Source organism: Scardinius erythrophthalmus (genome assembly GCF_964197995.2).
Source record: "Scardinius erythrophthalmus genome assembly, chromosome: 16".
NCBI lineage: Eukaryota > Metazoa > Chordata > Actinopteri > Cypriniformes > Leuciscidae > Scardinius > Scardinius erythrophthalmus.
The window spans coordinates 3,520,141-3,592,229 of NC_138236.1; the positions used below are offsets into that span (position 1 = coordinate 3,520,141).

The following is a 72,089-nucleotide window of genomic DNA, read 5'->3' on the forward strand; positions in this document are numbered from 1 at the left end:
CGTCACAGAAAAGGGATGTTTATTTTTTCCAAGAAACACATTCTTGTTATGAAGATGAAACCTTTTGGCGCAATCAGTGGGGAAGTATGGTTTTATTTTGTCATGGTACTAATCACTCCGCTGGAGTTTTGATTTTATTTGACCGTAATTTTAGCGGCTCGATTCTGCAGTCATTTTCTTCTGCCAGGGGTAGATGGATTATTGCTATCATTCTTCTAGGGGATTTTTTCTTTATCTTGGTTAATGTTTATGGCTTTAATAATCATTCACAAAATAGCATATTTTTTCAGGATCTGTCTTCTAAAATTCTTGATTTAAAAGGTAAATATCCATCTGCTGCAGTGATAGTTGGAGGAGATTTTAATGAAGCTCCTGACCTATGTCTGGATAGATTTCCCCCAAAACGAGAGTCATGCAGATGTAACACTATTATTAATGATCTTTGTGGTAACCTTTCACTTTTGGATGCTTACAGGTTTATGCATGATAAAGATTGTTCATATACTTGGTTTAGTAAAGATCTCTCAAGAAAATCGCGTATAGATTACTGGCTTACATCAGACTTTATATCTTCTTTTATTAAGTCCAGCAGTATCTGTCCTGCTCCTCTCACAGATCATGCTTTTATCGATCTTATTTTATCTGATTCTGGTACTGAGTGTCACAGAAACCCTGGATATTGGAAACTAAATTGTTCTCTACTACAGATTCCCTCTTTTTGTTAAGGTATTAAGAGCATTATTGATGAATTTAAAGCAAAACCTGGTGTTTCAATATTATCTAATTGAGAAATGTTTAAATACGAATGTAGAAAATTCTCTATTCGATTTAGTAAACGGTTAGCTAAGACAAAATCTTTAAAGTATACCTCTATATTAAATGAAATGAATCAAATTTTAGGCAAGCCACAGACAAGTGAAGATGATAAAGTAAAACTGCACAACCTTAAAGAAGAATTAAATAACTTTTATGCAGAAAAGGCTAAGGGTGCTTTTATTAGATCCAGAGTAAAGTGGCTAGAATTCGGAGAAAAAAATTCAGCATATTTTTTTAATTTAGAAAAGAAAGGAGGGAAATCTAAGAAAATAATTTCTCTAAATATTGAGGGCAATTTGGTCACAGATGAAGCTAGAGTTTCTAATTTTGTTTCCAATTTTTATTCACAGCTTTATTCTTCTTCATTTAAACCTCAGTTTGCAGATAGTTTTTTTGAGAGGGTTCAAGCATTCACACCTATTATAAGTGATGGAAATCGGTCGTCTTGTGAGATGGACTTGACTATGGAAGAGTTGGATAGGATTATCCTGAAAGCCCCTTTCAATAAAAGCCCTGGTCCAGATGGACTGCCTTTTGAATTTTATAGGACCTTTTGGCAAGACATAAAAAAACTTGTTTTGGAAGTTTTTAAAGACTGTATAGAGAAAGGTGAATTAACTGAGTCCATGAAGCAGGGATTGATCACTTTAATCCCTAAGCCAAACAAAGATTCTTCATATTTAGATAATTGGCGCCCAATTACTTTACTTAATTCGGATTATAAATTGTTAGCTTCTCTTTACGCAAATAGATTGAAACCATGCTTAGAAGAAATTGTCTCAGTTTCCCAATCTGGCTTTATGAAAGGTAGGCATATAGCAAATAACATTCGGCTTGTTTTAGATATGTTAGATTATAATGAATTGATCAACGATAGTGCAATCATTTTATTTTTAGATTTTTACAAGGCCTTTGACACGGTCGAGCATGAGTTTATGTTTGAATCTTTGCGCAAATTTGGTTTTGGCTCTTCCTTTATTAGAATAGTTCAGACTTTTTACAAAAATATTAACAGCAATGTATCTTTGGTGAATGGTGTTTCTCCCCGGTTTACGATTAGCAGGGGCATCAGACAAGGGTGTCCTTTTTCACCATTTTTGTTTTTATTAGTCACAGAGTTTCTTAATATTTTTATTACTCACTGTGTAGATGTTCAGGGTATTGTAGTAGCTGAACACACTTTTCTAATTAGTCAACTGGCAGATGACACTTGTTTGTTTTTAAAAGATGAGAAACAGGTTCCTGTTATTTTGGAAGCTTTAAAAACATTTTCTGATGCTTCTGGTCTCACTGTTAATCGAAATAAAAGTGAAATCTTACCTATTCACAGTCTTGATAAAGGTCATATAGAAGGTATTGAGGTCAAAAGTTCTGTTAGATATTTAGGTATTTTAATAAGTAAATCACCCAAAGATAGAATTTTAGATAATTTTTCACAGCGGACAAAAAAATTAAAGAATATCTTCAATTGCTGGCTACAAAGAAATTTAACTATCTATGGTCGTGTTTTGATAGCTAAAGCTGAAGGCATTTCTAGGATTGTTTACCCAGCTTTGTCCTTATATGTCGACCCGAAAACTTGCTCATCTATCGACTTTATACTATTTAAATTCTTGTGGAAAAATAAAACTGAGTATGTTAAAAGGAAGACTCTGATAAGGAATACTTTGGAGGGAGGTGTGAATGCTTTGGACTTCAGTACTCTCAATCAGGTTTTCAAGGTCGGCTGGATTAAACGCTGCCTGAATGCTGATTCTAATTTGTTATGGTTTCACATACCTAAAGTTATCTTTGAAAAATGTGGAGGGTTAAATTTTTTATTGTCTTGCGATTTTAAATGCAACAAACTTCCGTTCAAGCTTGCTAATTTTCATAAGCAAGCCCTGGAGGCCTGTAAGCTTGCCTTTTGCCACAATTTTTCCCCTCATAGGAGTATTATATGGAACAATCAGAATGTGCTGCGTGGAAAAAAATCTGTTTATTAAGGATTGGGTTGACAAAGGTGTAGTTTTTGTTTTGGATTTGTTGAAGAAGGATGGCAGCTTTTATTCCTACAATGAATTTATTAACCTTTTTGGAGTCGATTCCTCACCTAAAGTATATAACTGGGTTATTAATTCTATTTCACCTAAACTTTTGCATATGGTAAGGTCATACTGTAGCTACAGAGTATCCGTTTGTGAAATGCCCAGGTTGTCTATTGGAGGTTTGGAGCTTTCCAATGTCAAATGTAACAATTTTTGGATTAGAAGATTTCTCATTGGGAAGATCAGCTGTCATCCCAAAGCTTTTTTCAAATGGAAATTAAATTATCCTTCTCTTTCTACCATTAATATATGGACTGGCGTTAATAAGTTTCTGTTACCAAATAAGTGGAAAGAGCTTTACTTTAAAATTCTACATAATTACTATCCCTGTAACTCTTTTCTTTCTAAGTTTAAATTAGACATCTCTTCACAATGCACATTCTGTAATTCTAATCTTGAAACAATACCACATTTGTTTTTTGAATGTGATTTTGCAAAGGAGTTCTGGAAAAAAGTAGCCTGGCTTATTTTCTCTGCTTATTACAAACTCTTTACTTTTGAGGTTATGAATGTGCTGTTTTTGATTTGGGACTCCGGGTCAAGGGAGATGGATGACAGATTAAAACTGCTTACTTTATGTGGCAAATTTCATCTTCATAAATGTAAAGTTACTGATTCTAAGCCCAATTTTAAACTTTTTTGTGTCGATTTAAAAATATTTTATGACTCTCTTTGTTTATCAGCTAATAAGAAAGCTGCTAAAACTTCTTTGTTGCTCAAAAAAATTATGGTTTCATTATAAACTGCCTCCTGATTTTCTGAAGATTATTTATGTATCCCTAATTTATTTATATGTGTATGTGTATTATTATTTTTATTATTATTATTATATATATATTTTTTTCTATTTGTAGTTTCTATGAATGTTTTGTGAACTATGGCCACTGCCTTGAATTACTTTGAATTTATTGTTATATTTTTGTATCTTAATTTATTTGTTGCGCTTGATGCATGTATCCCCTGTGCTTTTTGTTCAATAAAAAAAAAAAAAAAAATTGCCGAGATGAGATAACCTTTGACCTTTTCAAAATGGCGGAGAGCAACGCAAGAGTCGCGAATACTGTTAGCGGATAGTTTTTGTAGCCTATACAATGTTGTGTAATTAACGATTGTAATATACGCGTTAACACTCAATTTTCAACTTCGCCGCAATTTCCTTGGTTCATGTTTAATCATTTTATGTCATGTTTTATTTTTTTTAATTATTAATTATGTTTTAATCATCAGAAAGTACCACATTTACGGTGGTTTTTTTTTTTTGTAAAGATAAAAAAGATACTCTACTGACACAGACCTTGCGGGTACTACATTACGACAACAAAAGCACTTGAACACAACACACTGGTAAATACCAGTTCACAAGTGGAAAATATCATCTTTTCCATAGCACGTGAAGGCAGCATTAATATCGTGCTCAGGAGACCATGTGCGAACGCTGTTTGTGTAGTAGCCTTGTCTGGCCAGAGGATGTCGCCATTGCTCCTTCTGTAAACCCCTTTTAATACAGTTTCATGTAAACTGGTGAGTGAGATAGGTGAAGCTCCTTATATTTCTCCAAAGAATAATATCCTCTTTTATGTAATTGTAGATTATGTTTAAAGGGGCATAGCAATGTTTATTGAGATATTTATGTTTGATGATCCATAAAAACACATGTATTATGTGTGTGGATTTATTATTTACGTTGCATAGTAATTTAAGTACTGTAAATGACAGTACCTAATGGTGATTTATTGTTTTTTTTAATCAGACTATAATGACAATACTGGATATTGGAATGTTCTGATGAGTACTGCTGGAGCTCAATACAGTCAAAAGAAGAAATTGCATCTCCTCGTCTTTATTCCTGTGTCCTGACCAATACACCATCCTGTTTAAAATATCCTGGGGATATTTTGGGGGATATTTGATTTTATTTTATCAATCAATAAATTCCACTAGAAGCAAACCTTGTTGTATTATTTTATTTTAATTTAATACTGTGAAGCTGCTTTGATGCAATCTGTATTGTGAAAAGCGCTATACAAATATACTTGATTTGATTTGATTTGATTTGTTTACTGGCAGGAAACCTTGATGAACTACCCCTACTAACAAATGTTATGTTTTAGAAACAGTAGAGCATGTATTCTTTTAAATGTAACAAATATGATGATTAACAACCAGTAAATCTCACGGTTTGAGGGATTCTCAGTCATATAAGGCTGTTTTAACCTTTTTAAAAGAATACAGGATTAGAGCATAGGATATAATGTATGGGAATCGTGATGCTTCTGCCCATCCTGGAAGTTGAGGGGAAAGAGTGGAAGCTGGAGGAGCTGAACATACAAGTGGGCGGGGCATTACATCTTCAAATACAAAAAAAAAAAAAACAGATGCATCACCCATGTAGGTTATCCAGTAGGTGGTGGTAATACTCCTAAGGAGTGAGCAGTAAATTGGCTTTTATTTATAAATTTTGAAAATTCATACTAACATCATAAGTGCACCCCAGGAAACATAAAAAAAAAAAAATGCAGTTCATGACCCCTTTAAAATATGGAATGCATGCACTCGTTGTGTCAACTTGCTTCCTGGTTCCTCTGTCTCAGTCTACTTTTGTGTGAGTGTGTGTGTGAGGCTCAAAGTGTGCTCTCCGTAGGGCCGTTAAGACCAGAGAAGGGTCCCAAGAGGGGATGAGGCGTGGCCGAGGAAGATTCAATCTCCTGCCACTTCTCAGAAACCAGATGATCAAGTCAAGTTTCCCCATCATGGATAGTTGCAACACACACTTTCAGGGTGGAGGGAGACAAGCTTCGCTCCAACCGGCCTTGCAAGAAAGAAAGCATGACATTGACAGGAAGAACACCAATCAAAGAAGAAGTGCCACGTCAAAGTGTAAGCGATTTGTAGAGGGGGCTTTAGCTCAGTGATAGTGTCAGCTACCACTGGAGGTTGGCCACTTAAGTCCTCCGCGTCCCGTCCAGAGACCACATGTGGAGGTTCCAGAGGTCTGGACGTTGGTGGCACGTGGTACCCCGTTCCTGAGAAGCGACCGCATCCAGAAATGCACGGACAGAGAGGAGTCTAAAAAAGATGCTCACCGTCCGCTTGCTCTTTTAGGGAAAAGTGCATTTTCACTGTCAAACCATCTAGGGGGACAGTTGCTGCACTTATCTGTGCAAAGGAATACTCTTTTTAGATGTGCAACCTCCACTGGAACGCGCCGTCAATCCAACACTGAAACAGCTTCCCTCTTGTTCTGCAGACACTCGAACGAATGATTGTAGCAGAGTCAAACTTGTCCACTCGGCTCCAAAATCTCTCTCGCGATTGTGCATTGGCTTGTTTTGTACTACTCGAAGGTAACTGGGCTCTTAGGTGAGATGTAACGTCGAACGTGACTGACTGAGGGTTTTTCACTGACTGATACCCTACCATCATTAAACTGCCTATGGTTTTTTTTTAGCAACTTTTATAAAGTAGTATTATGAAACCAAAATCTCAAATGTTAAAAATATAAGTAAGGAATAATTGACGACAGGCCGTTGAATTATTAGAAAAATAATGCACACCCGAGGTGGTAATGCGGTCACGACGCGAAGCGGAGTGGCCGTTCACCTCGGGTGTGCATTATTTTTCTAATAATTCAACGGCCTGAAGTCAATTATTCCGCTTATACTACAGTTACCACACCTCGAAACATTGTTCAGATTATGTATTTCAAGACGTTTGTAAAGTTTTTGTCATTAAAACGCTCTTGTATGTAGGACTAATTTCTTACGCATCTAATCCACTGCCTCCGTTGCTAATTCCAAAACGTTATTTTAGAGTTATTAACGGAGGTTTGAGCCACTGATAGCAGACTAATGCTGGGACACACGACTAGCTGACACATTCTCTGACTGTTTTCATCGCAGCAGATTTTAAACACCGACTTTGAACACAGACTGAACGCGCTGAACACGCGTTTGGGCATGATCAGTCATACGTATCAAATTACATTCATAACCGGCCTTAAAGTGTGTCCCCAGTTATTAATGCAGTTATTAGAGAGAGAAATGTTGCAATAATGAGACAGAAAAGCATGTGCGTCAATATTATTATTTATTTATTTATTAATTCAATTCCTTTTAATTAATTCGAATTCATTCTTTTTTTTCTATTATTGACAGATGACAGACTAGCCAAATAAATGAAACACAAAGCCCTTTTAACAAGAAGGCCTATCAATAATTATTTATTTGTTATATTATCTGCAATAATAATCCGTGCTGCAGGATTATCCATTTATTTAGCCTATATTCAGTTTAATTTTCTATTGATTATAGATAGGACTATATACTTTATTTATTCACATTAAACTGCATGTTTCCATTGATTGTGAAGCTAGACCAAAGAGTATAGAAGTAACAAGAGGCGAAACTCAATAGAACGTTCCATTGCAACAAACTCACCCATGCGCAGAGCTGCAGCTCCGCCATCTTGGACTGAACGCAACACAGCTGTCATAGAATTGAACGATACCGGGTTCAAATTCAAAAGCGGTTAAATGAACTAAAAAAGTAGTTTATAGTTTTTAATATCTCTAGAGCAGACATCCCATGTCTCCCGGAAGAACCGGGAGTCTCCCGCATATTGATAGCGGCTTTCTGATGCCCGCAAATTAGCTAAAACCACCCGGAATCTAGAGCGAGCGAGCAAGAGCGCGCAGCTCCAAACCGTGTAAAGCCTTGTTTATACTTTCGCCTGGCTCCTCAGCGCGAGTCTCCGCAGACTGCGCGCGCACCTCCCCAAACGGACGAGGCGTTTATACTCGACGCGCTCGCCGTTGTACTATTCTTTGAAACGATAGGGGGCGACTCCAGTAATTATCCTCTAACCATCAGGAATCAGCGATGAGAAGAAGAAAGCTATACACACGTGACAATGTTTATTTTAGTACACGGCCACCAATACCACACTACAAAAAGAATCCTGTAAAACCCAGTAAACCCTGAGATTATTGCTAGTGACAATAAAACAAAATATATGGATATGAGAATGTGTATACAACATAACTAAATTAACAATCTCTTACATATTTTCTAATTTCACTAAACATTTAAGTTTTGTGAACATTTTTATTAAACATGGACCTTTAAGTTCTTTAAAAATACTTTTTATGCTATTGTATGCTCATTTTTAAAATGTAAGCAACTCATTTAGACGTGCAAACTGGGTGCCAGTGTGGTGAGAAGTTCGAGCTCGGCCAGATTCGGCTCGAAGTCGTTCATCTTCGGATGCGGCGCCGCGCGCGTTGTTACAAAATCTGCCGTGCACACCGCCAGGCGAAATGGGCCCTTGCGCACCCAACGCGCGCGACCGCCCACTCCGCGATGACGTCATTTTTGCCGCGCGCACCTTCGCGCTCGTGCGGACGCGTCGAGTATAAACCAGGCTTAACGTTAGAGCACACGGCAGAAAGGGTGAGGGAGCGAGATATCAACATATCAACCTAAAATGTGGAACACAACTTGTTCAGATTTTTTGCTTTCATTTTCTTGCAGTTCTAGAGTAAAATATATTTTGTATAAAATATAAATAATGATTTTTTTTAAATGTGTACATTTTAATAAACTCAAAGTTATATAACTTTTTTCTGTTTCACTTTCATAATTTATTTCACTTCAACAATAATCTGACAAATTAAAACAAGACCAACCATATGTCTAAATTTCAAAGCATTCTTGAATTACAACCATTTAAGTTTGGATAGTGATTTTCATGTTTATGCGAAAAAAAGGTGACAGTTAAAGGGTTAATTTCGTGATAACAATGAATTAATAAAGCGGTCATTTGCCAGGTTAGGTGTTCATATATCTCTGAAAGTATGCGATTTAAAAAGCCCATTTCGAGTCTTGACAATTTCGACCAAATACATTAGCAAACTGTTACTGCTGTTATGGGATAGCTTACATTAACGTTACAGCACCTGTTATCGTTGACGTTAGCTCACTTTAAAGTTCATAAAACCTTTTCTACTTTACCTCTCTGGATCTTTAGGGAATCTATGAAATGCTAGTTGATTGGTTGTACACTGGTAGTTGTTGCAGTTGATGGCAGAACACTGTTTTCTTTGTTTCCAATTATTTCCAGACATATTGTTAATGCTGTACAGTAGTTGTGCTAACGGTAAAGTCGTTGGTTCAGTCCAAAATGGCGGCCGCGCTACCGAAGCACCACCTAGTGGCTGTTGTCAAAACTGCAACGGAGTTTCGCCTCTTGTTACTTCTATACTCTTTGGCTAGACATTGAAAATTGCAGATCAAGCGCATGCGGCTGCATGTTTTTTCTTGTTATGAATTGTATCCTATTTTCCGTTATTACCGTTAACTACGCGAAGTGATATGGAACTGTAATGCGGTCAAGACCTGCCTGGAACTACTTTAGCCGTGCGTTTCCCTGAAAATAATGCACACCTTAGAACGTTTGTCAACCAATCAGATTCAAGCATTCAACGGCCCTGTAGTATAAAAGACAATATTTTAGCCAATAAAAGATTTAATTTAATGATATATAACAACATACAGTATACACCCTGATGTGACATTCATAAAAATAACTTAGTTGACTAATTAAAGTGTTAGTTTACCTTCCTCTTTCCGTGTTTCCCCCTTGGCACCTTTTCAGAAACCAGTTTACTTTAAGTTTCATTGGCACCAATTTGACTACAGTTTATTTGTGACAGCGGTTTCTATTAAATTACAATAAAACTCACACAAAGCAGGTTTTATTGAAGATTTTTTTAATTTATGTTTAATATACAGTTACAGTTAATGCACACACATTATTTCACAGAGCCTCATGTAGTGAAAGAAACAACACAAATGTTCATGTAAATTGATAGATTTGATTGGATATACAGTAGCATGAAGAGGCCCACCCAAAACTTTCTCCTGTAAATTGCAATAGTTGTCCCGAGTCTCCTCTACTCATTTTAACCAGATCACCACCTAAACTAGCTGGAAGCATCTCATGCAGCAGGACTCACTCATGGAGAGCAGAAGCGTCCGTAAAACAAAATGGTCTTGGTTGGATTGTGTCGGATGAAGAATAGGAAAGGATGGTCTGCGTTGAAGACCTGCGGGATGATCAAACACCGTGTCATCACGACGGCACCGGTGGCTGCAGCCGCTTCGGTTCCTTCCTCGTTGACTTCAATAAAGGCTTTATGGATCACCTTCGACACCACCAGGTTGTTGTTCGAGGACATGCCTGAAAGATTCACCTTTCTCTCATCAAAAACATCCTCCATTCCCATGCTGATCAGAAGACTCTTCATGTCGTATTTTTCCTCCATCTTGAATCTAGGCAGAGATATTTGAACCTCTTGTTTACGCATGACTTCTGGTTTGGTCCATTCCATGAGCTTCTCGTAGGTCAGTGCCTTTTCAAGCTGGATAATAAGAGAGACATGTCAGAGAAATAGGTCAGTCAAAATGAAAACTGCTCCACAAGTAAACATCTGACTGGTCACGGCTGGCTAATTAAAGGGGTCATGAACTGAGAATTAAAATTTTCCTTGATCTTTTGACAGTTAAGAGTTGTTAAACTATAAAAAGACCCTGTGCTGTAAGTTTCAAAACTCGAAACTTCCTTGTTATTTAAAAAAATGCTTTTATTGAAACCAAGGCTAGAAAACGACAGGATCTAAAAAGTGGAGAAGGGCAGCGAAAGACCGCCTTTGAATATCAACACCCATGTCTACATCACCACATCTTTGGCGCCGCCCACAGGAGCATTAGTTAATATTGACATGAGAACTAGAAAAGATCGACACAGGATCAATACCATTACCTTCCAAATGATCCTAATGTTAGGATATGGGGTTTCATTTTTCAACAATGCGAATGTCTCAGCAGTGCATTATTTGTTTGTATTCGGTGCATTTCACTGTGGATTATTTAGTAAATTTCGGCACAGGCTTTGCAAACAGACTTTTACGATATGCCAGCAACGCCACAAACATGTAAATAATCATGTTTATTCTAATGCCTGATCTGTGATCAGTGATTTCTGATGTACAATTATTCAAGTTAAGACAGATTATCTCTCAAAATCGTTTAAAACTGTTTATGCATCAGTAAATCAAGACAGTGACTAAACGATCAACTTCACATCGTTTCTCTTGGTAGGATGAAAATCTTATTTAAACTGATTAAATTATATACAGAAAGCGATCAAAGAACGGTCCCTTTCCAATCGCCCAAGCTGTCAATACACAGCACAAGTTTATCTGGACACTTGCCGAAACTCATTATGAAATCAATGATTTTGCACAACAAAGCTTTTACTGTATTTACATTGTGTTTACAGAAAGCATTTGTGAGAGTTGCAATGATGAGAATCACTTCATCACTGCAATCTTTCATATGATGGGAATAGATCTAAATATATTATCAATACTTTTCACGATTCATTAATCTCGATAGCTGTAATAGTAACGTAGTAAAAGATTTCGAGAGAGTTCCACATGTAATACTAGCTATTTCATATGCAAACATGTCAGCCAATCACAGCTGTGGGCATTTACACTGAAGTCTCACAACAGACACGCCCCTTCAAACAGAGCTTTCAAACCAGAGGCTAAAATCAGGCTTGGAAAAATGCCTTTTATTTCTCAATTATGAAAAAATTTATGTAAAATCATACTAACATTATAAGGGCATCCCAGTTAACATTATAAAATAATAAAATAATCCAGTTCATGACCCTTTTTAAGCATTCAAATCACCTTCTGAAGGCCAGTGGTGTTGTCTTCCATCTCGTTAGGAAGGATGATCAACATACTGAGATTCTTCCCGACATACGGCAGCTCCAGAACCTGACTGTTGATCTCTGGGATGAAGGCCAGAGGAAAGTGCGCCTTTTGATGCATCATCTTCACTGGTTTAATGTGATTCTGCCAAGCATCAATGGAAACACATTATAACCCCTCAGATTTCATCATGACTGCTAAAATTAATTTTAAAAAAAGCGCATGAAATCTCACCTTGCTCAGCTTAAACTGCCCATCTCTGGTGTCTTCCTTTGGGAATTTCTTCTCCCAGTTTCCCTTGAAGTAGATGGCGTTCACCAAAACCAGTTTCGTCCTCCCATCGATGGCTCCCTGTGGCACCAAGTCCTTGATTTTCTCTAAAATACAAATGGACATTGTTCACTTTGACAGTGATTTGAACTGGTTGGTTTGATATTGTTACTATAAAGCTCAACTCAAGAACCCATGAAGCCAAACATGGCCCTTGAAAAGACATTTTCGCTGAATCTAAAGTGCTGCAAAAAAAACACGAAATAACTTTTATTTGTAAGAGTGTAGAATAAGTTTAAAACTGAGAATAAGTTTATGCTGGATTTCACCTTGTGTTTTTTTCTCCACCCATTGGTTGATGTTGAGACGAGCAGCCTCTGATTGGTTCATGAAGTCCACCTTCTCCAGTCCGGCTTCATAGTAGCGTTTTGCGTCATTGAGGAATTTCTGTAATACAGCAAACCGATTGAGGTGGAAGTGATATTAGAGTTGAGAACATCTCCAGAACCTCCAGTGAATAAACCGAGTCTTACCTCAACAAACTGGTAGGATTGCTCTCCGTAGAGGCGGTTGGCGAGACTCAACACATATGGGACTCCTGGTTTGTTCAGCTCACTCATGAACTTGTTGAAGCTGGAATGAATTTGGTCCTCAGGTTTTTGTCCGGGTACCGGCTGAGCAGGACATATCTGTTTGCATCAACAATGTCAGATTTAATCAGATGAATCAGACGAGCCCAAAGGATACATGCACCACTTCAGAAAAAAATATCTGTTCGAATAATCATAAAGCCATGAGGTTAGTGTTTGATACCAAAACTTCAGCAGGTAACTGAGGTTTCTGGGTTTGCTGCATCATTGATGGTCCATGCTGATCCTTGACGCCACACGTAATCTGGGGCTTCTGAGCTTGTTGCATCATTGCTTGTGCAGGTGGAGGATTGTTAAAGCCCAGGACCTACAAAGCATAATAATGGTAGAATTAATGAAGATAACCTCACCATTTTGATAACTTCAATATTGTGAAATCACTTCTCAAATAAAGTTAGAATAAAAAAAATGCACTAGAAAAGAGTGGAAAGAGTGATTATTACTGGCACTTTAATGTTAATAGATTGTTTATACAATGTACACATATTGGGTCTCATTCTGGAAACACAATTTCGCATCTGTGAATGAACTTTTACATGTATTGTTGCTTACAGTTTAATGTTGCATTTCTCTGAATGTTCAGTTCTTAGAAATATAGAATATATATCACTCTTAGAAGAAAAAGTTCTATATAGAATCTTAAAGGGTTCCATCAAGTGATTGAGATCATCTTATGGATCTAGTTTTTTTTTTTTAAATTTGATTAAAATCTCTGAATTAAACAGCTTGCAGAAATGTTATTACTAGGGAAAAAAACATAACTCTTTAAACATGAGAGTGTTATGCAATCATTTTAAGGCAGTTAAGAAACTTTTTGGCAATAAGGGCTTCTTTAAAACTGAACCAGAATTCTAGATACTGAACCCCACCGAACCATTTTTTTTCAAAGAGTGAAGTAGCCTACACAAGCTGTATGGGATTCTTTCACAGCGCGTTGAGGACGAGTAAATATTTTAAAGATGCTCATTTTTAAGGTGTGCTGTTGCTTTAAAATAGAGTTGGAATCGGTTGGAAAGCTTGCGCTCGTTGTGCAAAGGCTTGCATCACTTCCTGGTTCCTCTGTCTCAGTCTACTTTTACGTCACTCTCTTTTAAAAGCATATTTTGTGAGATCACCTTAATCATCTGAGCCGCTGTGTTTCCTCTTGCACCGAGCGACACCATGGCCAGAGCCGAGGAGATGCTGAGAGGAGAGTAGAACACATTTCCTGATGCGTTTCCTCCGCTGATCTTCTTGAACAGGTTGAGGGAGAACTGTGTGTTTGCTGCAGTCAAAGGCTCCATTTTCACAAGCTAGAAATTAAGAGAGAGAGGGAGATATATGATCAGCATAGCAAAGTGAAAATAATTAAATCCCAATCACAGCATTGCTCAGTTTAGTTGTCATTATATGCAAAGTAAGAAACAGTCAATCAATGCTTTATCTCTTAAATGACATCAGTTTTCTTAAAATCAGATCAGTAGTTTAACAGATTGCATCATTCTTCTGACAAACAGAGAAGTTAAAAAAACATTACCTATAGTAGGCTATTCAGCAGGAACGATGAAGTTTCTCCGTGTGTCGGAGGTGAATGAATGAATGATCTGCTGAGTGTCATTCTTATAAACGTTGCCTTGCCCTGAAGAGCCCATCCTCTAAACTAATCCAGCCCTTCTGTAAAACTGAAGGCTTGTTTGAAAGGTGAAACTCGTCGCTTTGAATGTCGAAAGGAATGTAGGCGTCTTTACTCAAGGAGAGGAGTGGAAACTGCTGTCAGGACAGATGTTTCATCTGCAGTTGATCCGCGATCCACAGAAACAAAAGCAAATATTGGCATTCCAGGCTAATTGTTGCCAATAACATGGATGCAACATCTGTAATTTCCTTTCATTTTTATTTCTGTAATAGTCATATTCTATACAGATATCAAGCTGTCAGAGTGTAATAGCCTACTAACAGTGAACGTTCTTTGACCAGGTTTCTCTTAAAGTTATAAACATAAACACTCTTTAAGTGTGGTTAATCGAATTGTTCAAAGTATGTCTTTAATAATATTCCCAAAAAGTTCCACAAAAACATAACTTAAATATCATTCATAGAACGTTTTTATTTCTGAAACGGTTTTGGAATTTTTTTTTATGTATGTTTCAGAAAGTTCAGTGAACATTAAAGTAATGTTCCGGTAATGTTTACAAAATTACAAAATAGAACGTTTCTTAAAGGTTTCCTCTACCAAGAAAACAAAACAATTAAATACTGGACGTTTTGAACGCCCAGAGATAATTCAGAAATAACATGTTAATATCTTAATGGGAACGTTAGCAAAACATTCTAAGAGAATATTTTTGTCAGCTGGGTGGAATAATGCTGAAATGCATTGGGAGTTCTTACTTCTCAGTCCAAAAAAAAAAAAAAAAAAAAAATCATTAAACATTTTCAGAATGTTAAATGATTTTCTATTTCTCTGTAGATCAATCTATATTGTTAAAAGCGCTATATAAATGAAGGTGACTTGACTTGACAGTAATATTCTACAATCTTACTTAATAGAATTTGATATAAGCCAACAAGAGTTAATCTGTGTCCTCATGCCATTTCCCATGATGCTCGGGGGAGAGAAAGTTGGACTGCATTTTTAACTGAATTTGATTATTGCTCCTAAAATTGTTGTATGATAGAGTTGTTTATTATTTAAAAAAAACAAACTTGCTGTGATCATTTCTGCGAATTGTCTAATTTTCATACAAGCCTTAGTGACATGTTTTCTATGAAATATTTTCCCATTACATTGAGACATAAAATATGGCAATATTCATGTTCTTATTCATATATCCTACAGGCATATATCTGCCCGTCAGGCCAGTGTTGTTCATTAAAACAGCTGTGAAGGTACTTACTGGTTAAAATAAAGGTAGGCTATGTCAGAACTGAGTCATCTTGGGTGTGACTGTATGAGGTTTGGGAATGTAATTGTGAAAACATGCTTTCACCATCATACAGTAGAGCTGGTGTAATCTGTGTGTTTTTGGTTCTGTGCCAGGTAGATTTTTATTTATGACCCTGCAAACTACAAGATGTTCTTGCAAAAGATTTCAGGTTTTGGCTTAAAGGGGTTTCTTCTCACAGTAGTATTTTAGTTGTTCCCGCTTAAAGGAACTTTATATTTATACTGAAATGTATAGTCACTGTGTGAGCATGTGTGTGTGTGTGTGAGCGTGTGTGTGTGTGCGTGTGTGCGTGTGCAATATCAGGTTGTTCCAGTTACATTGTCACTGAAATACTGTAAACCACTTTGGATAGCATCTGACAAGTGACAGCTTGCTTTTTACTTTCTTACTAAATACAACTTTGCGCATTCACATGATATTTAACATTGACTAAATCCGTGACACCCCTTTCCACACCTTTTCAGAAAGAGTTTGACCACAGTTTATTTGTAACAGCAGTTTTTATTAAATTACAATTAAAAACTCAAACAAAGCAGGTTTTATTGAATACTTGTAAAGATGTGTTTAATTTATGCTGAATATACCGTTGCAGTGAATGCTTACACATATGTAGCCTCAATAAATGTTTCGGTAAATGATAGATTTGATTACATGTACAGTAGCATGAAGAGACCCGTCCAAACCCAAAACCTGAATGAGACTCAGGACAACTGCAATGCATTTAATTTCTTTGATCATAAACATGTTCACACTCATCCAGCTTGTGCATGTAAAGAGAGAAAAATGTCTGTTACTTTGAATGTAAACGTATCTTTTTTATTTTATTTCTAAGCTAAATGTTGTGAGGTTTAGACTGATTGCAGCACTAGTTATAGAAATGAAAATGCTCAAATGAAGTTTAAATCTTTACAATGTCGAATACACATTTCAATAAAAAGCAACCATGCAGTTGATATTTTAGTATCATTGATATACTATTAAAGTTTTTGTTAATATTTTGTTTTCATTTTAAAGTTTTTGAAATTTTGTTGTGTACAAAGTCATTTAATTTAATTTATTCAGTTTTACTTATTTTGAGTACTTTAATTTAAACTGAGAAATGGTGTCTTCGCAACAAGCTGAAATAGAGTTTTTTAATGTCAGTTAATGTTTATTTTATTTCAAATCACTTTTTTATGGTTTTAGTTAACGTTAATAACCCTGTTGGCACATACATTTTTCTTAAACCAAATGATCTCTTGTAGAGTTGTCCTAAACTAGCTGGAAGCGTCTCATGCAGCAGGACTCACTCATGGAGAGCAGAAGCGTCCGTAAAACAAAATGCTCTTGGTTGGATTGTGTCGGATGAAGAAAAGGAAAGGATGGTCTGCGTTGAAGAACTGCGGTTCGATATAACACAATAACATTACGACGGCACCGGTGGCTGCAGCCGCTTCGGTTCCTTTCTCGTTGACTTCAACAAAGGCTTTATGGATCACCTTCGACATCACCAGGTCGTTGTTGGAGGACATGCCTGAAAGATTCACCTTCTGCGGGTCAAAAACATCCTCCATTCCCATGCTGATCAGAAGACTCTTCATGTCGTAGGTTTCCTCCATCTTGAATCTGGGCAGAGACACTTCAACCTCTTGTTTACGCATGACTTCTGGTTTGGTCCATTCCATGAGCTTCTCGTAGGTCAGTGCCTTTTCAAGCTGGATAATGAGAGAGACATGTCAGATGAATAGTTGAAATGGTCAAAATGAAAACTGCTTCACAAGTAAACATCTGACTGGTCACGGCTGGCTAATTAAGCATTTGAATCACCTTCTGAAGGCCAGTGGTGTCATCTTCCATCTCGTTAGGAAGGATGATCAACATACTGAGATTCTTCCCGACATACGGCAGCTCCAGAACCTGACTGTTGATCTCTGGGATGAAGGCCAGAGGAAAGTCCTCTTTTTGACACATCATCTTCACTGGTTTAGTTTGATTCTGCCAGACATTAAATGGAAACACATTATAACCCCTCATATTTCATCATGACAGCTAAAAATAATAATAAAAAAAAAGCATGAAATCTCACCTTGTTCAGCTTAAACTGCCCATCTCTGGTGGATTCCTTTGGGAATTTCATCTCCCAGTTTCCCTTGAAGTAGATGGCGTTCACCAAAACCAGTTTCGTCATCCCATCGATGGCTCCCTGTGGCACCAAGTCCTTGATCTTCTCTAAAATACAAATGGACATTGTTCACTTTGAGCAGTGATTTGAACTGGTTGGTTTGATATTGTTACTATAAAGCTCAACTCAAGAACCCATGAAGCCAAACATGGGCCTTGAAAAGACATTTTTGCTGAATCTAAAGTGCTGCAAAAAACATGAAATAACTTTTTTGTAAGAGTGTAAAATAAGTTTCAAATTGAGAATAAGTTTATGCTGGATTTCACCTTGTGTTTTTTTCTCCACCCATTGGTTGATGTTGAGACGAGCAGCCTCTGATTGGTTCATGAAGTCCACCTTCTCCAGTCCGGCTTCATAGTAGCGTTTTGCGTCATTGAGGAATTTCTGTAATACAGCAAACGGATTGAGGTGGAAGTGTATGGGATCAAATTCCCGCCAAATATATAGCGGTCGCGTATAAAAAATAATAAGCGTGAATCAAAAATTTAAAAACACATGTAAAAATATATTGCACAAACTGAAAAAAAGAATGCAAAATGATCAGAATAGCAAACAACGTGGTCACGGATCAAAATATAATAAGCGTGAATAAAGAAATAACAAGCATGAATAAAAACTTTAAACACATTAAAAGTTATTTTGCACAAAACTTAAACTTATGGTCATGCTTTGTTAAAAAGTATGGTTTTATTACTGTGTACTTTGTGCTTTCTTGCATTTTCTGCTAATATTTTACTCTTTTGTACGCTTGTGATGTTTTTCTCTTCGCTCTTCTTTCTATGTTCTGCGCTTGCTCTTCCAAATGTTGCAGTTCGAGTTTCATGTAAATTAGGGCGGGCTTAAGCGTCACCATTGGTCCACTAGTTCTAGACAGATACTCCTCTAGCCAATCAATCGAAGAGGGGAGTTGACGTCACACTAATGCGACTCGTGGTACAAGCTGTTTATGTTTGTACAATTTCTTCAATTCCATTATAATATAATAAAATGTTATTTTTCTAATACTCTTATATACGGTTCAATTTCTTATTTGTGCTTTGATATGTGCATTTATTAAATTAATTATTTTCACTTGGCATACCAGCGTGATTGCGTCACCGCCATAGACTGTAAAAAAAATAGGTCACCGCACACTTAAGTGGGTGGTGCGCGCCCGTGAAGCACTTCATTCTGAGTAAATATAACAAAGAAGCACTGCTGCACTCTTTTATTTCATTTTTCTTTAATCGTTATACTCCTTTTCAGGAGTGCTACACTTACAAGGGAAGACGGCAGTTCAATTTAACTTTACAAAGACTTTCATCTGAACTCTGGACATAATTAAATTCTTTTTTTTTTAGATAGGCCCTACATGAGAATGTTAATGTGCACACTGGTAATTGGTGTCAAACAATATTACTTGGCTCATGATGTCAATATGTTAAGGCTGCTGTAAGTGAAACATCCTGCAATTATGAAACACTACAATTCGTTGCAAAAACTAAGTTAAAAACGGCCATTGTCTGAAGACTTTAGGACTTTGACCTGTCGCCGCTACACATTGCCTACCTTTTTTTTTATTAACCTCGCCAAATTTGACAAGATTATTGAAAATGATTGTGTTACAGAGAAGATATAGAGAAACCAGTTGAATTTAATACAGTGATTTATTACAAACTTACTGTGTTTACTTACATAGCTACATAATTGCATATTACTTTAGAATTAATGTTTTAAATATAGCTTAAAATTTGAATACAGCAACATCTCCATCAGCGATAGGTAACGTTGTTTCTAGAGTGCCGCTGTCCTGCAGAGTTTAGCGTCAACTCCGATTAAAAACCTCACCTGTCTTAAATATCCTAAAGACGATGATTAGCTGGTTCAGGTGTGTTTGATTAGGGTTGAAGGAGCTAATCTCTGCACCCAGGACCGACATTACACATCCTTGTTATTGATTAAATATGAAAGTAAAACGGCCAGTAGGTTGTGGCTGCTCGGAGAAGATCGACGCTCGCGGTGCCAGGTCAAGTGCATTAGAGGTGAATGATGGACAGTGGCGGCTCCAGACAATTTTGATTGGGGGGGCAATGGGGGGTCCTGGTCATTTCAAGAGGGGGTCTCATGCAAACCAACAAAAAATACAGTCGACACGGCTAATAACTGCATATTAGGCTACTGCAACTAAACAACAAAATCAACAGAGCATATAAACTACTTTGTTTTTAATTAATTAATCAATTTCAGTTTGCAAACAATATGCTGAACTTTAATTGCCATAGCCACCACACCCATGACAGAAAACATATTTACAAAATAGTAGGCCTATCTATTCTCTGTGGAAGCTTGCTTCCGCCACTGAATAATAAATAAATAATAATAATTGCGACTTTTTCTCTCACAATTCTGACTTTTTTTCACACAATTGCGATATATCAAGTCAGAATTGTGACTTTTTTTTCTAAGAATTGAGAAATATGAAGTCATGCAGAATTGTGAGATATAAAGTCGTAATTCTGAGAAACAAAGTCGCAATTGGGAGATATAAAGTCAGAATTGCATGATATAAAGTCGCAATTGCGTGTTATAAAGTCAAAATATTATATTACAAATATAATAAATATAAAGTGAGATATTTCCTACTATTCTGAGGTAAAAAAGAAAAAGTCCGTCTTTTTTTCCCTAGAATTGGACTTTATATCTCACAATTGTGAGTTTATATCTCACAATTCTGAGAAAAGATGTCAGAATTGCGAGATATAAACTCGCAATTATGTGTTATAAAGTCAGAATTGCGTGATATAAAGTCGCAATTGCGAGGGAAAAAAACAGAATTCTGACTTTAAGACGCAATTGCGACTTTATTTCAAGCAATTCTGACTTTATATCTCGCAATTCTGATTTTTCAACACGCAACTGCGACTTTATTTCATGCAATTCTGACTTTATATCTCTTTATATATAGATGTAAACTCGCAATTGTGAGATAAAAAGTCGCAATTATCTTTTAAAATGTTTTATTCTGTGGCGGAAACAAGCTTCCATAATTCTCATACTCTCACCACCTTTTGATTGCCCTACTTCTGTCCAGTTTCCCCCTGGCATCTTCTCTGCTCCTCTTTTGTCCAGCAAAGCGATCCAATAGCTCTTGCGGGCTCGCGGCAGCGCCTTGAACGCAACGACGCGAGCCGCAACGACGTTCATGGGGCGTCGCAGTGATTCTTATGTTTATATTTTTTATATGTCGAATAAATTATTAGTTATTATTGTTCTGCGTAAGAGAAACATTTTTAAATCTTTATCCCGGGTATATATATTTTTTAATCAGGAAGGGGGTGGGGGGTCAAATGGGGGGGGCAAGGTGTTTTTTGGGAGGGTCTTGAGACCCCCCAAGACCCCCCCTGGCGCCGCCGGTGATGATGGATCAGACAGGCATAACTGTAACAGGTCGTTGTTAGGATGACAAATTTAACTATACCATATTGCCAGGTATACGTATACCGGCAACAGTTTGAGTTGCAGGCACACATGCAGTTTAAAGGTGTCCTGTTGATGGTCGTCTTCCCCTGTATAGAGCTGGTAAGTCCCGCCCCCTCCGCAAAACCCCGCTGGACCTCAAAGTTGAAAAACCGTCAATGCAAGTGAATGGGAGAAAATAATTATTTTCTGGTCCCGTTTGAATTGTGCCATGAATGTGAACATATGTTGTCTGTGAATTTTTTATATAACTTTTCGTGTAAAGAATGATACAATTTAGCGGGTAGAAGTTTGATACGGTTAGACTTTGTGTGAGCACTTTGTGGACTACAACTCTCAACGCGTTTGAAACGTCAACACCACTAGCACACGGACTAGCTCACGGATCCCGCTAAACATGGCTGTGTCTTTGATGCACTTCACCCCCTTCTTTCAGGGAGAGGACAAAATCGTTGAAGTTGGTGAAAACCACGGGTAAGTCAACTTTATGGGGTGACGTCACATAGGCGACATGTAGTCTTTCTCGTTATGTCTTTTCCACAACTGCTAGCCGACGAATCATACCATATACTGTCAAACTCGTAACATGAAAAGTTATATAAAAAATTCACAGACAACATATGTTCACATTCATGGCACAATGCAAACGGGACCAGAAAATAATTATTTTCTCCCATTCACTTGCATTGACGGTTTTTCAACTTTGAGGTCCAGCGGGGTTTTACGGAAGGGGCGGGACTTACCAGCTCTATAACAAGTAAGCATCATAGACAGTAAAAGAAATGGACACAGCGACCCCATTGGATTCAACGGAGACAAAGTGAAGCCCATTAGAAACTTTTACTTCCTGGGGGTCCAGCGTACTGCGCAGACTCAAACTGAGCTCGACGACGTAGATGTGACGTGAGCAAACCGTCTGTCTTCTAGTGGCTGTGCCAAGATCAATCTGAATCATTCCCTTCCGAAACTCGCAGAGACGGAGAGCGTGAGTAGGAGCTGTCCATGATCTTGGAGCAGGAGAAACTTTTTGTAGGTGTTCTGATTAATTACTTTGTCATTTTGCCTCGACGTCCTCCCGATTGCCCGCGAGCTTCTCCTCCTGTCCATACGGTAATTTCCTACTGTGCGACAGAGAGTCGCGTGGCTGTGACGCAATCGTTAGCCTACTTTTACAAAAACTGCTTCTACAGGGCCATAACGTAAGCTACAAGGTAATGGAGCCTTTTATACATTTTCGTGTTTCTTTAGAAATAAATAATGGACAAATGGAGTCTTTAAACGCCTCAGATGTGAAGTTATTCGCTGTCAAAGTGACGCCAAAATGAATGGGAGTCAATGGGATGCTAACAGCAGGTGGGGTTCCGTTAGCCAATGGCGGCGTCCGGGGGTGCTTCAAAATAATACAAATCGCTGCACCCTTGGTAAGCATCAGTAGCCACGAGTCGCATTGGTGTGACGTCAGCTCACCTCTTCGATTGATTGGCTAGAGGAGTATCTGTCAATCTAGAACTAGTGGACCAATGGTGACGCTTAAGCCCGCCCTAATTTACATGAAACTCGAACTGCAACATTTGGAAGAGCAAGCGCAGAACATAGAAAGAAGAGCGAAGAGAAAAACATCACAAGCGTACAAAAGAGTAAAATATGAGCAGAAAATGCAAGAAAGCACAAAGTACACAGTAATAAAACCATACTTTTTAACAAAGCATGACCATAAGTTTAAGTTTTGTGCAAAATAACTTTTAATGTGTTTAAAGTAGGGCTGGGGGAATTAACGCGTTAATCTTTGCGATTAATTTGAAATGTTTAACGCGTTAAAAAAAATTAACGCATTTAACGCAGCACACTTTTTTTTGCCTCGTTTTAATGATTTCCTGTTTGGCTGCTATTGAAAAGGCCGTCCCGCCCCTCCGTGTTCGGCGATCACGTTTCATTCTCGCGCAGCTTTCATGAGCTGGTCTTTTCTGCTCCGTGTGTGCGCCGCGCTGTGTTCCGCGTGTGTGTGTGTGTCGGCGCGCTCCGTCGTTAACGGCCCAGCGGCGCGCTCTCCGTTCCGTGTATGTGTGTGTGTCACGTGTGTGTGTGTGTGTGTTTCGGCGGCTCTGTCGACAACGGCCCAAACGCTTCAATCATGTACCGAGCACTGGAAAAGTAAAGTCCACTCAAATAACGTGAAATTCTGTTTGCTGAGCTGGTATAGCCATGCTGGGCAGCAATGGTAAAATTACCTGCTCTGATAATAATAGCTTTGTAGGACTATATTTTATTTTGATAGTTAAAAAAAAAAAAAGTTAAATTGATTATGTTGATTGATTATTGAAAAAAAAAAAATTGATATTGATGTTTAATATAGGGCTATTTTCTGTTCCTTTTTTCCCCTGTGTTTAATTAGGTGATTCTGAGTTAAAAGGAATAGTTCACTTTAAAATTAAAATTCTGTCATCACTCACCCTCATGTTGTTTTAAACCTGTATGAATTTCTTTCTTCTGCTGAACACAAAGGAAGATATTTAGAAGAATGTCAGTAATCAGGTAGGACAAGTAGGACAAATATATACTATGGAAGTCAATGGTACCAGAAACTGTCTGGTTACTGACATTCTTCTAAATATCTTCCTTTGTGTTCAGCAGAAGAAAGAAATTCATACAGGTTTAAAACAACATGAGGGTGTGTGATGACAGAATTTTCATTTTAAAGTGAACTATTCCTTTAAATATTGATGATTACAAGCTTGGGGGAAACGCAATTAATTGCAATTAATTACAGAAATTGTGCAATTAATTAGTTAATTTTTTTAATCGATTCCCAGCCCTAGTTTAAAGTTTGTATTCATGCTTGTTATTTCTTTATTCACGCTTATTATATTTTGATCCGTGACCACGTTGTTTGCTATTCTGATCATTTTGCATTCTTTTTTTCAGTTTGTGCAATATATTTTTACATGTGTTTTTAAATTTGATTCACGCTTATTTTTTTATACGCGACCGCTATATATTTGGCGGGAATTTGATCCCATAGAAGTGATATTAGAGTTGAGAACATTTCCAGAACCTCCAGTGAATAAACCGAGTCTTACCTCAACAAACTGGTAGGATTGCTCTCCGTAGAGGCGGTTGGCAAGACTCAACTCATACGGGACTCCTGGTTTGTTCAGATCACTCATGAACTTGCTGAAGCTGGAATGAATTTGGTCCTCAGGTGTTTGTCCGGTTACTGGAGGATTGTTAAAGCCCAGGACCTACACAGCATTATTATGGTAGAATTAATAAAGATAACCTCACTATTTTGGTAACTTCAATAGTATGAATGCACTACTTAAATACCCATTAGAATAAATATATATTTTTTTTAAATGCTCTAGAAAAGAGTGATTATAATAGTTGGCACTTTACTGTTTATACAATGTTGGAACTCAAATTACACATATTGGGGCTCAGTCTGGAAACACAATTTCTTGTTTGTGAATGAACTTACACATGTATTGTTGCTCACTGTTTAATGTTGCATTTCTCTGAATGTTAAGTTCTTGGAAATACAGAAACTTGGAATATAATCACTCTTAGAAGAAAAGGTTCTTTAAAGAATCTTAAAGGGTTCCATCAATATAGAACCTTCCCATCATGGGATCATTTTATGGATCATTTTTAAAATCTGATTACATTTTGTGAATAAAACAGCTTGCAAACATTTTATTTCTAGGGAAAAAGTGACTTGTTAAACATGAAAATATTATGCAATCATTTAAGGAATTTCTCTGGTCCCTGCAGTCTCAGGGTGCTTCTCAATTCTTATTTGTGCATCCTCGTTTCCTCTCCTCGCTTCCTTTCCTCGCGTCTCAGCTCCGCCCCCTGTAGGATGCGAGGGAAGGCTGCAAGGAAAAGACGCGAGGACGGAGGGATCGAATGAAAGCTTTTTGTATACATTGGAATCCTTGATCACTCGAGCGTCACTTCATCGCGTCATCAGCAGCGCTCAGAGGATCTGCCCTCATGTTGTTGAAATTTGTTTATTTAATAAATTCATAATAAATAATAATAAAGAAAGATACCCTGTTGAAATATGTGAGGTGTGTGGTTTATATAAACTGCAAAATTAAAGTATAAATCAAAATTATTGTGACCGATGTGAAGGGGGAGGAGAATTGATACGTGCGTCACGTTTTAGTCGATAAAACTCTTCCGCATAGGATGCACCTGTGTATCCTCGCTCATGACTCCTCAGGAAGCCTTCTCACTCCTCGATCCTCGACTCCTCGCGGTGCAATTAGAGAATTGAGATGTCCTTCAAGATGGCTGAGCTCGATCGGTTTCCGGGTCATAGGATGGAGGACGGAGGAGAGAGGAGACGAGGAGGGATATTGAGAAGCACCCTCAGTCTACTCTCTCATGACCCTCTTTTAAAAGTATATTGTGTGAGATCACCTTAATCATCTGATCTGCAGTGTTTCCTCTTGCACCGAGCGACACCATGGCCAGAGCCGAGGAGATGCTGACAGGAGAGAAGAACACATTTCCTGATGCGTTTCCTTCGCTGATCTTCTTGAACAGGTTGAGGGAGAACTGTGTGTTTGCTGCAGTCAAAGGCTCCATTTTCACAAGCTAGAAAGTAAGAGAGGGAGATATATGATCAGCATAACAAAGTGAAAATAATTAAATCACAAACACAGCATTGCTCAGTTCAGTTGTCATTTTATGCAAAGTAAGAAATAGTCAATTAGTGCTTTATCTCTCAAATGACATCACTTTTCTTAAAATCAGAACAGTACACTGTTAACGATTTTCTTGTATTTTTACAGTACAGTACTGGCAGCACGGTGGCCAGCAAGTTACTGTATTTTGATTTACAGCAACTTTACTGTCATTTACTTTACAGTACACAATATCAGTACTGTAAACTACAAAACAGTACTTTACTGTATTTTTACTGTATTCTTGTAATGTTTCTGTTTCTGCTGTAATTAATTGTACAGTATTGTACTGTAAAATCTATATTGATACATTATTGCTAAATTTTATAATTTTCAAATTACTAATAATGATAATATTATATTTATATAATATTGAGTTATTATAGTATATACATTTACAGGTAATAATATTATACTGCAACTTCAGAATAACTGCAAATCAATCAATCCAAACAATGTTATTGTCAAAAACATTTTTTATTAATCAATTACACTATTGTGTATTTGTGAAAAAACATTTCATTTAGGAACACTACATGTCCAGTACACCAACACTTTACAGGTAAACAGCTTTTAAAGGGATAGTTAAAGGAACACGCCGACTTTTTGGGACTTCAGCTTATTCACTGTATCCCCCAGAGTTAGATGAGTCCACACACACCCTTCTTATCTCCGTGCGTGCTGTAACTCTGTTTGACGCACCCACCGCTAGCCTAGCTTAGCACAAAGACTGGAGGTAAACTACGGTGGCCGAGAAGGGTCACAACACATACAAACGCCACAACAACTTCATATTCAGAAAACAGCTTCGTCGATTTCACATCACGTACGCTGCAAATATTCACAGCACGAGCAAATAGGGAAACGAACTGCAAACTGCAAAGACACAACGGAAATGTTTCCAGGGGGGCCTTGATCAGTGACGGACCCGCATCCATCTGGTTGTCCTCGCGCTATCTGAATGTGCGCTTTTGTTGTCTATGTCTACAAGAGCAAGAGGTAAGTGTTTCTCTTTTATTATGACAGACTTGTAGACAACAAAAGCGCACATTCAGATATCGCGAGGACAACCAGATGGATGCGGGTCCGTCACTGATCAAGGCCCCCCTGGAAACATTTCCGTTGTGTCTTTGCAGTTTGCAGTTCGTTTCCCTATTTGCTCGTGCTGTGAATATTTGCAGCGTACGTGATGTGAAATCGACGAAGTTGTTTTCTGAATATGAAGTTGTTGTGGCGTTTGTATGTGTTGTGACCCTTCTCGGCCACCGTAGTTTACCTCCAGTCTTTGTGCTAAGCTAGGCTCCAGCTAGCATACTGCTCGCAATAAGTGACAAAATAACGCCAACATTTTCCTATTTACATGTTGTGATTTGTAAAGTCACAGCGTGTACAAATAACAAGGACACATGAGACACAACCATCTTCCAACTGTACACATACTGGGAACTATATTCTCAGAAGGCGAAGCACTGCTACTTCTGCGGAGTGATGTACTCGCAGCACCTGTGGTGAGGAGCAGATAGTTCGCTCAGAGTGTTGCGCTAATCACTCCGCCCAAGTAGTAGTCATTCGCCTACGAGAATATAGTTCTCAGTATGTGTACGGTTAGAAGATGGTTGTGTCTCATGTGACCTTGTTATTTGTACACGCTGTGACGACTATACAAATCACAACATGTAAATAGGAAAATGTTGCCGTTGTTTTGTCACTTATTGGGAGCAGTATGCTAGCTGGAGACATTTACCTTCAGTCTTTGTGTTAAGCTAGGCTAGCGGTGGGTGCGTCAGACAGAGTTACAGCACGCACGGAGATGAAAAGGGTATGTATGGACTTCACTTATCTAACTCTGGGGGATACGGTGAATAAGCTGAAGTTCCAAAAAGTCGGCGTGAGAGGTTGAGAAACTGCATGACTTGCAGCTGTAGATGGACACACTTTAAAATTTGGTTGGGACTTTGAGGTGGTACTGGAACCTGGCGGTGACCAAAACTGAAAAAGACATGACACACAAAAACACGTATGACAAATCCTGTTATCCACAGCACCAATAAAGATGAGCAGACAGTGTAAGAGATCAATTGTAAAATAAAATTTTGTAGAAATAACAAATTAAAAAAACAGCCAATTAAAAAAATAAAAATAAAAATGTAACCTTTAGATTTTAAAACTTTAAGTTTAAAACATTGTATTAACATGGCTAATACTTACAGAAAACTCCTTCCCAGGCTGCAAATAAAATTCCCACGTCCCACACGTACAGCTGTAAGAAATCAAAATACATATTATTCAGTTAACTGTTATGTTTCTTGTTGAGGACATATATTTCATACATCTGCTTACAATACATCTAGGTTAACAAAAATAAGCTTCACTTTAAGCTTCACTTGACCTCTCTAAATATTCTAACTTGCTTTTTGGGCATGCATTTTACTTGTCTTTGTTGCCTAATAGATCATTATTAACTCTGATAGTTTTTTTTATTGATCAATTTACACCTTTATTTATATTTTTAATTATTATAGTAATCATTATTTGTCATTACAAATCACAATGCTACAGAAATGGGTCTCCAGCCTAAATAATAGAAATGAAATAAAAGGCTAAACTGGTACCAATAGCCTAGACCAAATCACCCATTTTGCGTTGCAAAGGAAAGTGCAGTATTTTTAACCCGTGTTTTCACGTGTTTTTCTGTCTAAACGACTTAATAAATTTGGTCCAGTATTTATCATAAAAGTTCGTAAAATCATAAAACCATCAAGTTCGCCATCCGAGAAACGGACTGCAAATATAGCATTTTGAGCAAAATAACGTACGTTATGTCTATTATAAGTGCTTGTTTTTACCACTGATGGGCTCGGATGTTATGGAAAGGATCCTTACAGATAACAGTTAACGTTAGACATTTTTGTTATCATAAGATCCTTCAAACGTAACGTTAACGTCAAATGCAGTAATTTTTATCTCGCAGACGATTGTATAACACATAACGTTAATTAACCACCTCGATTTGTCCTTCCACCGTTCCAACAATCACCAAGTCTGTTTTGGTCGAAATAAACCGTAAGGTAATGTTAATTCACTGTTCAAATCTCGAGTTAGATTTGAAAATGTCGAGACGGTCGAGACAAGCAGCGGGGTGAAAGAGCAGATCTAACTAACGGTGTTTTTGCAACCGTCGCTGGCTAAACTTCCACTGTCATTTGTACACTATAGTGTAAAATCCTAAAACCTTATTATAAAATTCAAAATTAACTTACCAAATTTCCAGATATCCGCAGAGTGAGATCCATTCATCCAGCGAGTGATCTGCTGCGATCTGCCTGCAGTTGAGTCTGACGTCAGTCAGGCGCGCGCTCTCTCTGTTTACAGCAACCCTGTATTATTGCCAGGCATTTTACAGCCAGGTTACAGCTAGGTTACAGCAACACTAAAATGTACTGTAAAATGTTCCCGCTCAAACAAAATTACCCACAATACAATGCAAATGACGGTACTTTACTGTAATATAGAAATGCAGTATTGTACTGTAGGTTATTACAGTACTGTGCTGCTAAATCTACAGCGACATTTAACAGTGTAGTTTAACACATTGCATCATATTAATCACTACACATTCAGAAATCTGTTCCATTGCCTACCTCAGTGGTTCCCAAACCTGTCCTGCCGGCACCCCAACACTGCACATTTTCTTTGTCTCCCTAATCAAACACTCCTGATTCAACTCATCTGCTCATTAACCCATGTGATAATGAGCTGATGAGTTGAATCAGGTGTGTTTGTGCTGGGGTGCCGGCAGGACAGGTTTGGGAACCACTGGCCTAGCTCACACTACAGGAGTTTTAAAATCCTAACCGATTGTAAAATCTGGTTGCAGCACAATCTTAAGGAGAATCTTTGCAGATTTTCTTCCCTCAAATCTTATACATGCTCACACTACGATATTTGAAAATCGTGGCGCATCACACACTACAATAAAATGCTGGTCAATGCAATAAATCAATGCCGTTGATCACGAAGTGACGCAGCTCAAAGTTTAAATTAAATATTAAAATAATTAACAGCTCGTTTCATTACATCTATCATTGAATGCATCCGCATTTTTACATTTCCGTTGAATGAACAGTTTAATGACTGAGTGACAGCCTGTCTAGCAGGGCTGTGTAGAGACCTCTGCGCTCAATGTATAAAAGGGGGCACATGGAACAAGGCTTTAAATAGGGCTATACTCAAAATATCAATACAGTAATATATGATTCTGTATCGATACGGCAGCAAATGCATTGATGCAGTTTTGAAAAAGAAACAGAACAAGAAAAGACAAATTTTAAGTTTAAAAGTTAAAAAAATAATTGATGTGCACCTATTAATAACTCTGGGATTGGAAACTGAAGTATCTTAAATTGTCCCAACCTGTAGGCTTTTTCTTCTCTGTTATACAGAATAATAAAGAACAGCTGTTATAGTAAACTCTGCAGGACAAAATCAACATGGCCCATGTTTCGTACAGTATAGTTTTATTTGATTCCATGTCAGCATCTGTGGCTATTTTCATGGCAAAAACTGATTCACAAAAATACAAGAGTTACATTTATACAATGAAAATAAAAACAAAGCAAACAGAAAAAAATACAGCAATTAATACTTTACAAGATTTTTAACATTAATGTGATACCTGTTCTGGTAAATTATTATTATTTTATTTTTTTTTGGCACACCACCACCCCCCCTCTTCGGAGGACAACTTTATTAAATTTAAGTGCTTTATTAAAACTTTAATAAAGCAAATTATATACACAATATATTACAATACTGACGACAGATTTATATACAGTGCGTACATGAGGGGAGGGGGGATTATAACACCACGAACAGAGTGTAACACGTAACATAAAAGACATGACAAGGTGATAGACAGACAACAGAGGGACAAGACAGTTGACAAACACAACAACGTATTATTATTGATTAAGTAGAATGATCTTAAGCAAATTTTATTTGTTAATCTAAGATTTATATTAGTTGGTCATGGCTATGGTGTTTGAGGGGAAAAAGGGTTTGGAAACATGTTATGCATAAGTGTATGCCTATGTGTATGTATGAAGTGATGGCTGCAAGAACAAAAGCTGGTAATGTACACGGCTTGTAGTTATGTTTGTGTGGTATTAAGAAATGTCAAAAATGGGGACCAGGTGTCTTCAAAGGCTGATGTTTCTGGTAAATTCTTACTAAAGTCCTTAAAGGTGAACTAAGTAACTTTTTTATCTTAACCGAACAGCTTCGGAGTCATTGGAATGGTTATATGACTGTTTTCGGGTTGAATGGTGGTCTTCCCGCACCCCTCGAGCGCCTGTGAGACGAAAAACCACCCTTGCAACTTTTCGCCGCCGGGCCGCCAGCCTCAGCATCATGATATCAGGTCTCACGATGTAACAAACTGCTTTACGGCACTGCACACATAATATACTATCTAAACATTTATAGGCTAGCCTTCTGTGTATTATCAGAGAATGTCTAATAAGGCGAGAAGTTTCACTCTCAGTAAACTTCCGGCTTCTGAACTGGTTGCAGTTCCACTCTGATTCCATATGAGGGCGCTCACAGGACGAGTGCAGAATGAATGGAGGTCTATGGTGGTATACCCCCCCAAAATCCACTTTTCTCAGGATATAATTTTTTGTCTAGTAATTTGAATGTTGTATTCGAAAGGAGATGCAAAGAAATTACATATAGAGACAGAGCGCAACGCGTCATAATCTGAAGACCACGCCCACCCAGGGGGAAAACAAACCAACCGTCTCCATTGACTTTGCATTGCGAGAGGCTGCCTCCTTGTCATTTCTTGCTTCTAACAAGAGACAGAAAAATGCCTAAAAGCTGCTATGTGACAAGGTGTACAGAAAACAAGCTAAGGAACCCAGAAATAAGTTTTCATAAGCTGTCGACCTCAAAAAACGAGCGTTTGAGGACATAAAAGTGGATACAGGCTGGAACGAATGGGTAAATTGTGGGATCCTGACACTCAGTATGCACTAAAAATACACTACATGTGCAGTAAGTTAAACATTTGGTCACTGGTGAGTCAAATATCCAAATGTCAGTTTTATACATTATATTTCTGTAAGATAAACTATCCTGTGTCACCGATTACGGTCTCCTCCAGCGGGCATACGTTAGTTCTCAGAGTAATGAGACACGTGACGCTCTGTCTCAACTGCCTGTATCCACTTTTATGTCCTAAACAGGGCTGGACTGGGACAGAAAATCGGCCCTGGCATTTTGGCCCAGACTGGCCCACTACATATGATCATAAACACCACCCATCTTTGCACGCCTTTGAATATGTTTTTGTTTAACTCCTATTCATTAAAACCGCTAATGCCATGTAATGAGTGAGTATAAACGAGTGAGAGTTAACAGATGAAATAAGTACAAAATTGTAATTTATTAATACAGTCGAACTATACTCCACAGTGATGAATCCAAAAAACAAGCTATAAGCTGCATTGACAGTGTTTCTCAAAGGAATTTTGGTAAAACTGTGGTGGGTGGACCTCTAGGGGGGTTTGGGGGCATGGTCCCCCTAAGAATTTTTTTTGCATTTTAATGTTAAATTCATCAATCTGGTGCAGTTTGAGGGTTCAAAATTAAAAGCTCCAACCCATATTCAGTGTGCAAGTATAACAAAGAAAACAAATCAAACCGCTTTTAGTAACAGTGTCTGTCTATATTACACTACTACATAATAATAGTTATAATATTAATCTCATGATAGTAGCCTATATATTGTAAAAAATAATGCACCGAAAAATAAAGAAAACTTTCATAATTAGTTTTGTACTAATTTCTAAACTTGAAAGAGATAAGCACATGATCTTTTATTTTGACGGAAACTGCATCGAGCTTTTATTTTGGCGGAAAACATGGATACAAACGTGTCTCATTAAACTTCTAGTAAATTGCTGTAATTGTCAACTATGCAGATGTGGAAATAATCTGTAACCGGGTTATGGGTTCCTACACTCATAGCCAAAGTGTTTTGAAAGTAGTTCTGCTTACCGCGGAGTCGACTCTACACTTTCTCATCTCTCTCTCCTGATCCTCCTCACTATCCTCCTCATCAGCCACTGGAGCTGATGAAGGTCCTGCTGCTGCAGAAAACATATATATCTTGACACATTTTACAGCGTCAGCTTGAAGGGCCTGTATCTATTTTTCACGCTATTTCTCTGCACATTCCTTGCGTTTCCTCTCCATCTCTCAGACTATTTTGACAGATACACACTTGACACTGCACGCTCGCTCAGAGGGGGAGGTGTTTAATGATGTGATTGGGCCAGCCCAGTGTCAATCAAGATAACAACCAATGGGCCGCTGATCTACGCGTTTCATGGGCCGGTCTGTCAGTGGAAAAAAAAAACTAACGCTTACTTTTTTTTTGACCAATGCATTACACCGGCACTAACCCAGCGCTGTCAAAACAAAACGAATGGGCCGCCGATGTACGAGTTTTATGGGCCGTCCAAAAAAAAAAAAAAAAAGTATGAGATGTATCGGCCCAAAAGCACGTCGGCCCACCGGGCATTTGCCCGGTATGCCAGATTACCAGTCCAGCCCTGGTCCTAAACACTCGTTTTTTGGGGTCGACAGCTTATGAAAACTTATTTCTGGGTTCCTTAGCTTGTTTGCTGTACACCTTGTCACACAGCAGCTTTTAGGCATTTTTCTGTCTTTTGTTAGAAGCAAGAAATGACAAGGAGGCAGCCTCTCGCAATGCAAAGTCAATGGAGACGGTTGGTTTGTTTTCCCCCTGGGTGTGGGCGTGGCCTAAATGCGCTCTGTCTCTATTGCTGGGTGTTAGAGTCACTTATTTGCTTTAAAAAGTCTTTCAAAATGTCAGAATGCTGACGTCATTAGCAGAATGCTAGCGTGTTATGGGCAACAACAACTCAGCCTGTAAGAAATCAAGTACTCGTTCATTCAACTTTCGACCTAAAACCCATGTTGAACTTGCAAAATCTACAATCAGATCTGAGATTTCTCAACGGCAATCAGATGAAAGAGACAAATTTAGCCATCTAGCCCCATTGACTCCCATTCATTTTGCACTCATGGCGAGCGCCCCCAGTGGAATCTGGTGGAACTACAACCACAATTCGGTACAATAGGGCTTAATAGGGAGTGGGCAGGCTCTCCGTTGACGGGCTCTGGTATTATACATACCTCAGTGGACATGGCTCTGTGCGTTCGCCGGGTTCTTTGAAAACAAATGCACATAACCAGCGGGAGAAGATGGGACGAGCCAACGAGTTTTGACGACAGTGTTGTCAAATATCTATTCCGAAGCTGTAGGGGGAGCTCTATAGAGAAACCCGCGAGCAAAAAGCGAGAAAACAGCTAAGAAATCGGCAAAGCTGCATAGTAGTGATGGGAAGTCCGGTTCTTTTCCGCGAACCGGTTCTTTCGGACAGTTCTTTTCAATGAACCGGTTCAAAAAACCGGTTCACCAGTTCTTTTACGTCATCATGTAATGACGTCAATTCTATCATCCCGGCAGATAAAAATACATTCAAATAAAGGCATTTGAAATCATAAGTTAAATAATAGTACTCATCGTCATAATCATCTTGAATAGGTTTATTACATTTACATTTTGAAAATGAACCCTGTTGTAGGCCTAAGGCGATGCGCAAATACGGATGTTTTACATGTCTTGAAGTGAATAAACTGGTCTTCATTATTTTTATTTTATTTGTAATTAAATAAACTTACATTTCGCCGAATTCGGCCCCTCATTCAAGTCCTTGGTTCACCCGTGCTCATGTATCAGCACAGCACATAGACAGTATAAACACAGCATCGGTTGGCCAAAAGAAAGTTCGATTCAGAGACGCATGCGCAGTCTCTCCAGCTCGTCGGTTCTGTATCGAACGCGTCCGAAAGAAACAGTTCTCGGTTCTGTACTGGTGATCCGACTCATCCGAGAAGTGCTGCAACCAGTTCTTGACTCAAGAACCGTAGCATATGCCTGTGTGTGAGCTGAGAACTACTGAAACCTTACTAGGCTATAGCCTTCAGTCGACAAAACTAAAAACTCGATGCATGTCTTCAGTATGTTTAATACGTTATGTTTTGATTAACACATTATAAACATTTACTTTGCACCCTTTAAAACCTTGGCAAGAGTTTACGTCAAAAATGTATATCAACTTAGAAATTAAATGATCTGTTCCAGAAAATAATGTTTAAGTAGGCTATAATAATAAATGTTTAGTTTTACAATCCATTCATTGTGTTTCCAATCTTTAAAATAATACAGTGAAAAGGCAGTAGCCTATGTGATAAACATGTTTCTAAATTATCTAAATTATCTACGGCTAAATTATTATTCATTAATTTTACTAATAGTTAGATTGGGCAGGCATCCACAAAAGGGCCTTTAATTACAAAAAAGGAGAGGAAATTTTGCCTTGACAAAAGGGCACTTTGGGCACCAAGGGGAAACTTTTTAGTTTCGGTTTCATTACTGAACATGTAGGCTACTCGTATTTGTGCCTGCTGACCACAGCGTAAAACTTATTTATTTAACAATACATAAATGGAGATAAAAACGCATATCGCGCTAAGTCACTCAAAATTACCTCAAGGGAAATTCCTTCACCACTTGTTTCCTGGCTATTTTGACAGTACTGACGTAATCACAGTCTTGCTCATCCCGATTTAAAATCCTAAATGTCAAACATGTTTGATGTGATCGGTGCGAGCCCGATTTGTTTGAAAGCAGATCGGGAGGTGCAAGTTTCGATCTGTGAACGCCTCACATTACCAGATAATCTGCGTCAAACATCGGAACCGATCAAGGTCATCAACAAGATTTTTTCTCCGATTCTCGGGAGGGGAAAATAGGGGATAAATCGGCCTAAAACTCCTGTAGTGTGAGCCAGGCATACACTTAATACATAATATTAAAGTACTTGTCACAAACAGAGAAGTTAAATAAAAGCATTACCACTACCTAGAGTTTGAAGTTTCCCCGTGAATGAATGATCTGCTGAGTGTAAAGCGTTGCCTCCAATGCCTCGCCCTGAAGAGCCCGTCCTCTAAAACTAATCCAGCCCGTTCTGTCGCTTTGAATGTCGACGGGAATGTCAAGGAGAGGAGCGAAAACTGCTGTCAGGACAGATGTTTCATCTGCAGTAGATCCGCGATCCACAGAAACAAAAGCAAATATCGGCATTCCTTAATTGTTGCTTAATAAATTCAACATCTGTATAATTTCCATTCTAGTTCTGTAAAAGTCAGATATCAAGCTGTCAGAGTGTACAAACAGGGAACGTTCTTCGACAAGGTTATGAACAAAAACGTTCTTTTAAAGGGTTAGTTCACACAAAAATGAAAATTATCCCATAATTTACTCACCCTCAAGCCACCCTTCTTCTTTCAGCCAAACACTAAACAAGTTATTAAAAATATCCTGGCTCTTCCTAGCTTTATAATGGGAGAGAATGGTACCTGAGATGTTGAAAACCAAAAAATGGCATCTATCCATCATAAAAGTAATTCATATGGCTCCAGGGGGTTAATAAAGGCCTTCTGAAGCCATTTTTAATATAACTCTGATTGTGTTCGGCTGAAAGAATAAAGTCATATACATCTAGGATGGATAGGATATATCTAGGATATATATATATATATATATATATATATATATATATATATATATATATATATATATGCACAAATACAAAGCAGCATAATTAAAAAAAAAAGTTTATTTAATCCTGACAAATTAAGTTTTGCATTGGCTGTTCTCAATTCTCAATCAAATAAATCATTCAACATTTTCAGTCATGTTCTATAATCTTACTTAACCCTTTCATGTATGAATTATGATAACCTCAGTCAGGATTTTTTTCCTATGTGTTTTTATTGCTCTTAGGGCATGGAAAACAAGAATTAATTTTTATTTTATTTTTTTACAAATTTTTCAAAGAGATCTTCAGATGTCCACTTGAGTGGACAGCATGCGGTTATGGTTTAAACTAAAGATATACTGTATTAAATAAGACAATAATCAAACAGATAAAGTATGTGAATTAAACTAATCAATACAATTATATCAAATCATCTGAAAACTATAAAATATATACAAAAAATATAAATGCAAAATATTGCAAAGGCTTCATACAACTTCATACAAGTTGCACTTCGCGTATCTTTGATATCAGAACAGGAGGACGTGATTCCATCAGAGTTTTCTACAGTCTGTCAAGGTACAACTGTGGAAACCACTCAGATGCTCCCTCCAGTGCACCAGAGTATGGAGATTTACCCTTATTAGCTGTTAATTCTGATTATGTTCAAGATGGACATGCACATTTCTATCATAGCCCTCCTCTGAGAAACCTAGCGATACGTTTTTTTTCAATCTCATCTGAATTGATCAGTGTTGGGGGTAACGCATTACAAGTAACATGCATAACACATTCAGATTACTTTTTGATGTTACAAGTAAAGTAATGGATTACAAGTAACATGCATTACCTAATCAGATTACTTTTTGATGTAACGAGTAAAGAAACGCATAATAAGTAACATGCATTACGTAATCAGATTACTTTTTGATGTTATGAGTAAAGAAACGCATTACAATAACACACATTACATAATCAGATTACTTTTTGATGTTATGAGTAGGAAACGCATTACAAATAACATGCATTACGTAATCAGATTACTTTTTGATGTTATGAGTAAAAAAATGCATTACAATAAAATGCATTATGAAATCAGATTACTTTTTGATGTTATGAATAAAAAAATGCATTACAATAACATGCATTACGAAATCAGATTACTTTTTGATCTAACAAGTAATGCATTACAAGTGTCATATATTATGTAATCACATGACTTTTTTCGATGTCAATGAAAATTACATTCTAATAATACAAATACATTTCACGAGTTCACATCTACATATAATTAATACAATAAGTTTATGCGTATTTGGCGTGCTGTCCGGGGGGAGGGCTCCGAGCTCGGAGTTAGGCCCGAACCCAAAGTACTCCCCCCAGTTGGTAAGTGTAGATGGAACTGGAAGTGAGGAGATGGGGTGGAGGAGGGATGCTGACAAACTTTCAATGAACAGAGATAGGTCTGCTGTGAATTTATACTCTGTCATTGAGTTGATTACTGATTAATCTCCAGCTGTGCATAATTTGGTTAATTATCTGAACCTGCTCCTCCAGAATTTTGTTAAATAAAACCTCATTTATTTACAGTTAAAAAGTCACTGCAGATTAAGTTTTTAAGTTTTAATTTTCAAAAACAATATTCACATTATAATTATGAATTGTAGCTGAAATATAGCAGTTGATGCATGAGGTCCACTACAGTGGACATGTGATTAATCAGAGTTTTCTCTCAATCTAAAATCAAAACTTGGAAAATTTTACTGTGATATAACTCATTAGATTGTCACATTCACCATCTGTCTTCATCTGTGTGTGCACTACACTTCCCATCATCCTCCTTGGCACACCTGCACTCGATCACCCATCATCACCTGCACTCCCTCGTTAACAAGCCCTTTATATTCAGCACTCAGTCACTCACTCTTCGTCTGGTCTTGTCTACACACATCTATTCATGACTCACAGACTCTCTACTTCACCTACCTGCATACTTACCGTCGATCCCGATCTTCTTCAGCTTGTCTTCAGTCCATCTTCAAGAGAATCTTCATCATCTGTATCTGCAAGAGAAAGAGAGACTTTGTTATCATTCAGTTTAAGCTATCATCTGATTTTCAACTTACTGTATAGTGTTAACTCACCTGTTACGCTGTACCGATCCATTCTGCAAATTAAAGCATTTAAACTTACCATCTTGCCTGCTTCGTCTATATATGAAACCTGACATAGCTATTGCTTGATGCTGCAATATTTTTTTTACCTACAAGAGTCTCCTAGGATAGAAGGAATGGGTGGATATTCCGGAGCAACTTGGTATGTCTTGCCTGACCTTGACTGACCCTTGGCCATCTTGGTTTGGAGGGGAAAAAAATCGAAACACAAAGGCTTGCCACTTGGTTGCAATTTATAGGATGATGCACCAGGGTCCAATGAAGAGGCTGATGTGCAACTTTGCCATAAAAACCCGTGCAAATTCAAGAAAATGCTATTTAATAGCTGTCCACTGTAATTTGATATAAACCAACAAGGATTAATCTGTGTCGTCATCATGTCATTTCCTATGATGAACAAGCTGGATTGCATTTTTAACCAGCATGCACCCTTTGAATCTTCTTATTATTGTTCCTAAAATTGTTGTATGATAGTGTAGTTTATTAATTATAATAAAAAAAATGCACCTGTCAGTGATAATTTCTGCGAATAATATAATTCTAAAATGACCCTCAGTGACGTGTGTTTTCAAATGTGGCAATGTTCATATTTATTCTTATTCATATATCATTCAGGCATATATCTGTCAGTCAGGCCAACGCTGTGAAGGTACTTACCTGTTTAAAATAAAGGTAAATTATGTCTGAACTGAGTCATCTTGGGTGTGAATGTATGAGGTTTGGGCATGTAAGTGTGAAAACATAATTGAAGCCAAATAATGTCAGTTATGACCCAGCAAACCACAAGGGGGTCAGAGGGTTTCTTCTCACAGTAGTTTTTAGGTTGTTCGTGCTTATTGGAATTATTTTATTTATTTATTTTAAAGATTGCACATATAAAGCAACTTTATATTTATACTGAAATGAATAGTGTGTGTGTGTGTGTGTGTGTGTGTGTGTGCGTTGCTCCAGCAGTCACTGAAATACAGTAAATCACTTTGGATAGAAGCATCTGATCAATGACAGCTTGCTTTTTACTTTCTTACTTAACATAAATGAGCATTCACATGATATTTAACATTGCCTGAATGCAGTTGTATTTATCTAACATAAATATACCCAAAACTAGGAGTAAATAAATAAGTAAATGTGAGATACAATTGAGAGTGCATGTGATCAACATTAATTGAGGCATTTCTATAATGTTAAAAATGCACAGTAATTCTATTAAATGAAAACTATCTATATTCTTGTTTTGTACTATGACATGCACTCATTCATTATGGAATATTTTCCCGTGAGATTGTGTCAGAAAATGTGGCAATATTAATTTTGTGCCAAATACATTTTAACCTGAAGCCAAAGAATGCCAGTTCTGCAGAATGCTGACTCTGCAAACCACAAGATTTTCTTGAAAAAGATTTCAGGTTTTGGCTCAGAAGGTTTCTTCTCACAGTAGTTTTTAGGTTGTTCATGCTTATTGGAAAAAAAAATGTTTAAAGATTGCACATATGAAATAAAGCAACTTTATATTTATTCTGACATTAATAGTCATTGTGTGCATGTGCGTGTGTGCGTTACACAGTTGTGTGCTCTGGTTACACATTGTCACTGAAATAATGTAAACCACTTTGGATAGTAGCATCTGACAAATGACAGCTTGCTTTTATTTTATATGTAATAAACAATTGCAGCAGCAGTGTTATGAAGCTGTGAGAAATAATTATTACAAAGGTCAGATGCATTTGAGAAAGCCTTGTGACCCAGGGGGGTTCCAGTAACAGTTGGCTGCTAATAGCTTCACAGGCCTATTCAATGGTACAGCTGTGTAACAACACCGTCCTCTAAAACTAATCCAGCCCGTTCTGTCGCTTTGAATGTCGACGGGAATGTCAAGGAGAGGAGCGAAAACTGCTGTCAGGACAGATGTTTCATCTGCAGTAGATCCGCGATCCACAGAAACAAAAGCAAATATCGGCATTCCTTAATTGTTGCTTAATAAATTCAACATCTGTATAATTTCCATTCTAGTTCTGTAAAAGTCAGATATCAAGCTGTCAGAGTGTACAAACAGGGAACGTTCTTCGACAAGGTTATGAACAAAAACGTTCTTTTAAAGGGTTAGTTCACACAAAAATGAAAATTATCCCATAATTTACTCACCCTCAAGCCACCCTTCTTCTTTCAGCCAAACACTAAACAAGTTATTAAAAATATCCTGGCTCTTCCTAGCTTTATAATGGGAGAGAATGGTACCTGAGATGTTGAAAACCAAAAAATGGCATCTATCCATCATAAAAGTAATTCATATGGCTCCAGGGGGTTAATAAAGGCCTTCTGAAGCCATTTTTAATATAACTCTGATTGTGTTCGGCTGAAAGAATAAAGTCATATACATCTAGGATGGATAGGATATATCTAGGATATATATATATATATATATATATATATATATAAAAAAATGCATTACAATAACATGCATTACGAAATCAGATTACTTTTTGATCTAACAAGTAATGCATTACAAGTGTCATATATTATGTAATCACATGACTTTTTTCGATGTCAATGAAAATTACATTCTAATAATACAAATACATTTCACGAGTTCACATCTACATATAATTAATACAATAAGTTTATGCGTATTTGGCGTGCTGTCCGGGGGGAGGGCTCCGAGCTCGGAGTTAGGCCCGAACCCAAAGTACTCCCCCCAGTTGGTAAGTGTAGATGGAACTGGAAGTGAGGAGATGGGGTGGAGGAGGGATGCTGACAAACTTTCAATGAACAGAGATAGGTCTGCTGTGAATTTATACTCTGTCATTGAGTTGATTACTGATTAATCTCCAGCTGTGCATAATTTGGTTAATTATCTGAACCTGCTCCTCCAGAATTTTGTTAAATAAAACCTCATTTATTTACAGTTAAAAAGTCACTGCAGATTAAGTTTTTAAGTTTTAATTTTCAAAAACAATATTCACATTATAATTATGAATTGTAGCTGAAATATAGCAGTTGATGCATGAGGTCCACTACAGTGGACATGTGATTAATCAGAGTTTTCTCTCAATCTAAAATCAAAACTTGGAAAATTTTACTGTGATATAACTCATTAGATTGTCACATTCACCATCTGTCTTCATCTGTGTGTGCACTACACTTCCCATCATCCTCCTTGGCACACCTGCACTCGATCACCCATCATCACCTGCACTCCCTCGTTAACAAGCCCTTTATATTCAGCACTCAGTCACTCACTCTTCGTCTGGTCTTGTCTACACACATCTATTCATGACTCACAGACTCTCTACTTCACCTACCTGCATACTTACCGTCGATCCCGATCTTCTTCAGCTTGTCTTCAGTCCATCTTCAAGAGAATCTTCATCATCTGTATCTGCAAGAGAAAGAGAGACTTTGTTATCATTCAGTTTAAGCTATCATCTGATTTTCAACTTACTGTATAGTGTTAACTCACCTGTTACGCTGTACCGATCCATTCTGCAAATTAAAGCATTTAAACTTACCATCTTGCCTGCTTCGTCTATATATGAAACCTGACATAGCTATTGCTTGATGCTGCAATATTTTTTTTACCTACAAGAGTCTCCTAGGATAGAAGGAATGGGTGGATATTCCGGAGCAACTTGGTATGTCTTGCCTGACCTTGACTGACCCTTGGCCATCTTGGTTTGGAGGGGAAAAAAATCGAAACACAAAGGCTTGCCACTTGGTTGCAATTTATAGGATGATGCACCAGGGTCCAATGAAGAGGCTGATGTGCAACTTTGCCATAAAAACCCGTGCAAATTCAAGAAAATGCTATTTAATAGCTGTCCACTGTAATTTGATATAAACCAACAAGGATTAATCTGTGTCGTCATCATGTCATTTCCTATGATGAACAAGCTGGATTGCATTTTTAACCAGCATGCACCCTTTGAATCTTCTTATTATTGTTCCTAAAATTGTTGTATGATAGTGTAGTTTATTAATTATAATAAAAAAAATGCACCTGTCAGTGATAATTTCTGCGAATAATATAATTCTAAAATGACCCTCAGTGACGTGTGTTTTCAAATGTGGCAATGTTCATATTTATTCTTATTCATATATCATTCAGGCATATATCTGTCAGTCAGGCCAACGCTGTGAAGGTACTTACCTGTTTAAAATAAAGGTAAATTATGTCTGAACTGAGTCATCTTGGGTGTGAATGTATGAGGTTTGGGCATGTAAGTGTGAAAACATAATTGAAGCCAAATAATGTCAGTTATGACCCAGCAAACCACAAGGGGGTCAGAGGGTTTCTTCTCACAGTAGTTTTTAGGTTGTTCGTGCTTATTGGAATTATTTTATTTATTTATTTTAAAGATTGCACATATAAAGCAACTTTATATTTATACTGAAATGAATAGTGTGTGTGTGTGTGTGTGTGTGTGTGCGTTGCTCCAGCAGTCACTGAAATACAGTAAATCACTTTGGATAGAAGCATCTGATCAATGACAGCTTGCTTTTTACTTTCTTACTTAACATAAATGAGCATTCACATGATATTTAACATTGCCTGAATGCAGTTGTATTTATCTAACATAAATATACCCAAAACTAGGAGTAAATAAATAAGTAAATGTGAGATACAATTGAGAGTGCATGTGATCAACATTAATTGAGGCATTTCTATAATGTTAAAAATGCACAGTAATTCTATTAAATGAAAACTATCTATATTCTTGTTTTGTACTATGACATGCACTCATTCATTATGGAATATTTTCCCGTGAGATTGTGTCAGAAAATGTGGCAATATTAATTTTGTGCCAAATACATTTTAACCTGAAGCCAAAGAATGCCAGTTCTGCAGAATGCTGACTCTGCAAACCACAAGATTTTCTTGAAAAAGATTTCAGGTTTTGGCTCAGAAGGTTTCTTCTCACAGTAGTTTTTAGGTTGTTCATGCTTATTGGAAAAAAAAAATGTTTAAAGATTGCACATATGAAATAAAGCAACTTTCTATTTATTCTGACATTAATAGTCATTGTGTGCATGTGCGTGTGTGCGTTACACAGTTGTGTGCTCTGGTTACACATTGTCACTGAAATAATGTAAACCACTTTGGATAGTAGCATCTGACAAATGACAGCTTGCTTTTATTTTATATGTAATAAACAATTGCAGCAGCAGTGTTATGAAGCTGTGAGAAATAATTATTACAAAGGTCAGATGCATTTGAGAAAGCCTTGTGACCCAGGGGGGTTCCAGTAACAGTTGGCTGCTAATAGCTTCACAGGCCTATTCAATGGTACAGCTGTGTAACTAAACTGTGCACATATATTTTTGATGCTTAAATTATGTTCAAAATCATGAATCAGTCAAACGGTCTGAATCCACTTGCATTCGGTTGGACTTCTCTCACTGAATCATCTGAATTGATTTCTCAGTCAGTATCGAGAGAACAAACCATAGTGAAAAAAAAGTATACTTTATTGTATTTGAAATATATTCAAATACTAACAAAAATTGTACTCTTTAAAAATATTAAAAGTGTATTAGCATCATGCTTTTGCCTATTTTCACAATACAACTTTTAACACAGTTGTACTTTAGTATATTTTATTAAAATATATTTTAGAAAAATATACCTGAAGTGAAAATTCTGTTTATTTTTCAAAAGTGTATTTATTCTGCCATAAATATACTTCCTTTGGAGTACATTGGTATTGTAACTTTTTCTTTTACACACACCTCTCTATGACAATCTCGTGGTCTTTGATGCTCAGGTGCATGTGCTCCAGGTTTTTTCCCAGGTATTTACATGTGTACATACAGTATGTTGGGTTTATTGTTGTATCATTGTTACACCTTTGATTGTGGTGTCCAACATTTCTTTCTCTCCTTTTTTTTTTTTTTTTACATTTCCATTGTTTTAACCGGTGCATATTTTAATTATTTCATTTTATTTTAATATCGTAATTATTATTATTATTATTATTATTTTCATCATCTTTTGTACTATTACTGTTTAATTAACATCATCTAAGGCAGGTTGTTCTGGATTGGTTGGGGAGGGATTGAAAATGTAAAAAATACAATCTCTGTACAAACAATAGCATTTGTCTTTGAAAAAAATAAAAGTTTATTTATTTGCACTTTATTAAAAATATATTTTAGGTATATTTAACTGTGTGCTGGAAATGATCATTGTAACAATGCATTGAAAGTATACTTTCAAAATACTTTTTAGTATACTATGATAGTAGAGAGTATAGATAGCCTTGTGGGCAAGTGCGCCGACATGTAGTGTTGTGCTTCAGGAAACCTGAGTTCGAGTCCCGGCTCATGGACCTTTTCAAAAGTACACTAAATACACTTAAAGTTATGTTTAATTACAACTAAAATGCTTTTAATGTGTCAAACTCTTTGGGGAAAACTTGTGACTTTGAGTGTATGTGTATAAATACAGAAAGGGGAAGTGAAACTAGACTGTTAGAATCTTGTGATTAACAAATGAAGTCATCATTAAAACCTTGTGATAAGTAATCACAAGAACAAAGTTTGCTTTACCTAGTAACAGAGGGGTTTGCATATGAAGAACCAATCAAATAGTAGGGAAATTATAATGCAGCCTGACATTTATGCCATACCTCTGTACTATAAAAACTGTTGTATCCGTATTTTCGGGTGGGATTCTCAATGGAATTTGTCTGAGATCCTCCGGCCTTGCTTCTTGGGAGAGATTCCCTGAGAACTGCTCGGGAAGATCTCCTGGCCGTGATTAAAGCATTTAAAGGACATTTGCAGGTCTGTTTGTCGATTTATTCCTGCGCAGGAAGCTAGTTTAGGAAGTAAGTTTAGGGGAACAAGTTAGGTGAGATATCAAGTGGGGACGTCGATTTGGAGACGAGACCCAGATAGTTAGGTTTAGGGAAAAATCTACCACACTTCCAAAATCTACTGGAAATAGTAGATCATCCGGGGACTTTTGACATACTCTTTTCAACAGACTATGCTTTGTGACACACTTATTCTAATCTCACATACAGGATGGATAGTATTGGACATTGGGATGCAGGGTGAGTGTCTGCAAAGTTAGACGCATGTATGAATGTCTACATTTGAAAGACTTCAGCAGATGATTTTGCTGAACTAACACTATACATAGTTCCCACATGACGTCACAACATACGGGCATTTGCCGACCCGGCGCCATTTCTGTGGGCAGAACAATAGTAGAAGAAGCTGAAGCGAGTAAATTTCGTGATAAAAAGTGAAAATGGTGATCTCCTGCAGTGTCAGTGGATGTTTAAATCGTGTCGGAGGTTCAGTTAAATTTGGATTTTACAGTATACCCGTCATTAGACTTCATGAATGTGAGAAGACTAAGCTTTTGTCAGAACAACGACAGAGGTTATGGCTGGCGAGGATAAACAGGAAAGAAACTCCCTCAAAACACGCAAGAATTTGTTGTTTTTTATTGCGAGTGTACACAAATATAAGTTAACACTTTGCAGTTTGAATTATGTCCTGTATGAACAAAATGACGAGATATTAAAAACATACAAAAACAACATTGTTTCCACTGTTCGATCGCGCCCCCGACTCTATCACTCTCTCTCTCACACACACACACACACACACACACAAATTCCAGCACGGCAATCTCAGATTATGTCCCTAAAGAACCCGCGTATAAAGTAATTCCGCATTACATTAATTTATTTGCACGCGAGTTTTATTTATTTTCATACTGTGTATTCATATTCATGCACATATTTCCAGGCTCGGAATTGCTCACATGTATTAAAACTCCTAGCCAATACCAGATAATGATACACATGATAATACTGTATCTGAGGCAAAGCTGCATAATCAGTGCTCAGTGCTTCCTTTGTTAGCGCATACGGATCCACACCATTTATGACTGAAATTTTCGCATTGTACCTATCTCTGTCTTGTGTTAATAGAGTCTCTTAATCTCTGTCACTTTGTCTCTTCATGATTTTCGTAACATTATAAATGGAAAGAAATATTCGAAATTTGCTTGTAAAACTCATAGACAGTATGGTAAAACATTGTAAACACAGCAGCTTTTGCCCTCAAAGATGGCGTCTCCGGGGAGGTCACGTGACATTAATTGGCCTGTGGGAACTATGTATACAACAAGACAGAGTCAGCTAACACGATATTAAAAGGTTACCATAGTAAAAGTATTTATGCACATTTATGTATGTGTAAGTGCTTTGACAAACGCCTGTCCACTCCACTGCACACTGAACAAGCAAAAGACACAAGAGAGTGTTTTACATGTTTCACATCCTTGTGTAGTTTGATGTGTATATGGCTAATCATTTGATGGTTTGTGTGTAGTTACTCCGCAAAAACACCATTTTTAGAAGAGTTAAAGAGGTGGTTGATTCTGATTTCACTTTTCTAACTTTAGTTAGTGTGTAATGTTGCTGTTTGAGTATAAACAACATCTGCAAAGTTACAACGCTCAAAGTTCAAAGCAAAGGGAGATATTTTCTTTTGAAGAATTGGCTGGTAGGAACTACACAATATTCCTCCCAGGTTAGTGACATCACCAACCCTAAAATTTACATAGAATATGCTAATCAATGACTAGAAGATAACTACACATCAGCTACATAAATTCATCAACTAACCATTCAGAAATGTCCTGTTGCTTCTACATGTTGTCACTTCTTCTAGAGTCTCTCCATCATTGTCTGACTCCAGTTTGAACATAAAAGGCTAAACGTTTTTAAAGTTTTCAATGCATGTGCATGTGAGGTAAAAGGACACAAGCTGTTGTAGCTCCGCCCCCTGTGCTGGGAGCAGCAGCTCATTTGCATTTAAAGGGACAGACAAAAATGGTGCGTTCAAGAGATGTGAAAAGTTTTGCATGTTTTGTGGTTTTGTGTATAAAGTTTCGAGAAATGGAGCCATATTTCAGAAATTGTGTGTAAGCAATTTTTAAGAGGTGTGAAGTACATGTATCTTGGAGGCATCTTGCCTCTGGGAAAGGGTTGATTGATCCTTGGAAAAGGTTAAAATAAAGATTGTTTGGACATGTTGCCTCTGGCAGAATTCCACAATTAAAGAGAAAGACGAGAGGAGTAATATTAAATTACGGGAAACAGGTGGGGTGAATCTTACAAAAATGTAAGTTGCATGGTCATTGCCAAACAGCAGATAATACAAATGTACAAGAATAGCGCCCTGGCAAAAGACAATGCAGTGACTGACATCTAACTTTGTTGCTTTGTTAAATAAAGTCGAATTTGACTCCTAAAACTCCTGAGCTTCATTTGTAAGAAAGAAAATACTTTTTTCCTCAACACTTTCTTAAATAGAACTGAGCATGCACACTCTATTTAACATTACCTATATGCAACTCTAACACAAATATACCAAAATGTGTAAACTGAGTAATAACATCCTTTCATAAAAAAAGTTTATATAATAAGTACATGTGAACAACATTAACTGATACATTTGTGTATTGATACATTGATGCACTGTGATCAAAAAAGTCAAACATACTTATATTAAATGAAACTATATTCCTGTTTTGTACTGTGGCATGCATTCATTCTCAATGGAATCTCTCTAATCAGAATGGGCTGATGTGATTGGAGTGTTGCACTGTATTTGGGTTTGTGCCAAAAATAATGTTTTTAATTGAGTTAAGGTTTCCAACGCATCTGATAAATTCATTTGCAGCAGCAGTTTTGTAGTTGTTTGTGGTGAATGATTAGCTTTAAAAAAAAAAAAAAAAAAAAAAAAAAAATATATATATATATATATATATATATATATATATAGTTCTTTAAAGATAGGCCATTGTACTTATGAAGAGCAGCATCTAGCCGTTAAATATATTAAATCTCAGAAAAATAGAAATATAATTACTCTTTCTCTCTCTCTCTCTCTCTCTCTCTCTCTCTCTCTCTCTCTCTCTCTCCCTCTCCCTCTCCCTCTCCCTCTCCCTCTCCCTCTCCCTCTCCCTCTCCCTCTCCCTCTCTCTCTCTCTCTCTCTCTCTCTCTCTCTCTCTCTCTCTCTCTGTGTTATTGGGACATTTTTGTTACCCATGAGGGAAACAGCTTATAATCATACTGTGATGTTTTTTTGAAAATTTAAAAAAGCAGAAAGTTCAGTATAAAAATCATGCCTATGAAATGTCCCCATAAAACATGGAAACCCTACATGTGTATGTTGTGTATTTAACACCCGGTTGCTCCAGTTTCACTATAATACTGTAAATCAAATAAAAGCGTCCGACAAATGAAAGCCTGCCATAAACACACATTGTATTTAACATAGCCCATATGCAGTTATACATATATATATATATATATATATATATATATATATATATATATATATATATATATATATATATATATATATATATATATATATATAAAAATCCAAATTTGTAAACAAGGAGCATTAATAACATCTTTTTAAAAAAAAAATCAAAAGTCTAAATTCATGCACATGATCAAAGACACAACTGATGCATTCCTGTAATATTAGAAGAAGATGAAACTTTTTAGACAACAAATATTGAACCATATGAGGCATATTCATGTCTGAAGTTTGCAGGAAACTGAGTCTGCTTTATGACACGCACGCACGCACGCACGCACGCACACACACACACACACACACAAAACAAATATTAGTGACGATATTACATAGATTTCCATAACTTTTATATCAGGTTTATATTTTTTTTATCACCTAACCCAAACCCTACCCCTACCGATTAGAGAAACATTGAATAAAAACATGTTTTGACTGATTTATAAGCCTTTTTCAGTAGTAAGGTCCAGTAAAATGTTGTCACTAGACGGCTGTCAAAATATTGCATTATATACAGTGCTATGCATAAGTTTAGACACCCATGCTAAAGTTGACTAAAAAGAGGATTAAAAAATCATCTTTTGGAAATTGAACTTAATGCCTTAATAAAAAAAAAAAAGGAAAAATCCAACCTTTAAGGACACCAATTTTCTTTGTGAATGAATAATGTATCGTAAATAAATAAATGTTCTTCCTTAAAATACAGGGTGCATAAGTTTGGACACCCCTATGTTAAATTCCCATAGAGGCAGGCAGATTTTTATTTTTAAAGGCCAGTAACTTCATGGATCCAGGATACTATGCATCCTGATAAAGTTCCCTTGGCCTTTGGAATTAAAATAGCCCCACATCATCACATATCCTTCACCATACCTAGAGATTGGCATGGTTTTATTTCAGTTAGCCTAATAGCTGGTTTGATTTGCATTGAGAGATGATCTTATGGAAAGTACTCCATGCCAATCTCTAGGTATAGTGAAGGCTGTGTGATGAGGTGGGGCTATTTTAATTCCAGAGGCCAAGGGAACTTTATCAGGATCATCATATATCTAATCATATATGGGGATGATTAGGAGGCCATGATTGACAGAGGCCACTGGGCAAATTTGGCCATAATTTTGGATTCTTTGTGACCACAGAGAGTCAGGGCCTCAGTTTAACGTCTCATCCGAAGGACGGTGCTCTTTGACAGTATAGTGTCCCCATCACTTTACTGGGGCGTTAGGACCCACACAGACCACAGGGTGAGCGCCCCCTGATGGCCTCACTAACACCTCTTCCAGCAGCAACCTGGTTTTCCCAGGAAACTCCCATCCAGGTACTGACCAGGCTCAACCCTGCTTAGCTTCAGTGGGTAACCAGTCTTGGGCTACATGGGCGATATGGCTGCTGGATCAGTGCATGGGGCCTATTTTACCTGTGGAACATGCTAGACTATGCCTTCTTGGATATAAATCAGTGCCCTTATTAAGAATGGTTGTCTCACAGCTGCCAGGGGGATTTTAAACCCTATAAAGATTGGATTAATGGGATGATTGAAATTGCTTCATATCAGAGCATGCTGGGGAGAGTGTAGTGAGGGAGAAATTAAAAACATGGGATAATTTTTGGCAGCATTTAAAAATGGAGTGAATAATTAGGACTGCTTAACAATTGTTTAATTTCCATGTGCTTTTGTTTTGATTGAATTCCAATGGTGGTGACTAGTGGCTGAATATGTAATTGCAAAGGTGAATTACTGAATACTGTGGTGATAAACTAAGTTTTGACTTGAAAAAAAGTGAATGGTAAAAAAAATGGACTTGAGACAAATCCCCCGAAACGATCAGCCTTCACTTTAAGCTTTCATTTTGGATAATAGAAGAGCAGGAGAAGTGCAAAGCAAGTGTTTCAGAACTTGCAAAAGCTGTCAAGAGACTGTTTCATCTCACACTGCAAGACACAACGTGCCGAAGTGAAATGCATTGATCTAACAGCATCTAAAATATATGGCATTACAAGGGGAAGGAGTACAGTGAGAAGTGTCTGGTCTCCGCTTACCCCTTTTCCACCAGAATGGTTCTACAGGACTAATGAGTAGTACAACTTCAACAGTTCAGCTACTATTAACTAATATGGAAACAAGCTTAACTAATCAGTAAGTAATATCGAATGTAGGACTAACGCCCGTTAGGTATGCGGTGCATGTTGCGGTGCGTAGGCTATGCGGTACAGGAGCAGCACGTGCTAGTGCTTTCACATACAGTACGTATGCTTCGTTTGCAGTGCGTAACTGATCCATACTCACTATTTTTATTTCAAATCCGGAAGTTATGCAGCAAGTTTTATTAAAAAAAAGTTTTGTCAGCATTAGCGATTCTCTTTGTACACATATACACTCTTGACATATGCACATTTAAATACAATTTAAACATAGAAGGCCTTTTATTCCATGCATTACTTCTACTTATATTAAAGGGTTAGTTCACCCAAAAATGAAAATTCTGTCAGTAATTACTCTCCCTCATGTTGTTCCAACCCCGTAAGACTTTCGTTCATCTTCGGAACACAAATTAAGATATGTTTGATGAAATCTGAGAGCTGGATCACTCCTCCTGCAGGCTTATGGACACCTCAACTTGCTGACCCAAATGTATTAAAGACATTGTTAATATAGTCCAAGTGAGTCCAGTGGCTCAATCTTAAGTTTATAAAGCGACGAGAATACTTTTTGTGCGCAAAAAACAACAAAAATAACGACTTTATTCCACTTTTCATTTCCTTCTCTCTGGACCTCGAGTTTTTTTTACGTAGTGTAATAGCGTAGCGCGTCTGTGTTTCACGTCACCACGTATCACACATGACCAGAGTCGCCCAATAGTGAGCCTACGTGGTGACGTGCAACACAGACGCGCTACGCTTAAACACTACGCAAAAAGACTCGAGGTCCAGATAGGCCTATTGGCTTCACTTTGTCTCCGTTGAATCCAATGGGGTCGCTGTGTCCATTTCTTTTACTGTCTATGGTATACACGTGCACATGGAACCGATCGCTGGACCGCATCCGCCTGCAAACGGTAGTTTAAGATAGTTCCTAAGTAGGTAATCAATAATTACTTAAATGAGATTGGCATCATTAGGAACTAAAAGGTAATCATGACAAATTATAAAGAATTACTAATTAATTACTAATCACAACATTAACGTGGCTGAGACATTAACGTGAGGCAATTGTGTTTTTTTACTCTCAACATGGTCATAAAATGCAACATTAAGTGTTACCTAGTCACTACTATGCAGGAACTACTAGTGATCTGGACCATTATTTTAAAGTGAAAAACATAATTTTTCACTTTAAAATAATGGTCCAGGTCACTATAGTTCTTGAAGATTGTCTTTTTTTTTACTCAGAACATGGTCAAGTACCGACCTAACACTTGAGTAATTAGTGATGCATTTTATGACTATATTCAGAGTAAAAATTATGACGGATTACGTCTCAGTCTCAGATGCACAATAATGTTCTTTATAATTTGTCAGTTAGTTAATAGTTATTAATGAGGCTAATATCATTAAGTAATTATTGATTACCTAATAAGGAACTATCTCCTAAATTTGATATTACTTACTGATTAGTTCAGCTTGTTTCTATATTAGTTAATAGACAGTAGTAGCTGAAGTGTTAATGTTGTACTAGTCCTGCATTACTTCCTGCATAATGACGGACCATTATTGATTACCTAATAAAGAACTATCTCCTAAATTTGATATTACTTACTTAAGATTGTTTCTATATTAGTTAATAGTAGTAGCTGAAGTGTTAATGTTGTATTAGTCCTGCATTACTTCCTGCATAGTTAGTTATTAATAACTGACCATTATTATTATTATTATTATTATAATAAGGGTTCCCCAGAATAATCCCCCCCAAAAAATATATATTTTACATTACATTCAGTACATGCAGAACTGTATCAAGATTCTTAAATGACTCTGTAAGTAAACGCATCCAGACAATTTCACTCAATTATTTACTAATGATTTTATTTATCAGAGGAACACAGTCATCTGGAATTATCACTTCATCATCACTATCTTCAAGGAGAACAGAGGCGTCCATAGAACAGAATGACATTGGAGGGATTATGCCGGATGAAGTAAAGGAACGGGTGGTCTGCAGTGAAGATTTTTGGGGGAGAGGATGGCCTTACAGATGTAGTACCGGAGGTGCCGATGCCGGTGGCTGCAGCCGCTTCAGTTCCTTCCTCGTTGACTTCAACAAAGGCTTTATGGATCACCTTCGACACCGCTAGGTCGTTGTTGGAGGACATGCCTGAAAGGTTCACCTTCTGCGGGTCAAAAACATCCTCCATTCCCATGCTGATCAGAAGACTTCCCATGTAGTAGGTTTCCCCCGTCTTAAATTTGGGCAGAGACACTTGAACTTGCTCTAGGATCATCTTGCTGGGTTTGGTCCACTCCATGAGCTTCTCGTAGGTCAGTGTCTTTTCAAGCTGGATAATAAATGGGGCATGTTAATGTGTGTCTATCTGCATAAACTGGGGTCTGTTTGTACAGCATCAATGATGTGACGATTATTTTATTGTACATGAATCGGCAATGCAAGTCTTGGAGTCAGTAACTTGAATACACCTCTTCAATGGCTTAGATTAGTGGTTCTCAACGGGGGCGTTCAGAGAACAACGGGGGGTGTTGGAACAATATTTTTGAAAGGGGGGCGTTCAGGTGTTCATGGGGGGCGTTCACGAGTTTACACCAAAGATCCAAGCAAGACAAGATTAAACATGTAATTACTTGCAAAATAATTGCCTACAACATTCTAAAATCTGCCAGTTTAATGCGACATGTAAGCTATGCGACTCGATTATTTTTCCAGTCATAGACAGCGCTCAAGCACTGACTAGAATCCAGCGCTGACTAGAATCACGCAACGGAGGAATGGAAAGTTGACAAGCCATTAAAAAAGTATTGACTGAAGAACCACTTAAATATTTTCAAATATTTTCAATAAATCATGTTCCAATTCATTTTTCTCTACACTCAAAGTGTTATTTGACAGTCTAACCCTAACCCTTTAAAAAGATAATTAAAAACCAAGTTAAATAGCGATAGGCATAGGTTCACTTCATTATGTAATCAAGTAAGTGATCAGAAAAGCTAAAGCCAATTTTTTTATAACAATTATTAATGAGGGAAAGGGTAACACAAAGCTGATCAGGGAACAGATTAAGAATGTGATGGGAATTAGCCACAGACTTAGAAACCAGTTAGAGTTGAACCTAAATGGTAAATTAATACAAGATCCAGCACAAATAGCTGTAGCCTTTAATGAATATTTTATCAATTCTGTGGATGAAATCGCACAGAATTTTCCCCTAACAACTGGAGATATTATCAAAATAGATGAAAGCAAGCCTTCTTTTAGCATTCAACCTATCTCTGAAATTAAAACCCAGGCAATTATTAATTCTCTTAAAATCTTTTTTATGGAAAATTTATGGAAAGGATTCTAAAATGCTTAAATCCCTGAATGAACATCTAGCCTACCCTATCACACAAATTGTCAACCAGTCAGTACTAGAGGGGATATTTCCAACTACCTGGAAGACTGCGATTGTAACTCCCATATTTAACTACCGCCATATTAGTATTCTACCTGTGGTTTCCAAGGTTGCTGAAAAATGTGTACCAGAGCAGCTTGTCTCTTTCTTTAATAATAGTCCATTTACTCTTAATCCGATGCAGTTTGGCTTCAGGGCAAATCACTCTGCAGAAACAGCTAACTGTTTCTTTTTAGAGACTGTTCGAGCAATGGTTGACAAGGGAGGTTTTGTTGGCGCTGTGTTTTTAGACCTTTGTAAAGCTTTTGACACAGTCAAACATCAGGTCCTTATTGCCAAACTCTCTACTTTTAATTTATCCCCTTCTGCAATCAAATGGATTGAGTCATATTTAACTGGTAGAACTCAATATGTTTCTGTGAACAACCATCGTTCATTAGCTCTTAATTTATGCACAGGGGTACCACAAGGATCGATACTTGGCCCACTTTTGTTTAGTCTATATGTCAATGATCTGCCATCAGTTTGCCCTGATATCAATACACTAATGTATGCGGACGACACTGTAATTTATGTGCATGCCAAGACAAAACATCTGGCTGCTGCCAAACTGACCATAGCTATGGATCAGATCACCAATTGGCTAAATCGTTCATGCCTTCAACTAAATGTAGGTAAAACTGTGGGAATGTTTTTCACAAAGAGACAATGTAACATTGTGTCAAATATAACGATTAGTTAGTATTGTGCCACAATTGGGCGTTTTTATTGACTCTAATCTTTCTTTTAAAGCACATATTAAGAAAGTGTGCAATAGGGTCAAATTTAGCTTAGCCAATTTTATTATATTATATTAGAAATGCACTTACTTTTAATGCTACCAAATTATTTATGGATGCCATGATTGTGTCACATCTAACATGTTGTCTGATAAGATGGGGACAAACTAACAGTTTATCACTAAAGTCATTAGCAATTCTTTATAAAAAAAAAAACTCTCAAAGTTTTGGACCAGAAGCCTAACAGTTCACATCATTGTATTATTCTTTATAACCATAAACTGCTAAGCTGGGAAGATGTAATCAAATACAAAAACATCTTTCTGGTCTACAAAATTTTGCACCGCTCCTGCTCCTTTTAATTCATTCATAATCCAACGTAATAATAGCAGTCAGATCACCAGAAGCACCACACGAGGTGACCTTTAAATCCCATTCAGGAAAAGCACATTTGGTCAATTATCATTTTCTGTTACAGCAATACAAAACTGGAACTCATTGGCCACTATAATCAAAGACATACATACGTATTCCACCTTTACTACACACCTTAAAAACTGGCTGTCCGACAATTACAACTGCACACATTAATCTGACTGATGTGATGTGTATTTGATGTGACATGGTCATGCTGCTGCCACTAGATCTCTGCTGCCTGCCTCAATGTTAGGTCCTGTATGTGTTTCAATGTGTCCTCTGTGTGATTATTTTGTATGTCGATTTGTACTGTTTTAATGCATGAACTGCTTTTAATTGCCTTTGTAATTTGTGCTTGTTTGTTTGTGCTTGCCTCAATTGTGTGCCACACGTTTGTATGTCTTACTCCCTCTTGCTTAGCCCTGCTGCAAATATAATTGTAATGTATTTTATTTGATGTATGCCTACTAACAACTGGCCAGGGACTACAGCTGGAAATTAGCCGTAGAGGCTAAATTTGCTCTTTTAATCAAAAGGGACTGTCACGTCATTATAAACTAATAAACTAAACTAAACTCCGGCAACGGATTTTAAAATTAAACTAAATTCTATTTATAAGGTAAAACTTTTACATTTTTAGGCATTTAGGCATTAACTAATGTGGTTGTGTACACACACTGCCAACACACATTTATGTTCAAACGCCATTTAAAAGTGATTTTTGCATAATAGGTTCCCTTTAAATATCAGTTGTCACTCTATAATGTATTAGTACTTAGTTTTATGATCAAAGCTCTGTAGTTTTAAAACATGTAATGCAATGCAATACAATGATTGAGATGAACAAATAAATGCTCACCAAAAGCCAGATGGATCATATTTTATACTTAAAAATATTTCTGGATAATCAACTAAACCCCAGTAGGTGTTCATCAAAATAATATAAAAGATATTCTTACACTTACCTGATATTAATCAGTAAAGATTTCACAGTTAAAAAAAATAAATAAATAAATAACTTTGAGCTGAAGGTGGACATTTTTAAAAAATGGCCTTTATACTTGCTAAAATATATAGACTATCAATAAGATTACAGAAGGCATGTATTAGATTGTGTGCAACATGTTTTGCCGTTTGATCATGTTGATCATTTAGAGTTCTAAGAAATTTGCTGCTGTCACACCTGTCAGCTGAAGTGCCGATGATAGCCATTAGAGGGCACTCTTACTGTCTACTTGATCATATCATGAACTACATTTCCCATAACCCCTTGCCTGCACTAATCGTGTTCTGATTACTGTGTGTTATTATCTCATTTACTCTTGCCTATATAAGCCCATTCATACTTTGAGAAGTCTTGTTTGTGTCACACTGCATTTCTGAGTGTTTTTCTGGTTTCCTGTGTAATAGTTTTTGATCGTCTGCTTGGTTTTCTGGATTTTCCTGTTTGCCTGTGTTTTCTTCCCTGTTGTTATCTGGATTGTTTGCCTTGTGGTTTTGATAATTTGCCTGTCTTTTTGGATTACTATTCTGGATTGCCCCAATAAACAGCTTCATTTGGATCCTTAACCTGTGTGTGTCTGTCTCTGAGTAGTTTGTGACAAGAGCACACTTATAGGGTTAAACAACAGTTCCAAATAATGAAACAAAGCACCATACTAGCAGAATCTGTGCTGTCTCACCTTCTGAAGGCCAGTGGTGTCGTCTTCCATCGCATTAGGAAGGATGATCAACATACTGAGATTCTTCCCGACATACGGCAGCTCCAGAATCTGACTGTTGATCTCTGGGATAAAGGCCAGAGGAAAGTGCGCCATTTGATGCATCATCTCCACTGGTTTAGTTTGAATCTGCCAAACATTAGTGGAAACACTTTATAACTGCTCTTTTTAAGACTGTTAAAATTATTTTAAAAAAGAGCATGAAATGTCACCTTGTTCAGCTTAAACTGCCCATCTCTGGTGTCTTCCTTTGGGAATTTCTTCTCCCAGTTTCCCTTGAAGTAGATGGCGTTCACCAAAACCAGTTCTGTGTTCTCATCGATGGCTCCCTTTGGCACCAAGTCCTTGATCTTCTCTAAAATACAAATGGACAAATTGTTTACTTTGATCAGTGATTTAATTGATTTTCATATAGGCCTAAATGAATTTACTGAATCTCTAACACTCTATGGTTATGTAAGTCTAAATAAAAAAAGAAATAAAACACTATTAAAGCATCTGTCTCAAAGTTCTTATGGAATAAAGTTTTTATGAACTTATTGGCCAAATAAAAACCGCATTAAAGTCAAAACTTTAACCTCCAAAGAACTTTATAGCTCAACTCAAGACCCTGAACTTAAAAAGCAGCAAAAACACATCAAAGAATTATTTGTGGAGTAAGTTTATGCTGGATTTCACCTTGTGTTTTTTTTCTCCACCCATTGGTTGATGTTGACACGAGCAGCCTCTGATTGGTTCTTGAAGTCCACCTTCTCCAGTCTGGCTTCATAGTAGCTTTTTGCGTCATCAAGGAATTTCTGTAATACAGCAAACCGTTTGAGGTGCAAATGATATTAGAGTTGAGAACATTTCCAGAACCTCCAGTGAATAAACCAAATCTTACCTCAACAAACTGGTAGGATTGCTCTCCGTAGAGGCGGTTAGCAAGACTCAACGCATACGGGACTCCTGGTTTGTTCAGCTCACTCATGAACTTGCTGAAGTTGGAATGAATTTGGTCCACTGAATCATGATGTCCTGGAGTCGCGGCGTCGGGTTTGAGAGGGTTTTTAAAGCCCAAGACCTGCACAGCATTATTGTGGGTAGAATTAATAAAGATAACCTCACTATTCTGATTTGTTTAACATATAAACTCTAAAAAAAAAAATGCTGGGTTGTTTCAACCCATGTTTGGGTGAAATATGGGCAAACCCAACCGTTTAATTTATTTATTTTTTTAATTCAGACCCAACTTTTTTTATTCAGTTTTTAACCCAACAGTTAGGTTTGTCCATATTTGAAACAAACATGGGTTGAAACAACCCAGAATTTATAGAGTTAGTATTAAAAAACAAAATATAATAGTTTAAAATACTGCACATGATGATGCATGAAACACACACATATAGCCTATATACAGTTTGCATTCTGAACTACAGGCCATAAAACATACTGTATAAGTGTGAGATCACCTTAATCATCTGATCTGCTGTGTTTCCTCTTGCACCGAGCAACACCATGGCCAGAGCCGAGGAGATGCTGACAGGAGAGAAGAACACATTTCCTGATGCGTTTCCTCCGCTGATCTCCTTGAACAGGTTGAGGGAGAACTCTGTGTTTGCTGCAGTCAAAGACTCCATTTTCACAAGCTAGAAAAAAATATCAGTAGTTTTATCAACAGCAGATTTGAAGGTCTTCTTCATCATGACACACAATCTGTTTTAATCTAATGATATTACTGTGTGGGTTACCATTGAAATTGCATACATAAAAGTACCTCTAAAAGCATTACCTAGAGTAGTCGGCAGAGAAGATGAAGTTTCCCAGCGTGTCTGAGGAGAGTGAATCTCTGGTTGTGGGTGTCGTTCTAATAAATGATGCCTCACCCTAAAGCGGTCAGCCTTGAAGCCCAATCAGTTTGTAACATTCCCTGTAATTATTAAACTTATGTTTACCCACCTAATACTTAAATTGCATGATTCATTCTTCATTTGTTTATCATAAGTAAAAAAAATAGCTGAAGAAACTAACCTGAACTCAAGACATATAAATGATAATTGTATTAGTCATTCTTAATCATAATGTGTGTACAAGCCAGTAGTGATTATACTTCTGACCCTATGATTGATGGTGACCTCTTGACCTTTTTTTGCAACACCCACGGCCCACCCAAGTCGTGCCCTAGCGATGACCTTGACCCCTCCAGGCCGGTGTTGCCTTTGACCTTGGGTATCCTCCAGGGATGAAAATGATGTATGACCAGTGACTATTTGGAATGTCTATGACCTTGTGAGTTAGCCTGGGAAAACCCAGACAAACTTCCAGCAAATTTAGATTTGCTCTGCAAGTAGTCTGGCAAAGAGCCCATTCAAGCCGATTTCTAATCCGTCCAAATCGAGGCAACAATCAGAAACGTTGAGGCGGGCTTTACATGATGACGATCGCTCTGATTGGTTTTAGGTCTATCCAATTGCGCCCAGAGGCATTTGAGCGACGTGCGTTGGTGATGCCCCTTTGGAAATGAGTTATTAATGAAGCTTTGCCAGACCATAACTCAGTTACTACTAAGAATGGTCTGGTTTTAACCAGGCTACTTGTGAGTATAATTTGTCCTTTGATTAATTTTTGAACTTTGACATGTTATAATGGAAGTCGTGAGGGTTATTTTTTGACCTGATATCAGGATGGGTCTGCACACCACATGTTGCATCCACATTCCATCTCATTATATTTTATGGGGGTCTCCATAAAATATTAAGGAAAAATTAAGATTAAGATTATGGAAAAATTTTAACAGATCATATCACAATACACACACACACACACACACACACACACACACACATTTCAAACCGGTATTACACACTACCCACTGTAGCGTATGGATCAAATCACGATGACTTGCTCATTCTAAGATTCAGAAAGCTTTTAACCTATTGACTCATTGCATGTAAATCACAGCTTAGCGCCAATGAGTCTGAATCAAATTGCTCCCTTTGACACGTTTGTGGCTTGGTGAAAATTTAACAGGAACACCTCCAAGCTCCGTCGTGATCTTCAAACAGATCGTAATCAGTTCAACTCCCCTTTCTCAGCAAGCAAGAAGTCCAGGTGGCAGGAAGAGCCATCTCCGAGATGCCCAATACACATACACAAACATTCTTTGCATCTAACTCAGAATATAAGTAATTCCAAAATGTATATGATATATTCCTGTATGCATGTATGTTCAAATTAGGCTGTCAAGAGGAGACAAAGAAACTCTCTCCCGCTCAAAGTTTCTGAATTCTATTGGCCGGTTCACCCAGTAAGGTGGACTCCTTTAAAGGATAATGACGCCCTCTTCAAGCTCTCTCCTCAAGTTTTTTTTTTTTTTTTTTTTTTTTAACTGTTACTTTTTTTTTTTTTTTTTTTTTTTTATTGAACAAAAATCACAGGGGATACATGCATCAAGCGCAACAAATAAATTAAGATACAAAAATATAACAATAAATTCAAAGTAATTCAAGGCAGTGGTCATAGTTCACAAAACATTCATAGAAACTACAAATAGAAAAAAAAAAATAATAATAAAAATAATAATACACATACACATATAAATAAATTAGGGATACATAAATAATCTTCAGAAAATCAGGAGGCAGTTTATAATGAAACCATAATTTTTTTGAGCAACAAAGAAGTTTTAGCAGCTTTCTTATTAGCTGATAAACAAAGAGAGTCATAAAATATTTTTAAATCGACACAAAAAAGTTTAAAATTGGGCTTAGAATCAGTAACTTTACATTTATGAAGATGAAATTTGCCACATAAAGTAAGCAGTTTTAATCTGTCATCCATCTCCCTTGACCCGGAGTCCCAAATCAAAAACAGCACATTCATAACCTCAAAAGTAAAGAGTTTGTAATAAGCAGAGAAAATAAGCCAGGCTACTTTTTTCCAGAACTCCTTTGCAAAATCACATTCAAAAAACAAATGTGGTATTGTTTCAAGATTAGAATTACAGAATGTGCATTGTGAAGAGATGTCTAATTTAAACTTAGAAAGAAAAGAGTTACAGGGATAGTAATTATGTAGAATTTTAAAGTAAAGCTCTTTCCACTTATTTGGTAACAGAAACTTATTAACGCCAGTCCATATATTAATGGTAGAAAGAGAAGGATAATTTAATTTCCATTTGAAAAAAGCTTTGGGATGACAGCTGATCTTCCCAATGAGAAATCTTCTAATCCAAAAATTGTTACATTTGACATTGGAAAGCTCCAAACCTCCAATAGACAACCTGGGCATTTCACAAACGGATACTCTGTAGCTACAGTATGACCTTACCATATGCAAAAGTTTAGGTGAAATAGAATTAATAACCCAGTTATATACTTTAGGTGAGGAATCGACTCCAAAAAGGTTAATAAATTCATTGTAGGAATAAAAGCTGCCATCCTTCTTCAACAAATCCAAAACAAAAACTACACCTTTGTCAACCCAATCCTTAATAAACACAGATTTTTTTCCACGCAGCACATTCTGATTGTTCCATATAATTCTCCTATGAGGGGAAAAATTGTGGCAAAAGGCAAGCTTACAGGCCTCCAGGGCTTGCTTATGAAAATTAGCAAGCTTGAACGGAAGTTTGTTGCATTTAAAATCGCAAGACAATAAAAAATTTAACCCTCCACATTTTTCAAAGATAACTTTAGGTATCTCTCCTCAAGTTCTCTCTTCAAGCTTTTGTCTTCTTCAAGTTTGTTTTGTCTCTCTAAGTTTGTCCTCTCTCCGAGTTTTGTTTTATGTCTTGCCTCGTTTTAGTCTCGTGCTCATTAATTTCTATCTACGAGTGAAATGGACTTAAACTGAGTTTCTGGCAACTTTGCTTACAAGTAAACCATTTAAACTTCCCGCGAACGACATGTGCTCCGGAGAACCGAAATAACGCTTCAAACTAACAGACACACCAAAGACGGACACACACACACGCATTCTTGCTCAGCAACAAAGATCCATGCAAGTATTATTCCTATCGAGATTTAAATGTGTTTAAGATTATCTGCTGCTTTAAGGTGATTTGATTCTTTGCTGGCTCTCAAAGGTTAACTGTTTGTGATATTTTGCCATTCTGTGATCTGCTCTTTCTTTCTTTCTTTACTTTCGTTATTCTGTTTATATATTCTTTGTTAAATGTAGTTGCATGTTTTATAGTTTCATTCATTAAAAACCCAATATACGCTTGATTGTCTCTGTCTGCTGCTCACCGAACAAAGCCTCTTAAATGTGTGATCTTAAGCTACAAGCTTTATATTGTTGATTAGCCTACAAGTTCGTAATCTTATAGAACAAGAAAGTTATTCTTTATGACCAGAAGAATAGCCTTTCTTGAGAGTTTATAAGAAGAATGTATGGTCGGTTCGGTGGACGAACGGATTATTCGATGTGAAATAAATTTTGTAGGGTATTCTGAAATTTGATCTATAGCCTATCTGTATATTTATAATTGATTATAATTCGTTGTGGTTAATTATCTATATATAGAGATACAAATATACAGGCTATGTATTCCTTTTTGGGCGATTTAAAATGTGTAGGTAATAATTGATCATAACCAGTATGATTAATTAATTATCCGCATCAGCGAAGACAACACAAGCGACTTTGGCAAAAGTAGAAGATGGATTCAAAGAGACCGGCTTCTTGTTCATCCCAAACCCCAAGGCAAACTCCACGTAACCGCGTGCACAACTCTGGTTGCAGTTTCGCGTGTCGCCAGAAGGGGGCATAGTTCTGCAAAAACTCAGAGACTTGCGCAATGCACCTTTAACTTTTTTTTATTTAATTTATTTTCTAACGCTGTGAACCAATTATTTTGGTTTTGTTAGTGTTGAATTTATTTCAAAGTATAATCTTAAAAGTTTAAATTAAATCTTAAACGTTTAAATTAGATCTCTTAAATTAAAAGATTGTTTAAATTAAACATTTAGGGGCGGTTTCCCGAACAGAGATTAAGCCTAATCCTAGACTAAAATTGCCCTTTAAACCAGATTAACAGAAATCTGATTTCTCGGTCAAGGCTTTAAATAGTCCTAGATTTAGTTTAGTCCAGAGTTTAATAAGCTGAGTTACTCCAGGACTAAATCGAGGCTTAAATTAAACAGGAAGCAGGTTTAACTTCAGATTAACATTGTGTTTCAAAGTGGACACGTGTATTACTTGGATACACACACACACACATTTATGATTATTATCAGTGTTGAAAACAGTTATTTACATTTTTATTTTGTGATGCTTTGATGAATAGAAAGTCCAAAAGAACAGCATGTATCTGAAATCTAAAGCTTTTGTAACATTAAACACTACCCTTCAAAAGTTTGGGGTCAGTAAGAATTTTAATTTTATTTTTGGGGGAAAGAAATAAAATAAATCAATACTTTTATTCATCAAGGATGAGTTAAACTGATCAAAAGTTACAGTAAAGACATTTATAATGTTAGAAAATATTCTATTTTAAATAAATGCTGTTCTTTTGAACTTTCTATAAATTTTTTGGAATAATTTTGAAAATTTGTACACAACTGTTTTCAATATTGATAATAATAATAAATGTTTCTTGATCATCAAATCATCACAGTAGAATGATTTCTGAAGGATCATGTGACACTGAAGACTGGAGTAATGATGCTGAAAATTCAGCTTTGATCACAGGAATAAATTACACTTTAAAACATATTAAAATAGAAAACAGTCATTTTAAATTGTCATAATATTTCACAATATTACTGTTTTTTTATTGTTTTTTTTTTTTATCAAATAAATGCAGCTTTAGTGAGCAGAAGACACTTTTAAAAACATTAAAAATCTTACTGACCCCAAACTTTTGAACGGTTGTGTGTGTGTGTGTATATATATATTACAAACAGACTTTCAGCATTTCTTTTCTTTTATTCCATAGCTGGTGTGTGCAGTTTATTTAGCTTGCTTAAAATAATTTTCTCTTGTTTAGTAAAAGTTTTTTTTTTCTGATTCCATTGTTTCCTTGGATTTGCTTCTCAGTTCCATCCAATCTTAATCTTTTCTTGGTTCATTCCATGTTTTATAGGCAACCTATTTCATGCTAATTCAGATTAGCACATTGGTTTTAAATTAATCTGGTTTATTTTAGTTCAGGACTCCATAGTCCAGGTGTAACTAATCCGTACTTAATCTGTGTTACAGAAATCCATTTTTTAAGACACGATTAACTATTCTAGATTAAGGCCTACTCCTGTCTTAATTTAAACCCTGTCTGGGAAACTGCCCCTTAAAGTCTTAATAAAGACAAATATTCTACATTGATGGTCTATGGAAAAACTTGACTTAAACTTAAAAGTATATTTTTTAGGGGGTATGTAAAATAATTGTCACAAGTCATCTCACACATGTGAAATGTTCAATAATTCCTTAAGTTGTATCTGTGAAAAAAATCACCACATAGGCCTATCTTCAGAGAGAGAGAGAGAGAGAGAGAGAGAGAGAGAGAGCAACAATGAAAACATTTAGAGCCTGTGAAGCCTCAGGCCGTCCCCATTTATAGGCTGCTTATAAGGTACTTCTAATCACCACCACATCTTCAGAGAAAGAAGTTAGTTGACAATCATTAATGTTAGTGTAACAGTCACCAGCTGGAGTGCCCTTGAGAGCCACCAGAGGGCACTCCACACCAGACTATTATCACTCCCTCACAAACTACATTAACCATAACTCACTGCCCGGACTCATCATCACTGATTGCATTCACCTGTGTCTCATTACACTGTTAGTCTCAGCCTATTTATACCATGTTCACTCATTCACTCACTGCAAAGTTTTGTATGTTGTTGTACTGCATTTCCGAGCGTTTTCCCTGGTTTCATGTGTCTTGGTTTTTAGATTTTTTGCCTGTTCCGTGGATTATTCTTTTGCCTCTGACCCCTGCCTTGTTTGTTTGTTTGGACGGCCTACCTGTGTTTTGTACCATTGCGTGTGTGTGTGTGTGTGTGTGTGTGTGTGTGTGCAAAACCGCATAGAAATTATATTAAATTATTTGTTTTATTTATTTTTGAAAATGTAAAAATGACGTTTTCTGTGAAGGTCGTGTTTAGGTGTACGGGATAGAATATGCAGTTCAAAAATCATAATGGCTATGGAAAGCCCCCCATTCAAAAATTGAAACCCAACATGGATAAAAATGCTGATTGAATCTTTTCATATAAATGAGATTTAAGACGACTAGGTACAGCTTTTTCAACAAAATTTTCAACAATCTAAAGTGTTTGAACAGACGTTGTTTAATAAAAATTATACTTTAGGTCACCGTTAAACATTATTACATCATTACAGTAATCTTCCAAGAAGATAAATAGAAGATACAATTTTAATAAAACTTTAAAGATTTGATTTAAACAATCTTTTCATTTTAAAAGATCACATTTAAACATTTACGATTATGCTTTGAAATAAATGTAGTACGAACAAAACCTTGGCTCTGGAAAGGCGTTAGCAGACTAACATTACATATGCTGTGACATGATGCACAGAGGCTCATCTGGTCTGTCACCCTTTATCCTGAAGCTAACATTAATGATTGTCAAGTAACTTCTTTCTCTGAAGATGCGGTGATTAGAAGTACCTTAATATTTTAATTAGATCTACTCAATTTTATTATTGGCTTTCACCAAGGGTTAGCCTACTATTACATTGACTTAAGATTTTAATTAGGTCTACTCAATTTTATTATTGGTTTTCACCAAGGGTTACTATTACACTGACTTAAGATTTTAATTAGATCTACTCAATTTTATTATTGGTTTTCACCAAGGGTTACTATTACACTGACTTAAGATTTTAATTAGATCTACTCAATTTTATTATTGGTTTTCACCAAGGGTTACTATTACACTGACTTAAGATTTTAATTAGATCTACTCAATTTTATCTGTCAGGATACTAAATTTAGTTATTCAGATCTACTTAATTTTTTTTAACTTACATTTACTAAATTCATAAGTTATATTTACTTGATTTCACAGCTTTTAAATTTACTCAATATTTTTAAGTGTAAAAATGTTTCACCAATAAAATTAAGTTTATCCCAGTAATAGTTTTTAGAGTGTAAGCAGCCTATCAATGGGGGCGGCCTGTGGCTTCACAGTTTCTAAATGTTTTCATTGTGTCTCTCTCTCTCTCTCTCTCTCTCTCTCTCTCTCTCTCTCTCTCTCTCTCTCTCTCTCTCTCTCTCTCTCTCTGAAGATAGGCCTATGTGGTGATTTTCTCACAGATACAACTTAAAACACATTTCACATGTATGAGATGACTTGTGACACCTCAAATTTCGAATTATTTTACATACCTCTGATAAATAAAAAAATATACTTTAAGTTCAAGTCAAGTTTTTCCACAGACCATCGATTATTAAGACTTTAAATAATTCATTGAATTTAATTTAAAACATCTTTTATTTTTAAAAGACATAATTTAAACTTTTAAAATTATACTTTGTGAATGTTTTTTAGTGCTAAATTTATTTCAATGTCTCATGACTCTGGGATCTTTTTTATTTAACTTGTTGCATTATTGTTAACCCCATTCACATGGTGTGTATGTAAGGAGCTACTTCTACAACTCTCTGAAAATGTAAGATGATTTATTTTATTCAACTTTAGTTAGTGTGAAATATACGCCATTATTAGAAAACCTCTTTTTATCACTTCCACAGTGCCCAGCAATCCCCTCCATGTGATGGAGTGGAGCAGCATGTGACACAACCTGATGTCAGAGCTCACAAAAATAACCCTTCATGACTTCCATTATAACGGACCAAAGTTCAAACATTAAGCATTAGGCATCTTATACTCACGAGGTCATACACATTAACCAATTAGTCAACGGTCATAGGTCATTTCCACCCCCGGAGGATACAAGGTCAAAGGCGACACTGTCATGTGAGGTCAAGGTCAGTGCAAGGGCAGGGGGAGGGTCAAGGTCAAGAGGGCAATCAATTACACAGTCATCAATCATTTTATTGACACATGCTGGGTCTTAACACTGCTGGAGGCCATGATGGACAGAGGCCACTGGGCAAATTTGGCCAGGTTGCTGGGGTTACACCATTACTCGTTTCGAAAGACATCCTGGGATTCTTTGTGACCACAGAGAGTCAGGGCCTCAGTTTAACGTCTCATCCGAAGGACGGTGCTCTTTGACAGTATAGTGTCCCCATCACTTTACTGGGGCGTTAGGACCCACACAGACCACAGGGTGAGCGCCCCCTGATGGCCTCACTAACACCTCTTCCAGCAGCAACCTGAGCCCTTTTCACACAGAGATTCTGGAAAATACACGGATAAAGTAAAGTGACACGGGATTTGACCCGGGTTCGTTTGATTTTGGTTCATTCACACTGCCAGTGATTTTCCGGAATCAGAGAGTGTGTTCACACACAACCCGTAAAAATCCCATAAAGACACGTGACAGACGTGACATGTAATGTCTCAGCAGCGTCTTAAGTTTGCTTATGAGCTGCGATTTCTCTCTTGAGAAACCACACTTGTGCATTTTTTGCTCTGATTCGATCATAAACTTGCACATTACGTACCGTTTCACAGCTGGCGAACGATCGCGGCTTCAGTGTCATCACTACGACACGGCATTATTACGGCTTTTGTTCACACAGCGCGCGTTCCGGGACTGAACACGGCAATGTTACTAGGCCCCCAACCCGGCATCGATGCCGGGATCAATCCCGGGTCGTGTTTGCGTTCACACAGAAGGCACTCTGGCAATTTGCCGGCAATTTCCCGGGTTCCCGGGTAGTAGCATAAGTATTAATGTTGTACTACTCATTAGTCCTTCATTACTTCCTGCATAGTTACTTATTAATGACGGACCATTTTTATTATTATTCTAAAGTGATACCCAGAATAATCAAATATATATATATATATATTTTTACATTATTTGTATTTTGTGCAGAACTTTATCAAGATTCTTAAATGACTCTGTAAGTAAATGCATACAGACAATTTCACTCAATTATTTACTAATGATTTTATTTATCAGAGGAACAGAGTAATCTTGAATTATCACTTCATCATCACTATCTTCAAGGAGAACAGAGGCGTCCATGGAACAGAATGACATTGGAGGGATTATGCCGGATGAAGTAAAGGAACGGGTGGTCTGCAGTGAAGATTTTTGGGGGAGAGGATGGCCTTACAGATGTAGTACCAATGACGACGGCGGTGGCTGCAGCCGCTTCGGTTCCTTCCTCATTGACTTCAACAAAGGCTTTATGGATCACCTTCGACACCGCTAGGTCGTTGTTGGAGGACATGCCTGAAAGATTCCCCTTGTTAAAAACATCCTCCATTCCCATGCTGATCAGAAAGCGTTCCATGTCGTAGGTTTCCAGCACCTTAAATTTGGGCAGAGACACTTGAACTTGCTCTGGGATCATCTTGCTGGGTTTGGTCCACTCCATGAGCTTCTCGTAGGTCAGTGCCTTTTCAAGCTGGATAATAAAGTGAGACATGTTAATGTCTGTCTATCTGCATAAACTGGGGTCTGTTTGTACAGCATCAATGATGTGACGATTATTTTATTGTACATGAATCGGCAATGCAAGTCTTGGAGTCAGTAATTGAATACACCTCTTCAATGGCTTAGATTAGTGGTTCTCAACGGGGGCGTTCAGAGAACAACGGGGGGTGTTGGAACAATATTTTTGAAAGGGGGGCGTTCAGGTGTTCATGAGTTTACACCAAAGATCCAAGCAAGACAAGATTAAACATGTTATTACCTGCAAAATAATTGCCTACAACATTCTAAAATCTGCCAGTTTAATGCGACATGTAAGCTATGCGACTCGATTATTTTTCCAGTCATAGACAGCGCTCAAGCACTGACTAGAATCCAGCGCTGACTAGAATCACGCAGCGGAGGAATGGAAAGTTGACAAGCCATTAAAAAAGTATTGACTTAAAAACCACTTATATATTTTAAAATATTTTCAATAAATCATGTTCCCATTCACTCCAGTGACGAATTTTAAAATGAAACTAAATTCTATTTATAAGGTAAAACTTTTACATTTTTAGGCATTAACTAATGCCAGTGCCTAATGCCAAAATGTTTTCTTTGTTTCACCAAGTAATTTACTGGTTGGGCATATATATTCTGTAATCACATTTTTGTAATGTATTAATTCCGCCGTCATATCTGAGCACAAAACGCTGCTTGGATAGTTTCAAGATAGGTCAAAATAATTATACAATAATAATTTAATTGTTCATATATGTTTATTCTTGTTAGAAGGTTTTTTTTTTATTTTTTTTTTACTAATTATGAACACAAATTAATCTTGACAAACCAAATTAATTGTAATTGTATTAATTATACCATTAATGAAAACAAGCAGATACCAAGGCATTTTAGGCCTACAATTCTAACATAATGAAACATTTTTCATGAAAAATCATGATTGTATTTTTTTTTTTTCGAAAGTAAGGTTAATGTAAGCAGCTCCTTGAAATACTCTAATAAAACCTAAGAGCAAACATTAGCACACACTGCCAACACACATTTATGTTCAAATGCCATGTAAAAGTGAATTTTGCATAATAAGTGCCCTTTAAATATCAGTTGTCACTCTATAATGTATTAGTAAGATGCTATACAGTGATGATTGAGATGAACAAATAAATGCTCACCAAAAGCCAGATGGATCATATTTTATACTTGCATGATTTTTCTGGAAAAAATTATATTTCTGGATAATCAAGTAAACCCCAGTAGGTGTTAATCAAAATAATATAAAAGTAATTCTTACACTTATTTTATATTAATCAGTAAATATTTCACAGATAAACCCTTGCTAACCCTAACCCGGCCTAGACTATCAATAAGATTACAGAAGGCATGTAGTAGATTGTGTGCAACATGTTTGCCGTTTGATCATGTTGATCATTTAGAGTTCTAAGAAATTTGCTGCTGTCACACCTGTCAGCTGAAGTGCCGATGATAGCCATTAGAGGGCACTCTTACTGTCTACTTGATCATATCATGAACTACATTTCCCATAACCCCTTGCCTGGACTAATCGTGTTCTGATTACTGTGTGTTATTATCTCATTTACTCTTGCCTATATAAGCCCATTCATACTTTGAGAAGTCTTGTTTGTGTCACACTGCATTTCTGAGTGCTTTTCTGTGTATTATTTTTGTATTGTCTGCCTGGTTTTTTGGATTTTCCTTTTTGCCTGTGCTTTCTTCCCTGTTGATATCTGGATTGTTTGCCTTGTGGTTTTGATCTTTTGCCTGTCTTTTGGATTACTATTCTGGATTGCCCTAATAAACATCTACATTTGGATCCTTAACCTGTGTGTGTCTGTCTCTGAGTAGTTTGTGACAAGAGCACACTTATAGGGTTAAACAACAATTGAAAATAATGAAACAAAGCACCATACTAGCAGAATCTGTGCTGTCTCACCTTCTGAAGGCCAGTGGTGTCGTCTTCCATCTTGTTAGGAAGGATGATCAACATACTGAGATTCTTCCCGACATACGGCAGCTCCAGAATCTGACTGTTGATCTCTGGGATAAAGGCCAGAGGAAAGTGCGCCATTTGATGCATCATCTCCACTGGTTTAGTTTGAATCTGCCAAAAATAAGTGGAAACACTTTATAACTGCTCTTTTTAAGACTGTTAAAATGATTTAAAAAGAGCATTAAATCTCACCTTGCTCAGCTTAAACTGCCCATCTCTGGTGGATTCCTTTGGGAATTTCTTCTCCCAGTTTCCCTTGAAGTAGATGGCGTTCACCAAAACCAGTTTCGTCATCCTATCGATGACTCCCGGTGGCAGTAAGTCCTTGATCTTCTCTAAAATACATTATAATACAAAATAAATTGTTATTTAAGTAAAAAAAAGCAGTATAAAAGTATCTGTCTCAAAGTTCTTATGGAATTAAATTCTTATGAACTTAATTATGAACTTAATGGCCAAATAATGGTGCATTAAAGTCAAACCTTTAACCTCCAGCGAACTTTATAGCTCAATTCAAGAACCCACAAAGCTAAAATAATCTTAATTTCTTAATTTAATGTCGTAATTTTTTTTTTTTTTTTTTTTTTTTTGCTGAACTTCAAAAGCAGCAAAAACACATCAAAGAATTATTTGTGGAGAAAGTTTATGCTGGATTTCACCTTGTGTTTTTTTCTCCACCCATTGGTTGATGTTGACACGAGCAGCCTCTGATTTGGTCTTGAAGTCCACCTTCTCCAGTCCGGCTTCATAGTATCTTTTTGCGTCATTGAGGAATTTCTGTAACATAGCAAACCGATTGAGGTTGAAGTTATATTAGAATTGAGAACATTTTCAGAACCTCCAGTGAATAAACCGAGTCTTACCTCAACAAACTGATAGGATTGCTCTCCGTAGAGGCGGTTAGCAAGACTCAACGCATACGGGACTCCTGGTTTGTTCAGATCACTCATGAACTTTTTGAAGCTGGAATGAATTTGGTCCACTGAATCATGATGTCCTGGAGTCGCGGCGTCGGGTTTGAGATGGTTTTTAA

The 72,089-nt window shown here is 37.0% G+C and overlaps 3 protein-coding genes and 1 pseudogene across 7 annotated transcripts in view; all 4 read right to left on the reverse strand.

Moving 5' to 3' along the window:
• Window positions 1-9,639: 9,639 nt before the first annotated feature.
• On the reverse strand, window positions 9,640-14,385 carry LOC308704922 (leukocyte elastase inhibitor-like). Its single transcript, XM_081389609.1, has 8 exons — window positions 14,119-14,385; window positions 13,718-13,894; window positions 12,766-12,909; window positions 12,486-12,641; window positions 12,282-12,399; window positions 11,917-12,059; window positions 11,659-11,826; window positions 9,640-10,320 (listed from the first exon to the last, which is right to left on the reverse strand). Exons 2-8 carry the CDS (start codon window positions 13,883-13,885, stop codon window positions 9,916-9,918), a joined length of 1,302 nt encoding a protein of 433 aa, XP_081245735.1. The 5' UTR covers window positions 13,886-13,894; window positions 14,119-14,385; the 3' UTR covers window positions 9,640-9,915.
• A 1,429-nt stretch (window positions 14,386-15,814) lies between these two features.
• Window positions 15,815-35,972, reverse strand: LOC308704931 (leukocyte elastase inhibitor-like). Of its 4 annotated transcripts, XM_081389629.1 has the most exons (10): window positions 35,850-35,867; window positions 29,095-29,196; window positions 28,043-28,094; window positions 27,770-27,823; window positions 25,569-25,745; window positions 24,224-24,385; window positions 17,957-18,074; window positions 17,595-17,737; window positions 17,336-17,503; window positions 16,018-17,223 (listed from the first exon to the last, which is right to left on the reverse strand). In XM_081389629.1, the coding sequence occupies exons 5-10, from the start codon at window positions 25,734-25,736 to the stop codon at window positions 16,819-16,821; spliced, it is 1,164 nt and encodes a 387-aa protein (XP_081245755.1). In that variant the 5' UTR covers window positions 25,737-25,745; window positions 27,770-27,823; window positions 28,043-28,094; window positions 29,095-29,196; window positions 35,850-35,867; the 3' UTR covers window positions 16,018-16,818. The 4 variants fall into 4 exon arrangements, with proteins under 4 accessions (XP_081245753.1, XP_081245754.1, XP_081245755.1 ...); XM_081389627.1 differs by lacking the exons at window positions 27,770-27,823; window positions 28,043-28,094; window positions 29,095-29,196; window positions 35,850-35,867 and adding an exon at window positions 29,476-29,535 and having other exon boundaries at window positions 15,815-17,223; XM_081389628.1 differs by lacking the exons at window positions 27,770-27,823; window positions 28,043-28,094; window positions 29,095-29,196 and having other exon boundaries at window positions 15,995-17,223; window positions 35,850-35,972.
• Window positions 35,973-53,126: 17,154 nt separating this feature from the next.
• On the reverse strand, window positions 53,127-59,147 carry LOC308704934 (leukocyte elastase inhibitor-like; annotated as a pseudogene). Its single transcript has 6 exons — window positions 58,980-59,147; window positions 58,412-58,591; window positions 58,207-58,325; window positions 57,741-57,883; window positions 57,490-57,657; window positions 53,127-53,543 (listed from the first exon to the last, which is right to left on the reverse strand). The product of its transcript is annotated as a leukocyte elastase inhibitor-like (transcript).
• A 9,467-nt stretch (window positions 59,148-68,614) lies between these two features.
• The window catches only part of LOC308704933 (leukocyte elastase inhibitor-like), a gene marked incomplete at both ends in the record, with an annotated part of 10,647 nt that continues 7,172 nt past the window's right edge, over window positions 68,615-72,089 (reverse strand). The window contains 5 exons of the mRNA XM_081389631.1: window positions 68,615-69,022; window positions 71,000-71,167; window positions 71,249-71,391; window positions 71,716-71,833; window positions 71,920-72,089. The exon at window positions 71,920-72,089 is cut by the window's right edge and continues 10 nt beyond it. Of these exons, the coding sequence (XP_081245757.1) occupies window positions 68,615-69,022; window positions 71,000-71,167; window positions 71,249-71,391; window positions 71,716-71,833; window positions 71,920-72,089 (1,007 nt within the window). The remainder of the gene's footprint in view (window positions 69,023-70,999; window positions 71,168-71,248; window positions 71,392-71,715; window positions 71,834-71,919) is intronic.

Excerpts from the sequence above, each read along its gene's own strand:
- LOC308704922 (XM_081389609.1), bottom strand. The coding sequence starts at position 13,885 with ATGGAGCCTTTGACTGCAGCAAACACACAGTTCTCCCTCAACCTGTTC. Across the intron at positions 12,060-12,281 it reads GGTGGAGAAAAAAACACAAG|AGAAAATCAAGGACTTGGTG; the intron begins GTGAAATCCAGC and ends TTTGTATTTTAG. Across the intron at positions 10,321-11,658 it reads ACACCACTGGCCTTCAGAAG|CTTGAAAAGGCACTGACCTA; the intron begins GTGATTTGAATG and ends CTTATTATCCAG.
- LOC308704931 (XM_081389626.1), bottom strand. The coding sequence starts at position 34,630 with ATGAGGGGCCGAATTCGGCGAAAT. Across the intron at positions 24,386-25,568 it reads CTGCAGATCAGATGATTAAG|GTCCTGGGCTTTAACAATCC; the intron begins GTGATCTCACAC and ends AATGCTGTGTAG. Across the intron at positions 17,504-17,594 it reads GGCAGTTTAAGCTGAACAAG|AATCAAACTAAACCAGTGAA; the intron begins GTGAGATTTCAT and ends AATGTCTGGCAG.